Here is a 72,089-nt window from a genome sequence, read left to right on the forward strand (position 1 = left end):
GGGTGTTTGATTACAGCGAAGAGCTTTTTCACCGCTTTCACAATGAGGGCTCTAATTAAGCAAGAAGGTTGTAGACTTACATCGAAGAATTCACACTTCGAGGCCGACAAACATGTATTTTATGGAAGAAAGAAAAATGTGGAATTGAAGATGTGTAGCACTTTTGAGCACTTTAACCAGCCCCCTCAACACCGTAAATTTGTGATTCATGCTTGTGTCGTTTGTCTACCGATGCACATGGTAGTGACTAGAACTGTGAAATTATGTGTTTTTTGTAATGACATAATACCCCAATCTGTTAATACTGTCACCCATACTTGGAGAAAGTTTCATGGGATGGAGGGGGTTAGTTTGTTAGAGGTGGTCCTTGCTTCCGGGGTCTAGCTGCACTCTATCTTTGGCTGGAGATAGAAATACAACTGACAAGGATAAATTCTTACTACAGAAGGTCAGGGCAATCAGAAGATATGGAAACCTCGGCTTTGGTGCCATTGGACTTGACACACCAACATCCAAGTGACAAAATTTCCCATACAATTAAAATCCAGACATCAAAAATAGTCAATCATACATGTATAAGGGGGAATCAAATCAAATACTCCCTCCGATCCACAATAAGTGTCAGAGATTTTGTACAAAATTGTACTAGCTTTGTACCAAACCACGGCACTTATTACAGATCAGAGAGAGCATGCAAAACCTGAACAGAGGAATTGAAATATCTCTCTTTTTCACTGGAGAGAAACAACAATGATGCAAAAAAAAACAGCGATCATAGTTTACCAGTGATCACTTCATACATTCAACATTTAAATCTGGTACTTGTGGTGAAAACAACAAATTTTCCCTCTCTAACAGCCTACAAGTGATTAACATAATGACCTTTGCTTCAAGTGCTGAACACCCATCTACTCCACCAATTTACATACAGTGTTCACATTATTTTGCTGGTACTCACTTTGGAGCAATGCCCATCATATGTACTAAATAAATTTATATACTTCAATGTAGTTGTCGACACTTTTTCTTAAATCACAATTTGTGCAACCTCTTATTGACTGGCTAGCCTCACTTTTTCTTTAACTTGATGTAATATTTTTAGCAGAATTCTTCTCTTCCTTCCTATTCCTCATGTAAATATGTTCCGTTGAGTTTCTATTTATAAAAATACACCACAGGGGCTTCCCCTACAGTATTTCAGTTTAAAAAATGTAGTTGTGGACACTTTCGTTTTGGTTATAATGCTAAACTGAAGAAGGTGCCACGAAATCACAACTTACAATGATTTATATATGCTGAATATGAAAATCATAAACAAGAAAATGCTTAAAATCTAGGTTGTAAGAACAAGACTGATTATTTGTTCAAAGACATCACGCCAATTTATTGTTTTTTCGCACTCAACCAGTGGATGTTGACGAGATAATGATATTACAGGAATTTGTGAGATCAATACATAGTCACAAAAGGTGTTATTCGAAAAAGAATAAGTAACTTACATGACTAAAAGGGTGATAGCTATGACAGCAAATATTAAAGGCAGGATGTATCTTAACTTGATTTCTAACAATGAACCTATCATGTGTTACACAGATTCACACATCAAGCTAGGTGATCTAATGCTTCTCAAATCTCTGATGCCAAAACATACTGTTGATCCCATGGTAAAACAATGCAAACTCTGAAGGGATCTTCTATTTCATCATCTTTGTGTATTTGTATCAGACACCAGGGAGAGAGAAAATCCATGCATCATCTTATTACAAACAGTCAAAGTGGTATGCAGTTCAGACGACAAATAAGAGGGCGATATACTAATGGTTTGACACTACCCTATGCAAAGAAATATGATGTACTTCATTATCTCACGTTATTTGATGGATTGCAAGTTGCATCATTAGGATAAACTCCGCGAGGAAAACGGATGAGAAAGAATATACATTGAAACATACAAAATGAGCTGACATGAGTTAACAAGAATATGTAGAAGGAAGCACATCAAATAAGTAACTACACTGAAATAGCTACCTGGTGCAATAGACAAAGGTTTGCTTACATACTGTTCGGCATTTGCTAACAATATCGAGAGACACAAGGAAGCCGCTTTTAGGCATCGAACTAATGTAGACTTAGGACATATATCCATGGCACCGCTATGGCCATAAACTGGACGGTCTTACTCCTTGAACATAGATAATAATGTCATGTATCAAGTGTGAAAGCCTTTAGTTTTCATCAGACAACCACTTTGAGAAGCAGGGAACATATGGTATGTATGTAAAAGCACAGGAGGGTCCAGGAGCGCAGATAGCTTTCACTGCCCCGCTATCCATATCGTATGACACAATACAATCACTATTCCCACGCCACCCCGCATGAAAGAAAATCAGATGCCGTTCAGGATGGATTGCAATCACCTCTCTGTATCCAGAAAAATGGACGTGACGCCATTCAGGCAGCGGTGTTGTGCAGACAGAATGCTTTAGGATCCAGTGTTGGGTATGGTAATCCTCGAGAGCCCAAACCGATAGATGGCGGTCTTCACTGTTATGTAACTGCACCAAATACAGGTGCCCCTGTGACAGCCCGATCAAACAGCTGGAACCTGTTTCCTGAGGTGCAGGTATTTCCCCCCATCTGTTCAGCTCCATGTCCACCGTGACTACCGAAGAAGCAACGGTAGCGAAATGCATGATTCCGTTATAGAGCACGCTTCTGGAAGCACTGTCCACTCTACAATCGCGACCCCACCCGCTCTGCCGGTAAGTCCAGGCTCCAGTTTTGGATGAGTAGACTTCTACTCCAGCGACGTCAGTGTTCAGACCAGGCCGGTGACTGACGAGCAGAAATACTCTGAAGTGAGACGACGCAGCTGGGTCGAAAGCCAAACGCACGATGGGGCTTCGTGCCATCTTCTCTGCCTCCGGCAACCGGATCCAGTTCTCAGTCGCAGGATTACACACGACATAGAAATATTCAGGCTTCGGAAACGAGGTGGCGCAGCGGCAGAGCAGAAGACCATTGGAGGAGTCGATGAGTAGGATCTTATAATAGCTGGGCATGAAGGAAAGAGAGGGGTCGACCATAGGCTGTCCTCTTCCCGACACATTGGTGAATTGGCTAAGAAACTCACAGTGACGCGACCATGTGGTTATGCTGCGGTAGAAGAAGCCGGACAGGGTCTGGGGCGACTTTTTGCGGATCTCGGGATCGGAGCAGAGGGCGAGCCATGATTTGGACACGCACTTGAAGCGGCAGAGCGAGATGTACGGTACCCGGGAGAGGATGTGCAAGACGAGGTCGTCGGTGAGAAGGCTGGCCGGCGACAGCCGTCGCCGCATATTCCTAATGTTCTCCTCCATCCCGTAGGGTCGGGACGGGGATCCAATCTGCAAAGGAAGGAACCACCGGAAAGCAAATCAAAACACACAAAATCTGACTCATGTAAGCATCTGATAAGAAGATTAAACTAAAGACAAAAAAAAAAACATTTACAGAAAAAGATGCAAGCAACAGGCAGATAACAGCGGCCTCACCTCCAGCTGACCTCTCCCAGCAGCGTGTTCTCGGCGCCGTGCCGGCGCGAACGACACCCAACGGCGAGACAACCCCGCCAAGCCGGTGGAGACAACAACAAGGAGCAGCAGGCGGCGCGGACGGGAGGGGGGCGTACTGCCCAGAATCGCCTCCCGAGATCCAACTCAATCACCAACCGGGAAGAAAGGGGCCAGTCCTATACACCGACCAGGCACCGCACACCTTGGCGCCTGGCCCATTTAGCTCTTTTTTTTGTTATCTGTTACTATTTTTAAATTTGTTTTTCTATTTTCTTTTTTTTCATTTTCTTTTCTGTTTATTTTTCCTTTTTATTAAAATTCGAAAAAGTTTAAATTTGAGAATTATTAACATTTGAAAATTGTTCAAATATGAAAATGTGTTTTTTTAATTCACAAGGAGACAACCTCCCCGGTTCCATTTATAACATAAACGAAACTATTGCTCAGGAACATATTCAGAGTTTTTCAAACTGAAAAGCTAAAACAAGGCCGCAGCTTTTGGACCGGAATGATAAGTTTTTAAACCTAAATACTACCTGCCCACATTGAGGAACTGAACCAAAAACCTCAGCTCAGCGCCAACAAAAGCATGCCAACTCTCTAGCCGAGACTATCCAAAAGCCACCACATGAATTACATTACACCAGCACCAGCAACTAAAAACACTACTTGCAAGCTATTTTGGAACCGATCATCTCAGCACGATGTGGACCGAGGAAAAAATTCAAAAATAAAAACAAATATAAAAATTCTTCAAATATTAAGACGGCAACAAAGGTTACATGCACAGTTAAAAATATTAGGTTTTTTTTTGCAAAAACTATAATGCCACGTGTCAGCTTTTGATTGATTGAGGACCAAATCTTCACATAATTGTAAGTTATAGGACTACGGCTACGCGATTTGCAAGATGTAGGACTAAACCTTCACATGATAAACAAGTTGTAAGACCTTTAGTGTAATTAGCTCCACATTGTGCTACAGTTCTCGCCTTTCCATCGCTGTATTGGTGAGGCCTGGATTGTGCGCAAGACTAGATCTAGGTACTCCAGTTTATATTTGATGATCTGCTTAGGGCATGTACAATGGTAGGGAAGTCATGTCTTCCCTTAACCATCCACATCATCTATAGAAGGCAACACGTACAATGGGGTGATGTTAGCATTCCCTTAGACTTGCCACATCAGATTTTTGCTTAGTTGGAGGAGAGAGAATGGAGGGAGAGAAGGTTATCTTTCCTTAGCTAAGGGATGATCTCTTATGAAATAAGAGAAGGCTACTTTCCCCATTGTATGACTTATCTTCTCTTAGTCACATAATTTCCTACTAAAAATAATTAATTATCATTTATTGCAAGGGATGACAATAAGAGATAATGCATTGTACCAATTATATTTATCAAACTCTCTAGATGACATGGACTGATAAGAGAAGACGTGCCTTCCATACCATTGTACATATCTTATTGTCATCCCTTATAATTAATGAGAATTGATTAATTTTGGTAGAAAATCATGTTGATAAGGGAAGACATGTCATACTATGATGCAACTGGTCTTCTCTTATTTTATAAGGGATCATCCCTTAGCTAAGGGAAGACAGCCTTCTCTTTCCTTATTCTCTCTCCTCCAACTTAGCAAAAATCCTACGTGGCAGCTCTAATAAAAAGCTGACATCACCCCATTATACATGCCCTTAGAGCATCTCCAGTCACGTCCCCCAAACCGTCCCCCAAACGGCGCCAGATTGAGCGTTTGGGGGATGTGTTTCGTTCGTGCCGCGTTTGGGGGACGTCGCTCCCCAGCCGCCTCCCCAAACGCCGCCCCCAAACACTAAAATACTCTTTTTTTGTTTTTTACATTTTTATTTCAATAAAGAGAAAAAATATTCCACAAACTAATACATAATTGGGTACGTGGTTTACATAAAGACATAATTTGGAACATGGTTTTCCACAAACTAATACATAGTTTGAACCATGGTTGACACAAATATAAAATATTTCAAAAGAACTAAACCTAACTAGGCCGGACATCGAAGGTTTCGTGTGTTCGCTGCCAAGAAAGAACACTCGAGGGCACACCAAGTCAGCCAAACTGGAAAATCCAGCTGGTGAGGGTGCCCCTGTTGGTTCTTTCGAGGAAGAACAAACAGAAACCTTCGTGCATATATTCGCTGCGAAGAAACAACACTCTTCAGTCGCCGTCCTCGTCGGTGCTGTCGCCGTGGTAGTTCCGGCGGCAACGCGCCTCGTCGAACACCTTGACGCTCATGTCCATGTCGCAAAAGTAGGAGAACAGGAGGACGAAGCCGGCTTCGAGGCGGTGGTAGCGCGCAAACTTCTCCAGCCGATGTGGAGGTACATCTTGCGGCGCGCGTCGTAGATCACATCGACGATCCACCGGTAGCACCTGCAGCCATCCTCCCGCAGATGCAGCGAGCGCGAGCGCTCGTTACCGGTGACGTAGTCGGCGAAGGAGTCCGGCAGCCCCTGGATGTTGTGCGGGTCGCCCTTGAGGACGACGATGAACTCGAACAGCACGGCCCCCTCCTCATCATGCATGTCCAACGATGAGGACGACGACGGCGTCGCAGGCGACGGCGAGCGTGTAGCTCTGCCGCGGCCACGACCACGACTGCGGCTGCGAGCTCGGCCTCCTCCTCTACCAGTCATGGCGTCGACTCTTGAGATGGTGGCGGTTAGGGTTGGGGAGGGAGGCGCTAGGGTTTATGTGTGAGAGGGACGATGAGAGGCGACCCTTTTTATAGGCCGGAGGGAGGCGGGGGAGCGGTGGTGCTCATTAACGGCGACAGGCAGAGCTAGGCGCGACGAGACACTTCGGTGCGCCTCTGCGGGAACTGCACCGTCGCTACATGCCAATAACTTCCATCGCGAGGTAGGCGACGGTTAGGTTAAAATTCAATGTGCCGCTGTCGGATCAGCCCCGCCACTCCCCACCTCGCATTTCGGTGTGTCCGGCATCCCCGGTGCGTCGCCTGTGAGGCGGGGACGGCCGGAGACCGTATCGGGATGCGCCGGACAAAAAGCGCCTTTCGAGGACGCGGCTGGAGATATTTTTTTTATCCGGCGCACCTCAAATCTCTTTGGAAAGATTTTGGGGACGGGACCGGAGATGCTCTTGAGATCAGATCTACGTAGCACTCGTGTCGGCCTTTTGTGTCGGCAGAAAGAACCAGATCAGGCATCAGCGTCACACCCACACCGAGACCCATCGTCCCGTCGCCTTTATCCACAGGCGACCAATGCCAACAGGCAACAACAACACGTCGTTTACAGTCCACACGGGGGCGCGTCAGGCGAAGAAGAGCAGGCCATCCGCCAGTCGCCGCGCCTCGTCGCGGCCGAGCAGCTTCTCGACCACGGCCAGGGCGTACTCCATGGCGGTCCCGGCGCCCCTGCTCGTGATCACGTTCCCGTCAACCACCACCCTGTTCTCGCACTCGCTAGCGTCCGCCAGTAGTCCGGTCATGGAGGTGCACGTCGTCGCCCTCCTACCCTGCAATTTCACACAGCATCTTCGCGCGAGTCGGATACGATGGATCGATCAGAGAAGAATTGGACAAGATACAATCGTGCTCCGACGCTTACCGTGAGCAGGCCGTGGGGCTGGAGCACATGAGCCGTGGCGGCGCCCATCGCGCCGTAAGGTCTGTTCGCCTCTGCCTGCTTCTTCAGCAGGGTGACCAGCTTCGCACTGCCACCCAGCGTTTCCGCGCCCGGCATGCCGCCCTGTTTGAGGAATCGAGGAAACAGAGGTGTCAATTAATCAACCGGTGGCCACGATCGATCGATCGAGTTTTACTGAAGGTTTTTGCGCGCTAGGTACTTGCCGGCACGATGATCAGGTCGAACTGCGTCTGACTCTGATCGGCGGCGGCGTCGTCCAGCATCACGTCGGCCACGATTCTCATCCCATGGAGCGCGGCGATCTCGAGGCCGTCCTCGACGGACGCGACGACGACGCTCGCGTTGGCTCTGCGCAGGGCGTCGATGATCGTTATCGCCTCCATCTCCTCGCTGCCGTTGGCTAGTGGGAGAAGAACCTGAAGATCCAAGAATTGGAGGCCGGCAGGCAAACAGGATTTCAGAGAACTTCATGACCCGGAAGTGAAATTTTGAAGGGAGTAGCCAATGAACCTTGGGTGTGCCGCTGCACTGCCACTGGACTGAGTTGAGTTCTTTCATGCTATACCCAGCTTCGTATCTCACAAGCTAATGAACACCAAAAAGACATGGTGTAGTTAGTTCGAATAGTACTAGACAACTACGGAGTACCTATCAAAGGAAGTAGCACAGCAAGAATCCGCACCATTGCTTTTGTGATCTGCTCGACCTTCTCCTTCCCATGGAGCTGTTCGACCAAAGCCAGCGCAAACTCCGTCGATGTCGCCGGACCGCGGCTCGTGACGACCCTGCCGTCCACCACCACGGTCGCGTCCACGGCGGTCACCTCGGGAGGGAAGTATTCCACGAACAGTGGATGAGCAGTCGCCTATGGTTAACGTACGCGCGATCAGAATTACTATCTGGTCGAGAAGAGCCGAGCAATACTGATGTGGTGTTAAGTACACTACCTTGTGGCCATTGAGTAGGCCCCAGCGCGCCAGCGCCAGCGGCGGCGCGGCGCAGATGGCGGCGTAGAGCCCTCCCTTCTGCGCGTGCCTCAGCACTATGCCCTCCAGCGCCGCGCAGGCGCCGAGGTTCGCCGCGCCGGGGACGCCTCCCTGCATCGATCACACGAGGAAGAGCGTCAGAGCCGTGGAACGACCAGAACGACAAGAGTGCGGACGTACGGGGAGGACGATCAGGTCGTAGGAAGCGGCAGAACAGTCGGCGACGAGCGCGTCGGCAATGATCTTCACGCCATACATGATCTCCACGAGAAGGGCGTCGCCAGCGGAGGCGACCGTGACGTCGGCGCCGGCGCGGCGGAGGATGTCGATGGGGACGGACGCCTCGACCGGCTCCGTGCCGGCCACGATCGGCACCAGCACCTGCATGCTTGTCGCACAACGTAGCTACTGAGCTCAGGCGATCGATCTCGCCGCACGCAATCACCGTATTGACTAGTGGGAGAGCCACAGCACGTACCTTCTTCTTAGGGGAATGAGACGTGGCCATGGTGAGCTGCCGTGGTGTTGATGGAGAGGTGGCGTGCTGATGTAGTACCGGTGTGGGGGTGAGCAAGAGGCTGATCAAGATCTCCATAAATATCTGGGAACGGTGCATGATTCCGGTGGTCGACGCGCGGCGAGACATGCAGATCAATCAAGCTGTCGATAATCAACGTCATGGGACCTTGCGTAATTTCGCACCGAGACGAAAAACAGGCACGTAGGACGTATGGCGGGGGCCACTGCCGATATAGATAAGTGAAGGAAAAGTCATGGGCTCATACTCTTATGGTCATGGGCTGAGGATGAACCTCGTTATTGTTGTGGTCGAAAGCTGGCTCAGAAATCTGATGCGTGGAATTTATGTACATTTTTAGACCATATATTATGCATGGTTACCATTTATCTTCGAGGACTTAATCTAGCTACAACTATATTTATTATACATGACTGCTGAATACCCATGCGTTGCTACGGGTTTTCTTTGTAAAATAATCATCAAATTGCATCTTCGGTCAACCCTCTCTCACCTCAACCAATAATACTACCCAAAATAGCATCTCTCCGCTCTCGAACCAGAAACACCACCACAGAGGAATATACTCGTGTTGGTTCTATTTTGCAAACAGGCAAACACATATAGTAGCGGGTTTTTTTTATATCCTTCCCTCGATGCTCTGTAATTTCTCTTTGTCTCTAAAAACCACAGTGTCCGAATGCAGCATCATAAATCAAACCCAACCATCGTCGAACCTCCTCCCCCGCCAAGCTACCCAATCACCCCCTCCACATCAAGGACCTATAGCCCTAGGCAGAGAGAGATCAGTACATGGGTGACAAATGTACACCCATTATGTTTTGGCAAAATCTTGTATATCTATGTCTAGTTCACATGTAGATCAACAAAAATTAAGTAAATTAGGAGAAATATGAGTAAAACTATGACTTTGTACATCCATCATTCATACGCTGGCTCCGCCATTGCCTATAGCAATGCAAGCAGAGGAGACATATCAAGCCATCTTGGCCTCAGGCTGGTCCTCCCAACTCTCATTGATGACGGATTTCGATCGGCTAGAGAAAACCAACGACAGAGAGAAACTCAGCCCTGAGCCCGCTCGCAAGCCAACATCTTCTCTCGCTGATGCTGGTGAGGAAGCCGCGACCGTAGGAATTTTTACCCCAAAAGACCATCTGCCTCAGAGTGAAATGCTAGAAAGGACCACAGGTAAACAAAATTGTCAAAAGTACCGTGGCGGCACGTGGAGCTTGCCGGCATCAACAGAGGATGCTTCTGTCATTTAAAACAAAATAAAATACATTTTTACAAGTAATCAAAAAGTCTGAATTTTTTTTTTTTTTGAGATTGTTAGTGATACATCTCACAATAATGCAAAATCTTAACCTGATATTCTTTTTATTTTGTGCTAGAAGAAAAATTGAAAAAATCTGATATGTTTTGTAGATTTGAAAATATACTACTAACTCAGATCTACACGTTTTGTTATTTTTGTGTAGCTCAGAATATAAAGTACTTGAAATTGATATTTTACATGTTTGTGGGATACGTCATTGACTATATGCAGATTTTTTTCTGAATTTTTTGAACCTTAAAAATATATTTTTTGATTTTTTTTAAACAAGATTACTAGTGCTAATGTGGACCAAATCTCAATCCACCCTATATGCCATTTCTCATCAGGGCCAGATTGGAGGCCGGAGCTGGTCAGCGAAGCCGGCCTGGCGGTGCGCTATGCGCAGGCGCTTTTCATCCAAGAGAAATCTGAGGCGTGACTCCATACCGATGTACAAGTGTTTCATATCGGCAGCGGTGGGCTGGTGGCGCGGCTCAGGACGACATATGCGTTGAGCGTGGAGGTCGAGTTAAAGGTTACGATCATTTGGTGGTGCTTTGTAGGGAAACTGTGTGCTAGAAACGTGTCCTCCGCGAGAAAAACGAACATAATGCAATAACATTCCTGCAACTATCCAATCGTCTTGAATGTCGATCAAACAAGAACATATGCAATAACATGCATTGTAGAAAAAACATACGGAGTATTACCATACCAAGAACTAGGAGCATATCCAAATAAATGGATTTCATTTATAGATTAGGTACTTGGTAGTACAAAATGAGAAACAAGTCCCTAGAACAAGCTTATTGTGATAAAATTAAAATACAATTATTTATCAAGAAAATGAAAATTAGACAAAACAAATATGAATGCCATGGTAATATTTAAATTAACAAAACATCCATGTGTATGAACCAAGCACATCGATAACGCCCACGAACGGAATGGGTGCCACTCACGGGGTGCCAGCGGCATCGTTGTATGTCTTGGCCATAGCGAAGTACATGTCGGCGTCCTTCTTGAGGGCGGCGGCCTTTTCGGGCGAGGCAGTTTTGGCCTCCTTCAATTTTTCGGTGCCCATGGAAAAATGCCAGACTGCCGCAGCTTGGTTCTTGCAAAATGAGTTGCACTTAGGGGAGCATACATCCATACCTCCTTTACACTCCTTGATGCAATCTTCCCAACAGACGGCCACCGTTGATGGTATCATCGCACCCACCATGATGGCGATAAGGAGTATCGCCAGAGTCGCACTCTTAACATACTGTGCCATCTTTCCTAGGTTCCCAATGTTGCTTTTGGGTGGTAAGGGGTTGTTTTTAAAAAGAATGGGAGGCTTGTGTATATTATATATATATCAATGCTTAGCAGAAGAAAGTGTGGCTGTGAGAGATCCGTGGCAAGCCTGCGGTACCAGTTTCATGCATGCTATCCACAATGCATGGATAGCCATTCCTTTCTTTGTATTGACTAAATCATGTCGGTGCCATGTGTTGGCTATGAAAGTATCTAATTTTTTTTTCCGATGGTATAGGAAATATGCCCGAGCGTTGCTATGGGTTAACTTTTATTAAAAACTTTTTTAGGCTATACAACTATATTGTTTGCAAAACAATCTTGAATCAGCATTGTGGATATTACGGTAATAAAGGAAACCTCACAACAATTTAATGTCATACACGATGAAGATACCATTGAGGTAAAAATAAAACTTGGATACTTTATTTGCCTCATATCATCTACAAGTTGGTCTAGTTTAATTATCTATAGCACCACACAAATTCACTTGGCACATTACCTAATAATCATGTGGGTCTATTAGGAATAGCATCAGATGTTGGAAATTTAAAGAACAATCCAACAGTGGAAGGACATCAGGCCCTCGTACTTAGGAACCATGGGCTAGCTCTTGAGAGTGAAACCCAAACGCAAGACATTGGACTGGCCCTTTATGGCCACTGAATGTGTGCAGAATAACCGAAAATAACACTAAACTATATTTTACGGTAATACTCCTTCCTTAGCATGATATAGAGTGTGCATTGATTTGTGCGAAAGTCAAACTCCACTAATTTTGATCAAGTTTATTGAGAAAATTATAAATATCTACAATATTAAATGTACTAGTTGAATGCCCGTGCTTCGCCACGGCTAAAAAAACTTAACTATTTGGTAGAACAAAATTTATCGCATGAAATTTTAGTTCAAGAATTATGTCCTATTATAGCTATGTTGTACAACCTCAACAGTTCCTTGTTTTTCTCACGTTCTGTAAAATGTTTATAAATCAATAAAAAAATGTTTATTAAAGGAATACAGTAGGAAAGAAGTTTTGATTCACAATGCTACCTTATTTGATATGGTATCCATACATGGTACAAAACAAGTATCGGACTTGTTTCTTCATTCAGCCACCGATCTACAGTGGCACGTCATAGAATCAATTTACTCCCTCTCTCAGTCCCACTTATATGAAAAGGCTAATAAACCCGTCTTAATTCATCATACATGGTAACTAAAACCACGAACAATGAGTCTATAATCAATTCCCCACAAATTTTGCTGCATCACAACCTTTTAAATTATATATATTTCTTCCATGTAGGTATCTTCCTCCTCTCGGATGTCCATCTATTCTCTTATCGGCTATAGAGCCAATGTTTTTTTTACTTCCAACCAGCAACATCGTATATTGCATCATTTCATCATCGTATACGTACATTTTCCTAATCATTGAATCTCCGCGATTGAAGCCCCTACCGGTGAACTCACCAGGTAGCCCCACAACACTCTACCTTTTGCATGTTGTTGTTATTGTTCTCCGCTATGTTGCCATCCTCCTTGGCATCTCTTTTCCATGTACCTTCTCCTACCTTGGAGAATTAATTTTTGAATATTTGATACTCTTTTTTCTTCTCTCCACTCTACATCCACATTTGTCCCTATGATGATGCTTGACTCCTTGCATTATTTCACTCCAACTTTGTCCGTGCGATTACGCTCAACACTTAAAAGTGACATTCGTTGCGATGGAATATTAATAAATATTTACACTTATTTTTCACTATAAAACACACATGTGAAAGTGCATGAACCTTGTGATTATGTTACAAACCCTGACATCTATTTTCCATTTACCATCTCTAGAGGCAACTTGCAGCAGTTCATATTCTCTCTTATGTCATATTCGGTTAATCCCATTCAAGGGGTTTCAGATTTTGACATGCATGGACTTATTCCCCCTCAATCTGATTCAGTAGCCACCAAACCGATGGATGGAGCCATATTTCACGTCTTGCTTTAATGAAGCTAAAGGTCCATGTAGAAAGTCAGCCCCACTGGATTCAACAAGTTTATAAGCACTTCAGACAAACACTCTCGTGGTTTCTGATTATCCGATAAATATTAATATATTCTTGGTGATATTGGTCACCCACATATCTCTTGCTAACACACAAGCACACACGCTGCGGTCCTTCCCTGTGACTCCAATGTTGCCGGAGTCGGGTGACTTGGGGACGAGGGATGCGAGGTGCGATTGCCGGCTTCAACTACCATCAGGGAGGCATGAAGTAGTGTCGACCTCACGGTCGAAGAAGAGGGGTGCTGGCGGCGACTGACCTCGCCGGCAGCCAGCATGGGCTCGGGGGAGGAGGCCACCCATGCCGGCCAACCACCACGACAGCTGCACCCACATAGCATACCTGCCGACCACCACAGCCGCTGCACCCTGCACCGCCACCACGTCCTGAAGCCGAGGCCCCGCACACGCCCAGATTGGGCTACGACTTGCGCCCTCCGGTGTAGCCCGAGCGGGGGCGACACTGCAAGAGGAGAGCTTGCGGTCCGCCTGCCCGACTCTTCGCCAAATTATATTTTGTAGCTTCATCAAAGAAGAATATGGATGATCAACCAAGCTGATGATTAACACTTGATTAAAGAAGCTGGTGGTTAGATTGCATTTGGGCAGCTACTGTAAGTTATGTATCTGAAGTTCAGATTCTGAACAACCGTACCAACTAAGAATACGAGTGAAGTGCAACAAAATGGAGATATTTGGAAGACTTTATTTTATTTTATTTTCATAGTCTGTACCAAACACTGAAGTATAAATTGTGAATCATTTCGTGTATATAAGATAAAGTATGTACTGCAATCTGTTGATCAATGTAGCTAGTGTGCAGGGCAGCGCCTAAGCTAGCAGTGTATACGTGCTCTTGATCAAAGAAAAGCTGCGACAAACTATTAAGCTAGCTAGTGTGCCTCGGCTGTCCGTATTGTTCAGCGGACTCCGCGAGCAGCTGAACGTGGTTACGCGGACTCCACGAACAAATAAATTAGCTTGCGCGGCTTAGTCGGCAGATGCAACGGATTTCACGGAAGCGTCCGTTTGCATCCTTAGTGGTGGAGAACAGATCGACGGCTTTTTTTTTTGACATAATACAGGAGCAGATTGGAACTTTGTTTCTTTTTCCGCGTGAGGGACGGGAGCTAGTAGTTAGTTAGCTTAATTAGCGCGAAGTATGGATTAAGATGTGATGTGCCATGCCGTTCGAGGCTGGAGTTGTTTTGTTAGTTGCGTTTTCTTTGTGACGTGAGGGTATTATTGTCCATCCTAAAAATGTGACACCAGGCATTCACCAGTTTGCTCTTAATAGTGTCCATCCTAAAAATGTGACACCAGGCATTCACCAGTTTGCTCTTAATAGTAGAGATATCATATTAAAATATACTCCAGGATGAAGCAAATGGTATTGATTTGTGAATTCCCTGGCTGGCGTTTGACCGCTCGGGAAGTCACTTTTCTTCGGCGCGGAACGCTCGCGAAGCGAGGTTATTCCCTTTCTTTTGTCTTTTTCTGTTTTGGACATTTCCACGTTTTTTTCCTTTGGTGGCTGACCGTATGAGGATTGGAGCCGCCGGCTGTAGCGTTCGAGGCGGGAGAGCACCACTGCGCCATGGGCCGGAGGGGCGCCGACCAGCGCACCGGTTGCGCGCGTGCTCTGCTCTCCACCCTGGGCTTCGTGAAGGCCTCCGCGAGGATGTCGAACAACACCATGTAGACCAGTATCCCTGCCGCTGCGACCTTGAGTAGACCTGCAAGAGAAGCATCGCTGCCACAGGAGGGGTCGTGAGGGAGAAGAGGAGCGCAATCGCCTTCACGGATTTGTTCCGAAACATTGCCTGACGCTAGGGGGAAAAACAAGGTTGAGGCAGAGGCGGACGAACGAAGTGGGATTGCGTGGTCTCACACGCAGCAGACCGTTGAAGGAGGAGCCTGCTGGCACGGATCAGCGACGGGGCTGGCAGTTGAGGGTGGCGGCGGTTCTGGAGGTTGGGGGAGATCGAGTGGGGCGATGCGTGGGATGCTCAGGTGCGGGGATAGGGGAGGGTCGGATTGATTTTTTCAGTGAGAAAGGGGTTGGATGTAAAAAAGATAACAGAAGCTATGGTCCTGTGATAAATTTTGTTGTTTATTAGCCAAATGTTGGGTCAACGGAAGAAGGAAATTGGGGAGGGGAGGCTCGACACTAGCTCCAGTTCGTGTAACAATTTTGCTTTTGTCAATTCTTATTTTTCCAATTCCCTTTTAACAATTCTCTTTTATTAATTTTATTATTTTTGTCGTTTGGATCAACTTTTATATTATTTTTTTCGGGCTAGTGATTTTTAGAGTGGGTAATAACGGGTGAGGAAATTCACTTGCAATTTAAATAAACTACTACTTGCTACTCAAATTAAGTACCGTCTTAAGTTGTAAGCTAAAACAAAGCCACTAAAATGTTCTAAATAAACTTAACTTTTTAGGGTTAGTAGATTTTCACATTTACCGAAGGGTTGATAGCTTGTAAGCTAAAAAAATACATCCGCACCGCTAGAGGTACCCCGATGCAACCGGTCGCCCTGGGCCGCATGGCGTCCGCGGGCCCGAATGGGCGAACCTGATTGTGCGGCAGTCGGGAATAGGGACCACTTCCATTTATGATCGAACAGGCTGGTCGGGATGTGACCGCAAGAAATTGACTGGACGATCAACAGCCAAATAGGGTCACCCATTGATTTGATATTTTAAATGTTAATATTTTTTGGTCCAACTTAATCAAAATTCACACAGTTTAACTTGCAGAAAATCTTATAGGCGCTATATTTTTGCATGGTGGGAGTATCATCAAAAGTAGCAACATTTAGATCCAGGACCTAGGAGACACAAATAGTGAAGTATATGTCTGCTTGAGAAAAACCGAATAAAAGCTGTAGGGCCAACGCAAATAAAGATCAAGCACCCAAAAGAGGAGAAGGCCACTATTAGCAATTTAGAAGTGAACTATTTGAAGTTCGACCGATACAGATTGACCGAGTATTACAAAGCCAAATTAAGCTGCACATTAACAGTAAACAATAGAGCATCTACATCTACAATGTGATTAAAAAGCCTGCTCTCTGGAGTCCCTCTCTCGAGTCCCTGTTGAATTATCAACTGTACAACGATCGGGACCAACATCAATATCTTAAGAGATGGCGCTCTATTATTACATGCATCCACCCCTTCCAATCCTGACCCGTCGCTCCACCTCCTCCGCGCGCCACTCTACGAGCTGGAGTCCTTGTGGCTCGCCCACGTCCCGGACAGGCGCCCGTTCCAGTACGTGGTCGGGAACGAGCACTGCGGCTGGTGGTTGCGACTCATCCCATGGCTCGAGATGGGGGCGCCAGAGTCTTGTATTCGGCAGCGTCCTGGAAGGTCTAGAAGGAGACAGGGTTGTGAGGGGAGCAGGCGACGCTAGGGGAAACTGCTGCTGGTGCTAGGAGGAGGAGGTGGTGTGAGGGTTGTTGCAACCGTCGCGGGGCAGCAAGGCGGGGATGGATAAGGTGCAAGGCTGGCTTTTTTTTCTGGCTCAACGGAACAGTTATTTCACTTAACGGTGACAATAGCAGTAATTTTGTTCGACAATGAGGGGCAAGAAAAACGGACGAACAAAAATCCTTATATACTAAAAAGAATGCCCGTGCTTTGCAACCGGAGAAAAAAGATTACACCATGAAGACAAACAAATTGTCTTCTCGTTGGTACATCCATGTTGTGTCGTAGAAATTAGTCAGTTTGAACACATTGATACGTCTCCGACGTATCGATAATTTCTTATGTTCCATGCCACATTATTGATGTTATCTACATGTTTTATGCACACTTTATGTCATATTCGTGCATTTTCTGGAACTAACCTATTAACAAGATGCCGAAGTGCCGGTTCTCGTTTTCTGCTGTTTTTGGTTTCAGAAATCCTAGTAACGAAATATTCTCGGAATCGGACGAAATCAACGCCCAAGTTCCTATTTTCACCGGAAGCATCCGGAACACCCGGGAAGGACCGGAGGGGCACCGGGCCCCTGGACCATAGGCCGGCGCGGCCCAGGCCCCGGCCGCGCCGCCCTATGGTGTCGTCGCCCCTTTGACCCTCCTCGCGCCGCCTCTTCGCCTATATAAAGCCCCCGGATCGAAAACCCCGATAAGTTCGACGAAAACCACGTAAACCTTCCGGAGCCGCCGCCATCGCGAGGCCAAGATCCGGGGGACAGAGTCTCTGTTCCGGCACGCTGCCGGAGCGGGGAAGTGCCCCGGAAGGCTTCTCCATCGACACCGCTGCCATCTCCACCGCCATCTTCATCACCGCTGCTGCTCCCATGAGGAGGGAGTAGTTCTCCATCGAGGCTCGGGGCTGTACCGGTAGCTATGTGGTTCATCTCTCTCCTATGTGCTTCAATACAATAATCTCATGAGCTGCCTTACATGATTGAGATTCATATGATGATGCTTGTAATCTAGATGTCATTATGCTAGTCAAGTGAGTTTTACTTATGTGATCTCCGGAGACTCCTTGTTCCACGTGTGTAAAGGTGACAGTGTGTGCACCGTGTGGGTCTCTTAGGCTATATTTCACAGAATACTTATTCACCGATGAATGGCATAGTGAGGTGCTTATTTATATCTCTTTATGATTGCAATGTATTTGTATCACAATTTATCTATGTGCTACTCTAGCAATGTTATTAAAGTAGTCTATTCCTCCCGCACGATGTAATGGTGACGAGTGTGTGCATCCGTGTTAGTACTTGGTTTATGCTATGATCATGATCTCTTGTAGATTATGAAGTTAATTATTGCTATGATAGTATTGATGTGATCTATTCCTCCTACATATGCATGAAGGTGACAGAGTGTGCATGCTATGTTAGTACTTGGTTTAGTCTTTTGATCTATCTTACACTATAAGGTTACTTAAATATGAACATCTAATTGTGGAGCTTGTTAACTCCGGCATTGAGGGTTCGTGTAATCCTACGCAATGTGTTCATCATCCAACAAGAGTGTAGAGTATGCATTTATCTATTCTGTTATGTGATCAATGTTGAGAGTGTCCACTAGTGAAAGTGTAATCCCTAGGCCTTGTTCCTAAATATCGCTATCGCTGCTTGTTTACTTGTTTTATCTGCGTTACTATCGTTGCAATACTACCACCATCAACTACACGCCAGCAAGCTATTTTCCGGCACCGTTGCTACTGCTCATATATATTCATACCACCCGTATTTCACTATCTCTTCGCCGAACTAGTGCACCTATTAGGTGTGTTGGGGACACAAGAGACTTCTTGCTTTGTGGTTGCAGGGTTGCATGAGAGGGATATCTTTGACCTCTTCCTCCCCGAGTTCGATAAACCTTGGGTGATCCACTTAAGGGAAAACTTGCCGCTGTTCTACAAACCTCCGCTCTTGGAGGCCCAACACTCGTCTACAGGAAAAGGAGGGGAAGTAGACATCAAGCTATTTTCCGGCGCCGTTGCCGGGGAGGAAAGGTAAAGGTACTCACACTCCGGACCTCGGCTACTAAGCTATTTTCCGGCGCATTGTAAGTACTCAAAGCTATTTCCTTTAGATCCTGCAATTGCAACTTTTTGTTTCTTGTTTACACTAGTTTGGCATAATGGACAAGAATGAGCTTCTTATGCTATTTCCTGATTTAAAACATGGATTGTTTGATGCAAAAATTAAAAAACCTATGGAATCTTATTTGCATGCTGGTAGTAATATTAGTATGAACGCTTTGAACACCATTGTTGATAATGATATAGAAAGTTCTAAGCTTGGGGAAGCTGGTTTTCATGATCTTTTTAGTCCCCCAAGCATTGAGGAGAAAATTTTCTTTGATGATACTTTGCCTCCCATATATGATGATTATAATGATAGTGGTATTTTGTTGCCACCTACTATGGAGAGTAAATTTGATTATGATTACAATATGCCTCCTATATTTGATGATAGCTACTTTGTTGAATTTGCTCCCACTATTACTAATAAAATTGATTATGCTTATGTGGAGAGTAATAATTTTATGCATGAGACTCATGATAAGAATGCTTTGTGTGATAGTTACATTGTTGAGTTTGCTCATGTTGCTACTGAAAGTTATTATGAGAGAGGAAAATATGGTTGTAGAAATTTTCATGTTACTAAAATGCCTCTCTATGTGCTGAAATTTTTGAAGCTACACTTGTTTTATCTTCCTATGCTTGTTACTTTGCTCTTCATGAACTTGTTTATTTACAAGATTCCTTTGCATAGGAAGCATGTTAGACTTAAATGTGTTTTGAATTTGCCTTTTGATGCTCTCTTTTGCTTCAACTACTATTTCTTGCGAGTGCATCACTAAAACTGCTGAGCCCATCTTAATGGCTATAAAGAAAAGAACTTCTTGGGAGATAACCCATGTGTTATTTTGCTACAGTACTTTGTTTTATATTTGTGTCTTGGAAGTTGTTTACTACTGTAGCAACCTCTCCTTATCTTAGTTTTGTGTTTTGTTGTGCCAAGTGAAGCCTCTAATCGAAGGTTGATACTAGATTTGGATTTCTGCGCAGAAACAGATTTCTATCTGCCACTAATCTGGGCTGTTTTCTCTGTAGAAAAATCAGAAAAATATGCCAATTTACGTGCGTGTTCCTCAGATATGTACGCAACTTTCATTAGTTTTGAGTTTTCTGATCTGAGCAACGGAAGTATTTATTAAAAATTCGTCTTTACGGACTGTTCTGTTTTGACAGATTCTGCATTTTATTTCGCATTGCTTCTTTCGCTGTGTTGGGTGGATTTCTTTGTTCCATTACCTTCCAGTAGCTTTGAGCAATGTCCAGAAGTGTTAAGAATGATTGTGTCACCTCTGAACATGTGAGTTTTTGATTATGTACTAACCCCTCTAATGAAGTTTATAAGAAGTTTGGTGTGAAGGAAGTTTTCAAGGGTCAAGAGAGGAGGATGATATACTATGATCAAGAAGCGTGAAAGCTCTAAGCTTGGGGATGCCCCGGTGGTTCACCCCTGCATATTCTAAGAAGACTCAAGCGTCTAAGCTTGGGGATGCCCAAGGCATCCCCTTCTTCATCGACAAATAATCAGGTTCCTTCTCTTGAAACTATATTTTTATTCGGTCACATCTTATGTGCTTTTCTTGGAGCGTCGGTTTGTTTTTGTTTTTGTTTTGTTTGAATAAATTGGATCCTAGCATTCACTTTATGGGAGAGAGACACGCTCCGCTGTAGCATATGGACAAGTATGTCCTTAGTTTCTACTCATAGTATTCATGGCGAAGTTTCTCCTTCGTTAAATTGTTATATGGTTGGAATTGGAAAATGATACATGTAGTAATTGCTATAAATGTCTTGGGTAATGTGATACTTGGCAATTGTTGTGCTCATGTTTAAGCTCTTGCATCATATACTTTGCACCCATTAATGAAGAAATACATAGAGCATGCTAAAATTTGGTTTGCATATTTGGTCTCTCTAAGGTCTAGATAATTTCTAGTATTGAGTTTGAACAACAAGGAAGACGGTGTAGAGTCTTATAATGTTTACAATATGTCTTTTATGTGAGTTTTGCTGCACCGGTTCATCCTTGTGTTTGTTTCAAATAAGCCTTGCTAGCCTAAACCTTGTATCGAGAGGGAATACTTCTCATGCATCCAAAATCCTTGAGACAAACAACACTATGCCATTTGTGTCCACCATACCTACCTACTACATGGTATTTCCCGCCATTCCAAAGTAAATTGCTTGAGTGCTACCTTTAAACAATTCAAAATTTATCACCTCTGATTTGTGTCAATGTTTTATAGCTCATGAGGAAGTATGTGGTGTTTATCTTTCAATCTTGTTGGGCAACTTTCACCAATGGACTAGTGGCTTCATCCGCTTATCCAATAATTTTGCAAAATGAGCTGGCAATGGGATTCCCAGTCCCAAATTAATTAACAAAAATAGACACTCCTCCATGGTATGTGATTGTTGGATGGCACCCGAAGGATTCGGTTAGCCATGGCTTGTGTAAGCAAAGGTTGGGAGGAGTGTCATCATAATAAAACTAAAATAAAAAGGCACTCCTTCATGGTATGAGATTGTTGGCAGGCACCCGAGGATTCGGTTAGCCATGGTTTGTGAAAGAAAGGTTGGAAGGAGTGCCATCCAAAAATAAAATAAAATGGGATCCGCTCTTTGAAGGTTTGTCTGGCAAGGGGGTTAGAGTACCCGCTACCATTCGTTGACAACAACATACACCTCTCAAAACTTTATTTTTATGCTCTCTTTATGTTTTCAAAATCAAAGCTCTAGCACAAATATAGCAATCAATGCTTTCCTCTTTGAAGGACCATTCTTTTACTTTCAATGTTGAGTCAGTTCACCTATTTCTCTCCACCTCAAGAAGCAAACACTTGTGTGAACTGTGCATTGATTCCTACATATTTGCATATTGCATTTGTTATATTGCTTTGCATTGACAATTATCCATGAGATATACATGTTATAAGTTGAAAGCAACCGCTGAAACTTCATCTTCCTTTATGTTGCTTCAATACCTCTACTTTGAATTATTGCTTTATGAGTTAACTCTTATGCAAGACTTATTGATGCTTGCCTTGAAGTACTATTCATGAAAAGTCTTTGCTTTATGATTCAGTTGTTTACTCATGTCATATACATTGTTTTGATCGCTGCATTCACTACATATGCTTTACAAATAGTATGATCAAGGTTATGATGGCATGTCACTCCAGAAATTATCTTTGTTTATCGTTTACCTGCTCGGGACGAGCAGAAACTAAGCTTGGGGATCCTGATACATCTCCGACGTATCGATAATTTCTTATGTTCCATGCCACATTATTGATGTTATCTACATGTTTTATGCACACTTTATGTCATATTCGTGCATTTTCTGGAACTAACCTATTAACAAGATGCCGAAGTGCCAGTTCTCGTTTTCTGCTGTTTTTGGTTTCGGAAATCCTAGTAACGAAATATTCTCGGAATCGGACGAAATCAACGCCCAAGTTCCTATTTTCACCGGAAGCATCCGGAACACCCGGGAAGGACCGGAGGGGGCACCGGGCCCCCGGACCATAGGCCGGCGCGGCCCAGGCCCCGGCCGCGCCGCCCTATGGTGTCATCGCCCTTCGACCCTCCTGCGCCGCCTCTTCGCCTATATAAAGCCCCTGGATCGAAAACCCTGATAAGTTCGACGAAAACCACAGAAACCTTCCAGAGCCGCCGCCATCGCGAGGCCAAGATCTGGGGGACAGGAGTCTCTGTTCCGGCACGCTGCCGGAGCGGGGAAGTGCCCCCGGAAGGCTTCTCCATCGACACCGCTGCCATCTCCACCGCCATCTTCATCACCGCCGTCTGCTCCCATGAGGAGGGAGTAGTTCTCCATCGAGGCTCGGGGCTGTACCGGTAGCTATGTGGTTCATCTCTCTCCTATGTGCTTCAATACAATAATCTCATGAGCTGCCTTACATGATTGAGATTCATATGATGATGCTTGTAATCTAGATGTCATTATGCTAGTCAAGTGAGTTTTACTTATGTGATCTCCGGAGACTCCTTGTCCCACGTGTGTAAAGGTGACGAGTGTGTGCACCGTGTGGGTCTCTTAGGCTATATTTCACAGAATACTTATTCACTGATGAATGGCATAGTGAGGTGCTTATTTATATCTCTTTATGATTGCAATGTATTTGTATCACAATTTATCTATGTGCTACTCTAGCAATGTTATTAAAGTAGTCTATTCCTCCTGCACGATGTAATGGTGACAGTGTGTGCATCCGTGTTAGTACTTGGTTTATGCTATGATCATGATCTCTTGTAGATTATGAAGTTAATTATTGCTATGATAGTATTGATGTGATCTATTCCTCCTACATATGCATGAAGGTGACAGTGTGCATGCTATGTTAGTACTTGGTTTAGTCTTTTGATCTATCTTACACTATAAGGTTACTTAAATATGAACATCTAATTGTGGAGCTTGTTAACTCCGGCATTGAGGGTTCGTGTAATCCTACGCAATGTGTTCATCATCCAACAAGAGTGTAGAGTATGCATTTATCTATTCCGTTATGTGATCAATGTTGAGAGTGTCCACTAGTGAAAGTGTAATCCCTAGGCCTTGTTCCTAAATACGCTATCGCTGCTTGTTTACTTGTTTTATCTGCGTTACTACTGCTCGCAATACTACCACCATCAACTACACGCCGACAAGCTATTTTCTCGGCACCGTTGCTACTGCTCATATATATTCATACCACCCGTATTTCACTATCTCTTCGCCGAACTAGTGCACCTATTAGGTGTGTTGGGGACACAAGAGACTTCTTGCTTTGTGGTTGCAGTGGTTGCATGAGAGGGATATCTTTGACCTCTTCCTCCCTGAGTTCGATAAACCTTGGGTGATCCACTTAAGGGAAAACTTGCTGCTGTTCTACAAACCTCTGCTCTTGGAGGCCCAACACTGTCTACAGGAAAAGGAGGGGGAAGTAGACATCACACATCCATAACACATATCCTGCTATGTCTGTTGTTTCGAACATGCCATTTGGTGACTCCTACACCCTAGAGCCATGTGTTCTCATCGTCACCTTTTCCCTCTCCACGAAGACCTTCATCTCTCTCTGGGTTTAGGAGTGGAGGAAGGGGAAAGTCTAAGATGAACCGGGCGGCATTTGCACCTGCCTGAACTCGTTCTCCCATTGACTAAGTGAGAGGTGGGCCTGCAACTGTGGTGGGAATTTTTTTGAGGCCAATCAACAATAAATCGGGAGAGAGAAAAATCCAAGGAGGTTAAAGCACGGTCGAAGTTTGCAATCACCCATTTAGGAGCTCCTATCTATGTATGCATAAATAAAAGGCCGATATCATCTTGTTAAAATCATAGTCTAAATGCTAATGGTGAAACCAACACTCCCTGAGAGCTCCTCCATATTGGTACACTCCACAGCCACACTCGCATGCTTTTGTTCTTGTCTAGTAGTTTAGTTACTCTTATTATTCTAGTTTATTATTACTTTATCTACAAACGTTAGTACACTCTTGCTTGGAATCAAGTAAATCTTACATGCATTCTTTGGTGAAGGGTAACGAGGGGCATAAAGACCATAGCCATAGGTTCTATGTGTAGGGATTCGTAGCATAGAAAATAAAAAATTTCTACCGCAAGAACGAATAACAAGCCAAGATCTAATCTAGTAGATGGTAGCAACGAGGTGAAGATCAACATACCCTCGAAGATCGCTAAGCGTTAACGAGATAAATCTCGTGGTTGATGTACTCGATCACTTGCCGCTTTCAAAAGCGCGTAGAAGAAGTTGACGATGCCACAATCGGGCAGCACCTCCGCACTCGGTCACACGTTTGGTGTTGATGACGACGTCCTTCTCCCTGTTTCAGCGGGCAGCGGATGTAGTAGATCCTCCTCGAAATCCCGGCAGCATGACGGCATGGTGACGATGGTGGTGGAGATCTCCGGCGAGGCTTCGCCATAAGCACCACAGGAGAAATAGGAGGAGGGAGTAGCTAGGGTTTGGGAGAGAGGGGGCTTGGGGCGCCGGCATGTGAGCCCCTTGGTGGTGCGGCCAAGTGGTGACCAGCCCCTTCCATCTCCTCCCCTTTAAATAGGTGGAAAACCCTAGGGTTTACCCCAAAACGACATTGGAGTCCAACTCCAAAACTTACCAAAATTGGGAAACCTAGACAAGGTGGAATTCCTCCCCTTCCTTGTGGTGTGGCCGGCCACCTTGGTGGAGTCCACCATGGACTCCACCTTCCCACTTGGTGGGTTGGTGGGACTCCACCTTTCATAGTGATTTATTCTGGATGATTCTAGAACCTTCTACAACCTTCCATAAATTCACCGGACCACTCCCAAATTTGGAATGTGACTTCCCATATATGAATCTTATTCTCCGGACCATTTTGGAACTCCTCGTGATGTGTTTGGTGTCAACCCATACTTTCCGAACACTTAATGCCACCTTTATAACTATCCATTTACGAATCAGTGTTTGGTGTCATCAAAGCATCCATCCGGTGTAGGCGATTAACATGATCTCATGGTCGAATGATTATGTTACTATGTATCTTAAAGCTTGAAGCAAAACGAACTAAATGACTTGATCATATGCTACGCTTACTATGGGTGTATGTCCATCACATCATTCATCTAATGATCTGATCTTGTTATTAATAGCATCCAATGTTCATGATCAGGAAACCATGATCATATATTAATCAACAAGCTAGTTTAACAAGAGGCTTACTAAGGACTCTTTTATATTTACAAAAACACAAGTATTAATATTTCCGGTTAATACAATTATAGCATGAGATGTAAACATTTATTGTAACACCCCGAATTTCAAAATAAAGAGAAAATTAATTTCCTTTTTCCAAAAATGAGAACCAACAAAAACTTTTCTTATATAGAGTGCTATGCTTAGTGCTCATATCTAATCTTTGTGTTTTGCCATGATGAGTGTTATTATGCTTATGTGATAAACCCTAAAACCCTAAAGTGATCAAGTAAAGATCACAAACCAAATGAAATTAAAAGAGAAAGAAATCAAATAAGAAAAACCCTAAACCCTAACCTTCTCAAAAATCCTTTGGATCTATTTTAAGGAACCAAAATAGAAGAAAAATACATATGTGGGCCTATAGCCCTAATATGAAGGTTTTGAACTCTACCTTTTCTTACTTTGCTAAATAATGGTGAACCATTGCAAAACTTATTAAACCCTAAACCTCATCCCTCTTGTCATCAATCTTTGTGAAAAATAAAATAAAAAAAAGGATCTTATTTAAGAAAAAGGCATATGCAAGCCTATGGATACATGTTGAAAATGATGAGCTTTGTCTTGTCTACCTTGAGTAGATGAATTGAAATAACTCAACACACTCAGCAAAGCACTTACCAACCAATTCAAGTGTGAAACAAAATAAAAACAAACATATGCATAGAGGCACATGTGCCTATGGCTATTTTTGTAAAACTTTACCCTATGCCTTTATACTTTATTTAGAGGATTGGAAAACCTTCATAAACCTTATCTAGTACTTCTCCAACCCAATCCAAAATGAAACAAAAGATTTTGAAAAGAAAGTAATAATGCCATAGAGGCATATGAGAGCAAAATATCAAATTTGTGAAATTGAGGATCTTGACCCTAAGACTTGTAGTGAATGGTTGGATCACTCCTATATACCATTTCAACACTCAACAACATCAATTGGGTCAAGCCTAGTCAAATTAAAAATCAAATGCCACATATGCATAGAAGCATATGTGACACATAGCCATTTTCACCAATTCTTGTCCTATGCACTTCTACCTTGACCAAATGGTGTGAAACCATCTCTAAACCTAATCTAACCCTAAATTGACCCTCAACCTTGCCCAAGTGAGGCAAGGTGAGCACATTACAAGAATAAGGAAATTTGACATGTCATCTCTCATGTGTTATGGCCAATTTTGCAAATCTTTGAGCAAGACCATTCGAAATGGTTTCAGTGGTTTGAAAATGTTTCTAAACTAATAAGAATCACATTAGAGTCAAGAAAAGTCAAACCAAATGGAGAGAAATCAAATAGTGAGATAATTCCATTTTCACTCACATACACATAGGGCCAAATTATCAAATCTTGACCTAACCACCTCCATTGCCTCAAAATGGTTGGAACCTTTTATCCAACTCAATCTAACACCAAATAAACCTCACTCTTGTCAAATTGAAGCAAAGAAAAATAAAAGAATAAAAGCTAGAAAATCCCAAAACCCTTACATATGGTGTATGCCATTTTTATAAATTTTGACCCTAGACCATTTTGGCCTTCACCATTAGTTGTAATATGATACTACACACTTATTACAACTTTTGGAATCAAAGAAACACAATTCAAATCAAATCCAAACTCAAAATGGGCTCACATACAATAATGGTCAAATCTGCCCTTTATATTCTGGTCACTACTTTGAGCCTCTCTATTTCAAGTTTTTCAAACTAAACTTTCCCAATTCTTTGCATGTCATCCAAGAGCACATCAAGGTGAACACTTTTTGTAAAGACCACCTTGCCAAAATCATTTTTGATCATTTGCTATGCTCATCCAAAGTTGGCACTTTTTGTTATGGGGAACAATCTCCACTTAGCCATTTTTGCTTTTCTTTAAATTTGAAAATTCCACCACCACCTCTCATCCTCTCTGATCTTTGGCAACTCAACTAAACCCACCATTTTCCAATTTTGTAACCATGTGCACTTAACCAAATTTGGACAAAATTTGTGAAATACAAATAGAGAACTATTTGACACTATTTCAAATAGTGTCCTACACCCAACCCTAAGTCCCTAAACCCCTCTACCCTGTCCCCTTGTCCCCTCTCTGCCTCTCCACCCACAGAAACCCTAAGGAGACAAGCCTAGCATGCAAGGATATGGCCATGCCGGCCATGTCACCACCATGCCATGCTCCCCCCTCTTCTCCTTCACCCCAGCCCTGGCCCTGGTGTCCAGCATCGCCACCACACCTCCCTAGACCTCCCTAGCCACGCCCCTGTCGAGGTGAACGACGACAGCAGCCGAAACGCACGTGCCCAGGAGTGGCCCAGGCATGCCGATCATGGCGTGGGCATGCCCCAGCGCACGCCACGGGCACCCCCAGATCACGCGCCGCCCCGACAATCTGCACCACCCCTGGCCCCCCTCTCTGCACCACGATCCTCGCCGCCGCACCCTGAGTCCGCCTGACACGCGCCCGTGTCCTCGCAAGCGCTGTCGCCGTCGACCAGCCCGCCGGATTTCCGTGAACGCCGCCATAGACCTGGACGCAATGCGTCGCCACCAAACCGTCCCCCACCTAGTTAGCTAGCTCCCTAGCACCGCCTGGACGCCGCCTAGCTCGCGCTAACCTCGCCGACCCCCTTCCCTCGCCGGAGGCGCCGCGCGCATGTCGCCACCACCACTGCCCCGCAGCACATCCCCGCATCTATAAATAGGGCTGTTCCCGCGCGATATCCCCCACAGCAAAGTTCTTCCCCACTCTCTTCTGATCCTCCTCGTCAACTCCTCTCACTCAATCACTCACCGGAGCCGCCCAATCGAACGCCGGAGCCCGCGGCGGACCTGAGATCGCCGCCGTCGATTCAGGCCACCATTCGAGCCGCCGTCTGCGCCATCTGCTTCCTCGTCCTCGACAACGTCGTCCTGCACCGCCGCTGATCCTCGCCGGAGCTCCAGCTCGCCGCCGACCCCCTGCCGTAGCCGCCAGCACCTCCCCTCTCGTCGACGGGGACGACACACGGGAGCCGCACGATCCTCTTCTGATCCAACGACCCGCACCATCCCGTACCGATTCAGGTGAGTGAACTCACTGACGGGTGGGTCCTGCTGTCAGCAGGCCCGCAGCATTAGCTGGGCCGGCCCAACTCTGCTCTGCCGCGTTTCAAACTAATTCGGCCCAGATTCTTTCCCGCCAGCCCGCCTAGTCAATTTGATTTAAATTCAATTCAAACATTTTCAATACTGAACCCCACTTTGAAATTCCATAGAATCTGTTTGGCTTGGCCAAATTTAACAAACTTCATATTGTTAGAAAGCTATGAAAAAGATCTACAATATGCCACTGGTCCCATCTCAAAATTATTTGTAGAATTAATCTGACAAAAAGAACAAGTCAGGGACTTTTGCACATTCAAATAATTCTTAAAAATCAACCAAAATAGATATGAAGTTAATTCCAACTCCAATAGCTCACATTTGACTTACACTAATTGTTTATGCAATAAAATGGTGTGGTCACTTTGTATGATCATGCCCTAGTTTAAGTAGTGGATAATATGGCTAGTTTAACTAGTTGATATTGTCCAAAACTATTAAGTAATTCATATGAAGTCTTATACTTCATTTAAATCTTGTCTCAAATGAATTCATGTGAAGTTTGGACCCCTGGTCCAAACTCTCTTATATGAAGTACTTAGAGATTTAAAGCCTATGTAGTGTTATTAAATGGTATGAGGTACTCTACCTCATTTAAATCAATTTCTCAAATAATGATGATGAATGGTTGACTTGGGTCAACATGATCTCATGTATGATTGTTTGAAAAATTAAATCTTAAGAAGATTTCAATGAGAGAAAAGTATTTCTCAAGAACCATATGGAAATTATCATTTACATATGTAAGGTGAGGAAATTATTTTCCTCAAGCAACACAACCAATGCACCCCAATTGTAGTATTTGTGTGAATAGAATAGTTGGTGTAAATACAAGTAATGTTAGAATAGCCAATGAATTGTTGATGATGTTAAATCACCTCAATGGTAGTTGTTAACCTAGTTACAACTATGTGTTAAATCATCTGAGAGGTTTTCCTCTCATTTAAATCTTGGTCTCAAGTAATTCAACATGAGGTAGTGACCATGGTCTATACAATCTCATATTGAGTATTTGGTGACATTAAATCACTACCATGTTAGTATTAAATTGCATGAGGTATGGAACCTCATTTAAATCATTTTCTTAAATGATGAGTATGAAGAGGTTGACTTGGGTCAACCTAGGTCATATATTCATCAGAGAAATTAAATCTTAATAAGGTAATAAGAGGAAATTATTTTCTCTAAGTAATTAAAAGTAACACCTAAGTTAGTATGAGAGGAAATTATTTTTCTTAAATAAGAGGAACACATCCACCCACTTAATAGTAGTGTGTGATGCTAGTTTAAGTTGTGTAAAGCTTGTGTGTGCTTAGTTTAGTATGTAAGTTTGGTATGATGATTGTGTACCCCGCATTCGTATTTTAGACGCTAGTACCGGAGACTACCAGGAGGAGGAGGACTTCTACAAAGAGGAAGGAGAAGAGAACTTGGATCCCCACTTCAACCAAGGCAAGCTAATATTCTTGCAAGCTAATATTCTTGCAAGCTAACACCAATGCAAGCTATTACCAATGCAAGCTAGGCTTTTGCAAGCTATAATGTTGCAAGTTAACCCCAATGCAAGATAATACTCTTGCAAAGTGCAAAGCTCACTATGAGCAAGGCATTATCCTATTTACTTTATGCTTATGATCCTATTTCCCAGTTTTACCTTACAAGCTTTATTTACTTTTGTTTTATCAAAGTACCTTTTTGATTTATGATTCACTTGGTTAGTTTTGGATTAGTACCAAAGTAGCGAAGTTAGCCTGGAAGCAAAGCAAAGTACTTAGCACCCCATCATACTTAGATGCTAGTGCTAAATTAAAGATGACTAGTCTAGATGGGAACAAGTGTGTGTGAAATGACTTTGAAAACCTTGGAATGATGAGTCATTCTATTGAAAGATTTTGAAGGTGAATACGACTGGTGAATGACTTGGTGAATTTTACAAAAACACTGATGGTTGGGTTCGGATGCGATACCATTCCAATTTTACAAGTACCCCCACAATACCTGAATCTGGGTAGGGCTTAACCGGAAGTTTGTGTGTCTTAGTATGGGTTCCCTCTAAACAAGTGTCATCGGGGTTATGCCGAAAGCTGCCTCTACAACAAAAGAAATGAGATGATATGACGCGAAATGAGGTGAATGTCCGGCCCAAGCCCTGTGCAGTTCCTGTGGCCGACGCTTTGTCTTCACCGGGAGGCCAAGCTCATGGGGAGAGGTGCCTATACTAGGGTATGTTAATGAAAGGTTAGGATTGGTAGTTCGCGTACTGCGTACGATAAATCGGGCCAGTTACCCTTGACGAGCTATTGCAATTGTTGTGGCACAAGTGTACAACCTCTGCAGAGTTAAACCTATTCGAATAGCCGCGTCCTCGGTTATGGACAGTTGGAAAGGCCATACTGTTCCGTCATCAGAACTTTTCTAAAACTATGAATGGTGAATGGTGACTTGTGATTTTGAACTTGAAAGGTGACATTGACTTTGAATCACAACGGAGTTGTGGGAATGACACTAATGTTCCCACTTGAGTTAGTTAGCACAAAAGGGTTGTTTACAAAAATGTTCGTGAACCAAAATTGGCTTTATGCAAAATAAACTAGAGCTTAGCACCCCTTACCAGAATTGTTAGCACTTACATTAGTATTAGTTTGCGAGTACTTTAAAGTACTCACGGCTGTGTCCCTGGCTATTCAAATGGCCAGACTATGAAGAGGAGCAGAACTATCAAGATGACGGCAACCAGGATGTCCACGACAACTAGGAAATCTTCTGACGTCAAGTGTTGGCCTGTGGACTAGAGAGTCCCTTCTATTTACGCTTCCGCTACGAAACTATGAACTTTGTGTACGTTGATCAATAGATCAACTATTTGTGTAATATTGGATCATGTGATCTCTATGTGTAAGACGACTATGGTATGTAATGAATGATGACTTATGATATTCAACTGTTATGTCTCGCAACAACAATATTCCTGGGATTGCGATGTATGGCATAACAGGCATCTGGACTTAAAAATCCGGGTGTTGACATTTATCATGAACACTAAGATATAACAATAAAAACTTTTATTACTGCCTCTTGGGCATATCTCCAACACTATGTGGGATCAATAATATTATTTCGAAACTAACTACATCTACCTGTGCACTTGCAGTCATCAAGCTATTTTTTGGCACCGTTGCCGGAGAGCTAAGCACTATTGGTCTTTGTCTGTAGTTATCTATTTATTTATCATTGTTTTGCTAAAGTTGTTTGCAGTTTTCGAAGCCACAAGATGACAAAGAGGATCATATGAAGGTAAGGTTGACAAAGAGAGGTATGCTATAAATAACAACTTTTTAGATGATGTCTCTCCATGGTTCACCAAACCCCGAACCAGTGTGACACGTTCTCCAGGTCCGAAAGGATCCAATGCCAAATCAAGCCACCCTATTCATTTACCAGACAAAATTGGGAGAAGCTACTACTAGTTCTTATAATTCCTAAATGATTTATAATTCTTCCGAGGAGTTCTCGTGCCTAGCCATAGATTTTGGGTATTTTGGTGAGGAACTAGAAATAGAATAATTCTATGAATCTCATGATGCTAACAATATGCATGAGTTTCCAATGGAAGATAATGAAGCTCCTACTCTAGAGGAGGAGGCACATTTCAAAGAACTAATGAATGATGATGATATGGAGGTAAGAGAGATGTATTGCCCTTTAATTCATTTTCCCACAACTTATGTTCTTCATATACAATAATATCTCCTTATTGTATGTCTCATTGGACATTTTGGTTTTCAATGTTCTCATACCTATAACAAATATGTAGTGTCCTGAAAATGGTGATGCCGCTAGTGGGGTATTAGAGTGTGTACTTGATGAAGGTGCTCATGAGCTGCTTGCAAAATCATGGTACTTATAGACAATGAGAAGGATGGTTCTTTACAATCTACATGTTTAACCTTTCAATATATTGCTAACTATTGCCAAGAACATCTTCGTGATAATATGCTTGTGTTAAAGACTAAGGAAGTAGTCCCCGAAACTAATCATTTGCAGGAGTCACATGATGAAATTATGGAAAAGGAGGAATGTGAAGAGGACGAGGAAGCAAGTGTTCACTTGCTCACACTTCCTATTCATACTTTGATTATATCGTGGATAATAAAGTGTCCCCCCATGATAGTGCAATTAAGGAAGAATACTATGAACTATATATCTCTATGATGCTAATCAAGGTAAAACTGTTAGTATTTTGCAAGAAAATAATTTTTCAAGAATAAAAATGAAGCAAAAAACTTAGAAAGATGAAATTGTTCTAGAACATTGTTCATGTTTATAAGAATATATATATATATATATATCTAATCAAAAAACATAAAATCAAATAAACAAAATAATTAAGCAAAAATATGGAACTAGAAAACAAAAAAAACATATTACATTAAAAAAACACAAAGTTACTTTTTCAGGGCGATGGGCGCTATTCCTCACAATGAGGAATTATAAACATTTTTTCGGACCGGGCCAGAAAAAGCCTGATGCTAAATATTTAGGTCCGAGCCTGGCCCAGCCTAACCGTCGGGTCTAAATCTGTGACCGAAGCCTGGCCCGAGTATGCAAAAGTCGGTCGGGCCACCAGGCCTCGGTCTGGGCTCCTTCATTAATTTGACAAAATACGGATCCCTAGCCCAGGCCCAGCCGTCCGTTGGGTCTAAATCTGAGCAATCCATCTCTGGGTGGCCTGGAAATTGAATTGGGCTGCATTACTGGAACGGGCCCAACAGCTGAGTGTCGCAGGTCCATGAGCCGGACGGAGACGCCGAGACCCAGCTTCGCTCATGAGAAAGGGAAAAAAACACCAACTTCCAGCCGGCGATCTCCATCGTCGTCGTCCTCGTCCTCTCCGCACGCGCACGGGCTCAGGTAAACACGATTCGTCTTAGCCTTTCTCCTCCCTCTGCTGTACCCTGTAGCTTGTTTATTCTTGATCCGGATCGTGTTGTTAGCCGCGTCAATATCCTGTGCTCGCGAGCGTTAGAGAGATCCAGGTTTCTGATTTCATATCTCGATCTGAAGTTAGGCTAACCGAGATCAGGGCAAGACGTAATCTGTTGTTGGGTTGAAATTTTCGGCTGGCGCCGGCAAGTTTGGGGGTGAGATGCTTAATTCGAGGTGTCGAGGGTTCTCCGATTGCGCCTGTGAATTTGGTTTGCTAGAATAGAACACGACTGCTGCTAGATTTAGTCTTTGGAGTGTCTTGGTACATACATGCCGTACATCTCCGTCCACTCTCCCGTAACCCAATGCTAGTAGTACTGATTAACGGATCTTGCATCTAATCCAGAGGGCCTTCTCCTTAGAAAGCTTTCATTCGCACTTCCATGTTTTCCTTTTCTGGGTAGATCTTCTGCTGCAAATTCACTCTCCGAGATGGCTAGTTTTAATTCTCTAGGTCGACATTTGGTTCAGAGGTACCAACTGAAGTTTGGAAGTATTGTGGAGTCATGTTGTTGCTGCCATAACATAACCTTGATAATCCTCAGGAGAGCAGCTACATGCTCGAAATGCTATTTGATTTTGCTTGGTTAGGCCACTGAAAAGCCAATGAGAGAATCGACAAATACAAGCCTACAAACAGCCTATATGGCATTATTAATTCCACCAGGATGTTATTTTGGTTCTGTGTCTGTAGCACCATTTTTCTTGTATGTTTGGTTCAACTGATTATGGTTCTTCAAATTTTACACCCGGGACATCCTTTTTTTGTGGGTTTTCTGCTGAAGTTACTGCTAATAGAGTTCTTATCTATCATCTACTTTGGTCTTTTGTGGTAATTTAAATCTAATAAGCAGCAGTTGTTTGGTGTTTGCAAGATACTTGGACACCTTGTGCATGCCATACATGTCTGTTGTTTTAAAAAGTCATGAAATTGAGAATATTGTCTTACATATTCTTTTTTTTTTGGATTGTCTTCTATATTCTTAATTACTATGAAATGTCAATTTCTGTGGAGCAAAAGGTTCCATAGTCTAGTGACATTGCCATATTTTGCCATATTGCTCTCTTGCCCTTTTTTATAAGATGTTAGAAGTGAACACCGTTTAGTAATCTCTTATCCTCAACTAGTTGAACATTGTCTTCTCCCGGATCACAAATCTCCCTATCATGTGACTGAATCCATGCATGTGAAACTACAAGAGATAAAAAAGTTAAGCATTTAGAGGAGATTTCTATCTTCTGGGGTGTCTAAACCTTTTTTAAGAATTTCCCAGTACTGTGTTGGTATGTTATTTCCAAGAACTCGGTGTCTATACTAGGCTGATTTTTCTTATGGGATATCTAAGTTATAGTCCCACAGTTGTCTGTATACTCACAATTTTAGTCTCATAAGCAGAAAGATGATGCATTTTGTCATTTTAGGAAAAACTGTTGTATTAGCATGCTGGTAGCAATCTCAAAACAAAGGCATCCTGTTAGCATATTAGTGTTCTATTGTGTACCATAACTGATATGACTTGTAACTGTAAAATCAAAGTTGTTATGACCTATAACTGTAACATGAAAGACACTCAGCTTCTTATGTTGTGCAATGCTACTACGTTAATTGTTTCAGTGAATTATAGCTGCATACATCTTACTTTGACGTACTCTTTAACTTGACTTGATGTTCTCTAAACGTTGTGTTTCTGTTACTGTCAAGTAGGATCCTGAGGTGGTCAACACAGAACAGTTGGTTAATACTTTAAAGCTGCATACCTGGAACAATGCCTCCTCATAAGATAGAGACTGGGCACCAAGATGTGGTGCATGACATCGCCATGGATTACTATGGGAAGCGCATTGCTACTGCATCCTCTGATAACACAATAAAGATCATTGGCGTAAGTGGCACTTCGCACCAGCAACTTGCTACTTTAAGCGGACACCAGGGTCCAGTTTGGCAAGTCGCTTGGGCTCATCCTAAGTATGGCTCCATGCTTGCAACCTGCAGCTACGATGGTCGGGTTATTATATGGAAAGAAGGGAGTAAGCCCGATGAGTGGGCACAGGCACACACTTTCGTCGAGCACAAGTCCTCTGTAAACTCCATTGCTTGGGCGCCTCATGAGCTTGGCCTATGCTTGGCTTGTGGTTCATCTGATGGGAACATTTCAGTCTTCACAGCCCGTTCTGATGGAGGGTGGGAGACGACGCGCATTGACCAGGCTCATCCAGTGGGCGTGACCTCTGTTTCCTGGGCTCCCGCAATGGCACCTGGTGCTTTAATCAGCCCAGGGCCTTCTGGGCAGTTTGAGTATGTTCAGAAACTTGCCTCTGGTGGCTGTGACAACACAGTGAAGGTGTGGAAGCTGACCAATGGGAGCTGGAGGATGGACTGCTTTCCTGCCCTTCAGATGCACAGGGACTGGGTTAGAGACGTTGCCTGGGCTCCAAACCTAGGTCTCCCAAAGTCCACGATCGCCAGCGCCTCTCAGGATGGAACCGTCGTGATCTGGACCGCACCGAAAGAAGGTGAGCAGTGGGAAGGCAGAGTTCTGAATGATTTCAGAACCCCTGTCTGGAGGCTGTCGTGGTCGCTGACAGGGAACATACTGGCAGTCTCTGATGGCAACAACAACGTGACCCTGTGGAAAGAGGCTGTGGATGGTGAATGGCAGCAAGTGACTACTGTCGAGCCGTAGATGGTTCGTGTTCTACTTGTAGCCGCGTTAGTCCATCATCATAACAAATGTAGCTTCATCTTTATGTCAATTCTATGGCGTGCGACATGCTGTTGTCTAGAACTGAAGTAGATAAATAGAACTTATATCCCAAATGGACTCCTGTATCCAGTGCTGTGGCAGAACCGTACTTTTTTTTTTGGGCTAAGTTATGTGGATCGTTTTCATTGTTACAGGTCTCCTCTTTTCCCCCATGCTTGTTATATGGATGGATGCAGCTACATGTTATGGTTGTGGCCTATTTTTCTCTGTTGAAACTAGTGATTGATGATTGCGAAATTTCCATTAGCAAAAGCACATATCTCTGACTGTTTGGCGGCCTATGTTGTGCAAAGCTTCCAGAATTCATCATGGGATCAATTGCTTGCATCAACAGTTGCTTTGTTGTCTTATTCTTCTTTTGCTTTATTTCCGATAGGTCGTTTGTTTGTTCGTTCCAGAATCGAGGTAGTGATGAGTGAGACAATTTTTCGTGTCAACGAAAGGCCAAAAAGAAAGCTCCCGTAGTGCTCTTGTGTCACCTCTTCTTTCCTGGCCCTCGGTCGCCTACCTTTTTATCCCCCAAAAGTTATGTCATTTTCGTCAATGTTTCCTGGAAGTTTTTGCAACTATTTCGACCAAGAAAAATAAGAATAAAAAAAAGGAGAAAGAACATGACATGACGATAAAGCGCTACCCCAATGGTTTTGCAACCACATGCTGTATTTTTTTTTTTTTTTGGGGAAACCAAATGCTATATCTGTGTGTAACTCGTAATTCGTTCTGTACTCCGTCAGGAACTCTGGTCCATGTAAGGCAGTGCATTACAGTTGTATTCAACGGCCCAGATTGATCCGAAAGACGATCAAGTTGATCAGAACCGTACGGTGTAATCGGAAGAAGAGAGTTCGACACGATTCGGAAGTTGGTTTGGCTGTACGAACTCGGGCCGCAAGTAAACCCCTGGCACGGGGAGGAGTTCGTGCTCCCAAAGATTCGCTCTCGAGCTCTTTTCATTTTCTATTATTATTACGAGTAGCAGTATTCCCTAGCTTTTCGATCTCTTTCTTTGTTGGTTTATTATATTCTGTTCCGCGGCGGAGGCCAGAACCTAGAAGCCGCAGCTCTCCCTCCCGGCGCCGCCGTCCCGCTCGCCGGCCGCGAAAAACAGGTGAGAGCTTTTCTTTTCTCGCATATTTTCTCAGTCCGTGTATCGCTCTGTCAACCGATTAGGTTCCTAATTAGTTTGATGCGGCGACATGGTCTTTCCGTTCGATTCTATTGGAAATTTGTTCACGGTGCTGCTGTTTCTCTGCTAGTGCTGATGCGCCGTGCCGTTGAATCGGGCCATATGTTGTTGTAGTAATCACTCTTTCGGTGGCCGCATACCGGGGTTTCTGTTGGGATTTTGTGAGAGTTTACTTTTAGGTTCTTGGGTTTTTTTTTTTTCGCTTTCCTTGATGTCTGATGATATCTAAACGGCTTGGTGGTTTTGGGGAGGCGAGGAACAGCAAATTCCGCTTCTCGAATTAAAACCCGACAAATGTTACCCTGCGTAACATGATCGAGGGGTTATGAAGGATTAAACAAGAAGCACGCCTCTTTGTTTCGGTTCAGTCTCCCTCTGAGGTAGCCTATGTATAACTCGAGCAGAAGAATTTGCTGCAAGATACTTTGCTGCTAGTAGTTTATGTGAAATCGTAATGCCGAACACTGCATTTTGGAGAACTTTGGCTAGGAACTGTGCTATATATTTTGTTGGGGCTGCGAGCACCAGGTGGTGCCGGAATTTGCATGCCCAGTCTTGTGAAAACATGCGGGGAATGACAAATCCGTATGCCTTTACCCAGAACGCATAATTACCTTTTATAGCCAATCCTCTCAACTGTTGTTTGATTGTGTTGACATTTGAACTGATTAGGTATAGCCTGCCATTTATGTCATTTTTTAGTCGTTTCCTCAGATGATTGCCGATATAGCCTTAGGATTTTGGGAAGCTGGTTTGTTATGTTGAATTTGCTCCACCTATCGTACATTGATACAATTACTGATTACTTCTAAGCTCCACTTGGGAAAGGCTAATTATCTTTATTTACGGCAATGAATATATGATGCTTTGTACATCTTGAGGAATCAGTGAATGTTAGATTCCCAAATCCAACTACAAGAAGATGTTCTCAGCCCTGTTGCTCAGTAAGCATCCTTCAGTTTGCTTTAGCTGAGAATTGTTTTTTATTTTTTCAAATTGGGTTATTTGGGTCCATACCATTAGTTGGCGATCATTGTGCCAAACTGCTAATAGTTTTTTCCATGGTTAGTAAGTTCCTTAGCCCCTTAGTCAGTCAAGAGTTGGTTCTTAACCATTTGGTGTATAAGAGAATATACAATCATTTGTTGTAATTTAGTGTTTTTTGGTAACTAGCATTGAATATTTTACCGTTCAACACAGAAACAGGGTATTTATGTCCTTTTGTTGACACAAAGAGCCAATGGCGAGAGGACTGGATTCAGATTATATCGGTTCTCTTTCACTCATGGATGGATTTGATATGAGTATCAACTTTGATGGGTTTGGAGAAAATATGAAGAAGTTCATGGAGGTAGTGCCTTTTCATAACTACACACTTTAGGACGATTACCTTGATTCTATTCTTACAAGCTGATAATTAGCATGATATAGGATGCTTGGCAATGCTTTGGTAGTGACGTGTCTTATCTTTGCACAGTTACCGATTAAGTATCTTGATTCTGCTCACGATAAAGCTGTTGGGCTAGTTGAAGATATCCATGCGTTGATTTATGCTCCCTATCCTGACAATGAATTATCAAACAAAGGCCAGAGGACATTAATGGATCCATCTAGTAGCAACCCCATAACTGGATCTAACCCCACATTTGCTGAAATGGAGCAAGCTAACTCTGACGAAGAAGTCTCCAGTTCTCCTTCATCTCTCCTTACAGCGGAAGATAGTTCTCTCTGTTCAACTGATACTGATGCTCATGAAACTGAATCGGTTACATCTAAAAGTCCAGGTTTGTCCCTGATGAAACACACCCGATTGCTTAGATTTCTAATCCAGTTATTCATCCTTGTCATTTAGCTTTCGTATTGATTGCACAGAAAATGCTTCATATGAAAGTGATCTTTTCTTCTAACGGGCACTTAAGTTCCCTTGAAGACATCATTGTTCTAACAGAACCATATTGTTCACTCTTTTTCCTGCAGACTGCTGCACATCTGAAGACACCATTTCACTTGAGAGAACTGCTGGCACCAAGGAGAAAATTATCTTATGCAGTTCAGAAAATCTCCCAGATAGCTGCACTCCTGAAAATTGCAATTCTCTAGTGAGAACTGTGAGCAGCGAGGATGAAATTATTTTATGGAACCCAGGGAAATCTTTAAAACCACCACAACCACCTGGTACACATTTATCTTTCTTTATCTAATTTCTTCAGATCATAGGGGCATTTCAGTAACAATAACTACTTGTGACGCGGCAAGAGTGGCTAGCTATCTCAAAATAGGAATTATCAAAATTATATAGCTAAATGTCAATCGCTCCGTTCACTATTATAAGATGTTTTCAGTTTTTTTTAAATGCATGTATCTTGACGTGTTTAAATGTATGGGTTCACTCATTTCAGTCCATACCTAGTCCACATTGAAATATCTAAAACAGCTTATAATAGTGAACATATTGAGTACTTAACATCCATATTTCCTGCTGCCATCAATATTTCAATTTACTTATACACTTAGTTGATTCATTCAATCGATATATCCCAACAGAACAAGCCACCATAGTCCAAGATTATGCATCTCAAGAAGCGAATACAGAGAGAGTCATCAAGCAAGTTGGAGTTTATGGTTCAACTTCAGGAAATACTGATACAGGTAAATAATTGAGAACTTGTAAATTTTCTCACCTTTATCCTTCAGAGGGTAAGCAGGGGTGAAAAAATCCCTTTCTACACGGCACACACTTAAATTTCATGTTAACAAATAATTCCAATTATAATAATATTGAACTCACATTGGTTCCACCAGAACCTTCTGCTTGTGATGGTGCAGTTCTGTTCACAATTATTACAGCAAATGGTGAAGAGCAATCAGGATTATACAGTACCAACGGCCATGAAGAATCAGGAAAGCACGGTTTGTACATTATTTACTCTTGAAATGTGTGCACAAGACTCTAATTTGCTTTTGCAGTATTTAAATCCGCTTCCAGCAGAATGCAAATAATTAAATTATTCTGAATCTAATAACTTATACAGAGAATAATATAATGCTTCTGTGTGCTAAATAGGTAACATAATGATTTTTTCTGGTGAGACTAGTTCACATTACTTGAGCGCAGATGTGTTCAGTGGTGCTGAAGATCCTAATATGTTAGCTGACGAGATCACAGATTTTGTTGATATAGACCTCCGGGGTGGCCAGGTGTTGATGAAATATGATAAAGCAGAGGCATCCTTGGTTCCTCAGCCAAAGAACAGATCATTCAAGGTATACATGGTGGTTTTGTGGTAATAATGCGATGAATCTGTGCTGGTAGTAGATTAATGCAATCACAACATTGTGTCCTTTTTGTGTAATATAACTAGGCTGCATTACTCTCTCTAAATTTATTTCGTACCCATCTTTTAGAATTTGCGAGAATAATGCTTCAGTACAAGGCAATTAACTCATGTATGCTGATTTTGTTACAATTTTTAAATTTTTCTCTTTCTACATAAAGAATCGCAACTGATGTTTTCATTCCTTGCAGAAAGTATTGATGAGGAGTTTGTCGAATAAACTCCGGTGGTCAAAGAAGGATATGAATGTGCATCAAGTGGTCCCCATTAGACCACATAAAGGAGTAAATGCTTGCTATGAAGTAGTCTCTTCATCAGATGATCTGGAGGATGATTGGGAACTCTTGTAAATATGCAAGAAATGTCTCTGCTACAGGGATAATGTATAACTAAAGAGGATGGAAACGTGGGGTTTGTATCTTGGCACTATCTATCACTGTACCGGCATAACTGTAAATCTCGTTGAGCTTGTGTAATTATGTAAAGCCCTTCAAAATTTTCCTTCATGACCTGATAATCTACTAACATTTCTTAGAGTGATATACACCTATTTTTTAGCTTCTTATTTTCAAATTTACGAACATTTGTTCCATTCATAAGAAAGTTGACATTTGCTCTTGTTCATAAAAATAAATTACGTTTTGAATTAACTGTTTCTTCGCACGTCAGCTGGCGCTCCATGCTCGATTGTTTCTAAAATGGGTATCATGCCATGTTCAAATGGGGGAGGTTTTGTCATGTGTCATCCAGGCATAATATATGAGTGTCGCATGCTAATCAAAGTAGACCAGGTGAAGTTGGTGGATATGAAATGGCAATGCCTAAACCAAACACATGGGATTCTTTTACGGAAACAAAAAACAAATACAAAAATCCGGAAACAAAAACAGAAGCAAATATTGTTTGAAATAGATACGGACTGAGTAAGATGCGGACACGAAGTGATGCAGATTGTTGTACGAAAGCAAGAGAATCCTTAGATCATGCAAAAAAAAAAAAAAAAAACTCAAGACCAACAAACTTGTTGCCCAATTTAAATGCGGTGCTCGATTTACTAGGAAATAGGGGAATTGTCGAACCACATGGAAGCCTTGAATGCATGGAGGCATTACACTGTTGCCGATTTTAGAAGGAAAACACTCCTTTAATTTCCCCTAGATGATTAACGTCTGGCTATGGTCCAGCTCCCTAGTGCGACGCGTGTCTTCTGAGAAATGGTGCGGGCCCACCTAAAGTATATCACCCCCCTTGCCTTATCTCTTCCTCGCAGCATCCTCTTCTCCGCACGTCTATCACCTTCTCTTAGGTTTTGTTTGGCACTAGAGTGTTTGTGGAGATTAGTAGACATAATACTTTAGAGTATTAGATGAAGCTTACCGCCACCTAATCGCCACAAAATCCCATCCCCAATCCTCTAGGCAAGGATAGAGTATTTGCGATTGAGAAAAATACACTAAGATTTGAGAAAAAAGTGGGAATAAACGGGAATTAAACTCGCTCAATACTCCAGCACCAAACATGCATTTAGTATAAATGGGGATTTGAAGTTTGGTGGGGATTATCCCCGGTAATCCCACTAAAAGTCTAGAGCCAAACAAGGCCTTACTCATTTTTTCTGCAATTGGAGGCGGGGAGCAGTTACTGCGGGGCATCCGATGGTTGATGGCCGGAGCTTTGGGGGTGGTGCAAGCGCAGGTTACCCTACTGATACTACGGGGCAGCAGCGTTGCAAGCCTGCGAACCGACGGCGAGCGTGCAGGAGGCGGTGCGAGCCTGCGACCGACGACGAGCGTGCAAGAGGCGGTGCGAGCCTGTGACCGACGGCGTGCGCGCATGTGGCGCGACGATCGACGGAGAGTGTGCAGGCGGCGCAGCAACTGACAGCAGGCTGACCTGCTTCCATGCAAGGCGTCGCGGCCACACTAGGCTTCTCCTTCCTCTGTACAATGGCCTCACTCTGCGGATGCATGAGAGGCACTCGTGTGAGGCATTGAACATCCACTACCGTTGTTGCTACTAGTGAACCTCGGTGCTGCTACGCGGGTCGGCAGTGGCTACCATCTCTGCCCGTAGTTGCTTGATGTCGTCCCACCCGTCGTTGCAGCCATCTGCGCCGGCCATCGCTATCGTTCGTGAACCCGGCGAGCGCCCGCTGTTGCTACCAATGTCAGCTCGGTGCTACAAAATTGGATTGTCGATGCTACAAAGGTTGGCCGGACGGCCACTTCTACCAGCAGCCATGGCTCTGCTGCAAGCATTCACCAGCTCTTCTACAGTCTCCAGCCAATTCTGCTACAATCTCTCACCGGCTCTGCCTTGCTGCAAACCAGCGAGCGATGCTGCTGCCATATGTCGGGGGCATTGCTTCAACGAGTGGTCCGCATGCCAGGCGGGAGGTGACATGCTGTCGGCAAAGCAACAAGGAGTGGGATGGTGGCACTAGAGTGTTGCCGGCCGCGGGCGGCGTTGCTGCAACAAGCGGGCTGTGATGCTACCATCTGTGGGCGTCGGTGCTGCAACAAGCATGTGGTACTGCTGCCAGGCGGTGCTGCGAGACTGTGAGCTCTCAGCGACGTGCGGTGCTGCGAGCCAAAAGTGGGCCAAGTTGGTGCCCATCTGGCCACTGCCATGGCAGCGGAAGCTGCAAGCAAACGGCGGCAGCGGCTCGACCACCGACGACGCCCACAATCGGAGCAAGCAGCGGACGGGATGCGATCTGCTGAGTTGCGGTGGATTTTGTCCTTTTCCGTGAAGGTGCATGTGGCTGAACACTCAACGGTCAATCCTAACCGTTCGTCTAAAACAGTCGGACGGGTGCGAACCTGGGGATTTGATCCCCGTGGGACGCCCAACACTGCTTATTTTAAAATGAGCTGTTTCAAAAGTTTGGCTTGATAGGACCATGTAGTGGCATTTAACCATAGTGGTTGTCTAGTCACAGGTGATTTAAACATGATTTATTAGGCCCGCGATAAGAATAACCCCAATGTGTCTCCGTGCGATGGGATGCTTTCGCCGAGCGCTCTTGATGATCCCGAGCTGCTGGAACTGCCTTTCAATGGCTGCCTCTAAACTTATCCGCCCAAACCGTCTCCTTGCCTGTGTAGCAACTTTGATCAGCGGTAATTGCCCCTTGCTTCTCCACACCGAAGTCACAAGCTATCAACACAGGCTTCCATTTCAAATCATATTATTTCAGATTCCAGATTCCAGGACTTCAAGATGTTGTCCAAGCTGCTTGGGCTAGCTGAACCAGCTCATGGCAACCCAATCATTGTTCTAGATCACAAACTTCGCATGCTTGGTTGCCGTCTCAAATCATGGAGTGACAAGAACATGGGCAATATCAGTGTCCAAATTGAGTGTGTTAAGGAACTGATTTTCAGATTCGACGTTGCCCAGGAATCTCGCCAATTGAGCTCTCTCGAGGCATGGTTTCACAAAGAGTTAAAGAAGAAGTATCACGGTCTTCGTTCTCTACAAAAGGACCATTGCTGGACAGTGATCACACATGAATTGGTTGAAAGATGAAGAATCTAACACTAACTTTTTTTATATGCACACTAATCATCATCGTTGAAAGAATTACGTTACTCCATTTTTATAATTTTTTTACCGATCTATTAATAATCCTCAACAACATTACAAAGAGGCACAAAAGTAACAAAAATTACAAATATATCATTGGACCACCCAACGATGAGCCGATGACTATAGACACTAGCTAGCGCGAGCCGAAAGCGCCCCGCCGTTCTCGCCGCTCCATCACCGGAGCAAGACAGAGCTTGTCTTAGTAAAACTTGTTGTAGTAGACAGACGAGAAGTCGTCGTGCTAAGACTTCAAAGGACCAGCACACCAGAGCAACAACCATCACTAATAATGAAAACCGTAGATATAAAGAGAATGACATGAAACAACACCAGCGGACAGGAAAACGACCGGATCCTAGGAGATCCGCTGGACCAGGCCCGGCGCTGAGGCAGTGCAACCGGTGCGACCGCACCGGCCCCCGATCGCTTGGGGCCTCACCCAGGTATGTTAATACGTATGTTGTACAGGGCCATGTGTAGTACAGGTGCGGTGTAGCTCATGTTTGGAAAGAAAAAAACCAACCAAAATCAGCTCACGTCTCCTTCCCTGTACGGACACATCGATAAAGAAAACGAAACGGAATTGACTCGGTCCGGCCGGGTCGCGTCTTGCGAGGAAACTTCTCTATACGCATCGTCTTCTCCCCTGGCCTCCTTCACTTTTCCGTTTCCCAGTCCAATCACCGCTGTGGCACCGACGATTGGGCGGTTTTGAATGAATTAATGGCGGAGGAGATCATGATTCATTGATTCCCAAGAAACTTCTCTCGAATTTGCAACAGTCAGTGAGAGCTAAAATTTAAGCTGAAATGCAATAAGATCGTGGGTAGAGTCCAAGGTTATGTTAAATGATTAAATTTTAATTAAATTAAATATAAGAATTTTTCTCTATTGCTTGTGTATAGGGCCCTTTTTTGGTCTTGCACCGGGCCCCTGATATGTTAGGGCCGGCCCTGCGCTGGACACATGACTACACACGCCCTCCTCCAACGCTAGACGTACCACCAGAGCGAGGAGATGGCAGGGAATACCTTATTCTTACTTCAGGATTTAGTCGCCGCCTCACCAGCCTGAAGAAGACAATGAAAACAAACTAAACGGAGAATTAAAACCTTTCCGCTGGCAAGAGCCCGTGGTCCACCATGCCTACAAGGCCCCAAAGCCACCGGAGACGGAGTGGACCGGCATCATTTTCGATGAGAGGGGCCAAACCCTAGATGGGTTTTAGAGGCACCTTACGACCGCCTCATGTATCTTCCGAGAATTACATTACTTAGATACACACAATGAGGGGGTTCTAGTTGAGCAAGAGTACATTGAAGAAATTGTTCGACCAACACTTAGAAGAAGCTTTCAGTGCACCACTTAGATGTTGCATTCACTGTCGATGAAGTTTGCAGCACAATCAAGGATATGCCGAGTGACAGTGCTCCCGGTTAGATGGGTTCACGGGTTAGATAACTTTAAATGAAGATCAAGATAAGTTTGTTTGTGACTTAACATCTTCAGAGATATTCTCTGTTAAATCTATGTATGGTGATATGTTAAATGGGCATACTAGATATCTTCGTAAATATCTTTGTAAAATAAAAATCTCACTAAAAATTAAAATCTTTATGTGGTTTCTTAGCAAGAGAGTCCTCTTAACCCGCGATAATCTAGCAAAAAGAAATTGGAATGGAAATACAAAATGCTCTTTCTGTGACGCTGAGGAATCAGTTGAACATTTGTTTATTTCTTGTCCTTTTGCTAGGCTTATTTGGCGAGTGATTTTTGCTGCATATAATATTCCACCTCCATCCAATGTCACAAACATGTTTGGGAATTGGCTTAATGGAATCGACAAAACTGATAAAGCTAGGATTCACATTGGTGTGTCGGCTTTATGTTGGTCAATTTGGAACTGCAGGAATGATATTGTTTTTAATAGAAAACACTCTACTAATTTTTTGCAGGTTATCCATACTATGGTTCACTGGATCCAGCTTTGGCGCTTCTTGCTCCCGGAGGACCAGCGGGAGTGCATGGTTTCTGGATGCAACCGTCTTCGAATAGTTATACAGGATATTTTATACCAGGCTACTTGGCGGCCTATTAAGAGATTATATGATGCCTAGTTTGCTTAGCAATCTCCTCTTTTTTTGGTGGTTGATTTTTGTATCGAACCTCGTTGATCCCTGAATTGTAAACTTTAAATATTTAGTTTATTAATAAAAGGTTGTGTGCATCAACTGATACAGAGGCCGGGGCTCACCCCATTTCGAAAAAAAGATGGGTTCACTGGAATTTTCCTTAAATCATGTTAGTCGGTTATCAAGGATGACTTCATTGGTGTTTTCAATGCCATTCACCATGAGCGCGCACATGGCTTTGCGAAGCTCAGTAAGGCCCTTTTCACCTTACACCAAAGAAAGAAGATGCCTCTAAAGTCAAGGACTCTAGGCCCATATGCTTTGTCCACTGCATATCGAAATTAGTCGCTAAAACCCATTGCTTCGTCTCGCACTTGTGCTCCCCACGATCGAATCTCCTAATCAAAGTGCTTTCATTTGATTTCAAGTCATCCACGACAACTTCATGTTGGCTCAGCAACTTGCAAAATCCTTTCACGCTGCGAATGCACCTACTTGTAACGACCCAGGGACGGTGTTCGGGGAATTTGGAGATAGGATTTGAATTTGGAGAGGGGGGGTGTGGAGAACAAGCAGGAGGTGGGCAACATAAATAGGATGAGAGCAACGATACATCATTCTAGTTCATGCATGCATTTTCGTTGGCTTTGCTGGATCTAAACTATGCTGAGCGACGGTAACCTTGAAAGGGAACGGATAAGTCAATGACAAGTGGGTATATATATTTCTCGGCCCCACATGCCATTGTCCATGATCTTAATTAAAACCGCCCGCCCCTCTGTAATAATCCAGAACATAGGAACAACGAAGGGTAGATTTAGAAATGGGATGTGCATTTCATCGCAAAACGGGGGAAATTTTCGCGCCTTATTGCAACTAAACCTAAGAGGGATCGAGGTTCTCTCTCATTTTGCACTTAGGGTTAGGCAATGTGAGTTAGGAAAATTTCGACATGATCTCTTTTGTATCTTGTTACTTTGGGGAATGATTGCATTTGATAAGTGTTAAACATTTAACTATAAACATCACACAATATAAACAATGAATTCATAATTCAAACACAAGATATAAATTCAAATCACTTTGAATTTCAAAGTGAATATCAAATATAATATTTAATCAAGAATATAAACATTACATCATACAAAAGCTCATAAACCAAAACTTGAGCTTTATTGATTTACAACACAAATTACAAAGTCTTTACAATATTCTTGATACAAGAATTGAGACATAATGATCAGAAATAAAAGAAAAGGAAAATTACAAGTTGTCTAAACTAAAATCTATACTAAGTGGCTTGAGGATGATCTTCTAGTCATATTCCACTTCAAACCTGCAAAACAAATAGCAAAGAACTAGCCAGAATGTAAGTGTTAGAAATTCAGTTTGGACAGTTAGCAAAATAACACAGAGATTCAGTTTGGACAGTGCACACTGTCACAGCACACTTGTGCTTGTCCAAATTCTTGGACAGCACAAGATAGGCATAGGCAGACCAGAACTGAGCAAGCCACAGGGGCTCAAGTTTCAGCATATGAGCGCTGTTGCTAACCAAGCAACAGCAAGGCAATGCAAGGGGTGAGTCATAAAGTAACCAGGCTTGTGTGTCATGGCCAGGGTAGAAGTAGACACCATATAAATAGCACACAAACCCTAAAACCATGACAGTCGACCAGATAGAGAATTCACCAGGTAAGGGTGAAGCTAGAATTAACCCAAGTTCATCCAGTTCATACTTAAGAACAGAAACCAACACACAACCACTTAGCCCCAGGAATCATGGTGACCTAAGAAGCTCAACCAGAATCTGGAGGTGAAGGGCTGTGCACAAAAACCCCAAGTCTGCAACAACCAAATATTTCAATCTAGGAGCTGGAACAAGGTATACCAAGTTCCTGGACAGATCCAATGGATCTGATCCATACAATATGCATGATATAATCATGGGATTGAGCAGATGCTCAAGTGGGTAGATCATCACTTGGTTTTCACCAAGGATTACTGCCAGTCTAAAAGCCACTAAATATGAAAAGCATCTAGATACAGATCTTGTACACAGAAGCTAGCAAACATGCACAGATGCACACACTAGCCAGATCATATGCAAAGATAGCACCAGTAGATGAATTGCAAGGATTAGCAGCTAATAAAGACTACACAGTAAATCCTAAGCTATGAACCATCAGTAAACCCTAGATTTCATCAGGCAAGCATATTGGCATTCATATCTAGTATGATCCCCAAATATGCAAGCAAAGGTTGAGTAGCCACAAGATCCAACTAAATAGGTGAGCAACCAATCAGTAGCAAGGCTACTGAGGTCACATCACACTTAGCACCATTTAAAAGAAAGCCAAATATAGCACATCATTATCCAGGAATGGATTCAGATTCATTTGCTTGCTAAACAATCATGAATAGCCAAATCATTTGCAAGCAAGTCATTTAAATCATTACTGCATAAGCAGTTCATCATAACTTAATTACTTCAAGCATGAATTTATCACAGATCCATGCTTAGTACTGACATGAGAGCATACTATTAAGCAACACAGCACCAATCACTAGATCATAGCCACTGGAGCAAGTCCAGATAGCTTGAATGAGCAACAGCACAAGTAAGCAGCGGCATAGTGATGCTTGAGCATCAGCATCAACAAGGAAAGTGAATCATTTAGCCACAGAATTAATCAGTAAGCCATCACTGACATTTAATTGATCAAATGGATCAATTGAATCAAGTCAAGCTACACAGGGAAGCTAGCCAACAAGCAATGGATGATCCAATGGATCATTAGCTGGCATAGGAAGCACAGAAGCATTTCACAAGCACCACAGGCGCACACAAGTGTCACTGATGCACAGAAGTACACCTAGACAAGCAAGTATGACATGCCAGTAAGCACAAGCAAGCCATAAGCAAATACAGCATGGGATAGCAAGCTCTTAAGCAAGCACAGCAGAGCATAGCAAGAACAGAGCATGCTAGGAGCAACAGATAAGCAAGCAAAGCATGAATCGCAAGCAAAGCAACATTGGCCAGTACCAGAAACTGGTGATTTGGCCATAAGCTTGCAGTAGATAGAAGCACTGGAAGATTAGGCAACTATGGCATAGCTCGTGTGATCACAGGATCACCAGAGAGCAACAGAGCATGAGGAGGAAGAAGAACAGTAGCAAGGGAGGCGCACAGACATGGAGAAGAGGAGGAGGAAGTGAAGCAACTTACACGCGCCTGGAAGCAGAAGCTAGGGCATGGCGAGGAAGTGCTCGCGCGGCCATAACAGCTGCAAGTCCAGGGTAGGCGCCGACGTTACGCCGGCGAACACGAACACCACCGTAGCAGAGCACCTGAGGCGACGGCACGAGTACTGCGAGCAGCACCTGCGCCAGGTCAACCTCAGAGGCGCACATATCGTCGGCGAGGACGAGGGCTCGCCGGAGTTCATCAATCGCCAGAGGCGATTCTCCACGAGATCCAGAGCGGAGGCGATTCGCCAGGAGAGGAAGAGAAGGGGAAAACCACGCGGACAGATCCATAGATCTGCACACGGCGGTTCCGATTTGGTAGGTGGCTACGGCGGGGGAGCACGGAGCTGGCCGGAGCGCGGCGGCGGCCATGGCGGCGACGCCATCGCCACGGGCGTCGCGGAAGGATTAGGGTTAGAGACGAACGAGTGAGAGAGGGCCGAGTGAGTGAGTGAGGTGGGCCGTTCGGCGCCACCGACCCATGAGGGATAAGCCTTAATGGGCTGTCCCTGGGCTTTAGGTAAATGGGCTAGCCCAATAGGGGCCAGGGGGCATTTTGGTCTTTTAACAATTAAGAAATGGCCAGAACTTTACCAATTTTTAGTAAATAAAATACAACTCTAAAAATCCATTAAAAATTGGATTAATGAATGAAAAATAAATCTTAACAAGAATAAAATATAAAATTGAATTTATGAAACAAATTCAAAATTATGAATTTTAAGAATTTAAATAATAACTTGGAATTTTAAACTATTAATTCTTTGTATTTAAAATTCAAGGAAAAATCTCAAATAAGTTCAAATACTTATTTTCAAACATTTCAAAATGAAATTCTACTATTCCAAGTCATTTCTATTAAAAAGGGTATTTTTCCAAGAAAAATACTATATTCCTTTTATTCCAAAAACTATAGAGGTAACTCTATGATTTCAAATTATTTTTGGAATAATTAAGGGAATCACCAAGTAAAGTAGTTTTACTTTGAAGTATGTACTTTATGTGAATTAAAAAGGTTTATACTTTTAAATCAATTGCAAATTACCGTCAAAGACATAAATCTTAAACTCAACCCTAAAATTGTTATAACTCAGCGGGGTAAAGGGATTCAACATAAAATAATACATCCATAATTGCATTATTTGGATTTTATAACATTGTCCTTACCGGACAATGATGCTTCTTACAGAACCCGAGGTCCAGGTTCCATCAACCGCATTGAACCGCACTATCTCGCAGTCCACGTGCAAGTTCACCCTTGCTCATGTCAACTTGATTATTTTCTACTACTTTAATGCAAAGCTATATACTTATCATTCCCGCATCGCAAATGAAATGTTACTTTCCAACTATGAATATGACTATGTGGTTGGCAATGGAACCATGGTATGTGTTGATATGGTGGAGGTTCCATTGCATGGGTTATATCACCCTAGGATTAATTACCAATGCCGTCCAGTGATTCTAGCGCCGTACAATCCGCGTTGACCATGAGATCTATAATGGCTCTGGGGAAGCCAGCCGTATCTTTTCCCTTCTGCACGCCAACGGATTGGTAGAGCCGGCGGGGTGTTGGAGGCACTGCCGTAGGTTGGGATAGCCTTTTAAATCCCCATCCATTAGTGATGATGGCTCTACGATCTATGAAGGATTGTCCGGAGTACACCGTGAGTAAAGCCGTATTATCGGGGAAGTCTACTGGGGGTGTACGGTTGGACAAAAGGGTGGGTTTGCGGTCGCGGAGAAGGCGGTGTGGGCTTGGATCTTTATACCTGGCCTCACACCAAAGGAAGTGTGAACGGGGGCAAGTCCTCGCGGATGGCAAAAAGGGTGAGATCTCTTGTGGGAAAAGTAACGCACCTCTCGAAGAGTGTATCAAATTGTGGTCGTCACTCCTTGTTCCGGGAAGGGAACCGCGAACGCGGCAGAAAGGAACTCCACGAAGTTCTAGTCAACCTGTGAAGACCGACGGGCATAGTTTTCATAATAAAAGCAACCTTTTGAAGAAATGATTTCAAAACATGCATTGACCCGAGATTTCCCGATCAATGGTCGTAGCTAGTGCATCAAACACCTTTTTACTCTTTTAGAACTTGCCGAGTACCCCGTACTCACTTTCTTTCGACACCCTTGCTAGACCGTGATCCGGAAGTGGAGGCCATCAACGATGGAGCACCGAAGGAAGTTACGAGCTGGTCTACGAAGAACCCGATCTTACCGGCGGAGTGGAAGGAGTAGACTATGGGATAGTCTACGGACTCGGATGACACGGAGGTGGAGGAGTAGTGACATACCCTAGCATCATAGAGCCGAGCAACGTAGAACTTACCTAAATAAGTTGTTGAGCTCTCTTTATATTTGGTTATGAGTTGTAATCGTACTTAAGTAGTATCTTAGGGTGTTCTCATAGGACTCGTGAGAATACCAACTTGTTAAGACAATGTTTGTAATAATGTATGGAGTGTTATGACCTGCAATGTTTCTGTTGTACCACTCTGAGGGATATGACAATTTGTGAAGAAGTCCCTTCACAAAGATCATATCAACGACTTGTATACTACAACATGCAGTGGTATGCTGGGTCACCGCAGCTGGTATCAGAGCAAATGTTGCTTCCTTAGGTTGGAAAAACCTAGTATAGGGAAGAAACCTGTAGGAGTCTAGTAGAAATAGTAAAGGATTCTCTAGAAATATGGTGATTATTCACATGAGAATAGCAAAACCATATATTTTAGTGCGATAATTCTTTATTATAGCTATTATGATGCATTATCACTACTAATATTCTGCTTTTGTATACAGCCATAATGGCGAACACTTTTCCTAAGAGGACTTTGAGGAAGGTTGAGGGATGGCTCGGTGATTATGATGGACCAATCACAGCTCTCCTGTGTGGGATGCTGAAGGAACTTCATTGTGATCCACGGATACCTGTTATCAAGTATACCTACTATGATGGGGAAATCCTAGCCAAGTGTAGAGTATCGGTTCAACTACCGACAAAACTGCCGATGAGTCGTGTAATGCCATACGGAGAAGCCAAAACTATCACCACAGCCTACCACATGGGCCTATTCAAGGCAATCCTTGAGATAAGGCAGCACAAGTCAGTAGAACTGCTATGTTCATAGTTTTCTCATATACCTCATGCCGAGGAAGATGAGGATCCCACTCTGAATCATCTAGTGTTAGCACACAGAAGTCCTGAAGCTGCAGCACAGCACATGGATAGCTGTAAGTCTTTATTGACCACGATGTACCTTTTACACATGAAGATGAGGGGTGAGATTGACCACATGCTAGCTAAGTTCACAGACCCTGATAAAGTCCAAACTCGGATGCGTGATCTGAGGGCACAACCACAACATACTACACCTTTCTTTAGCCTAGACAGCTATGTAGATTTGAGTGACCAGTTGTCCCATAAAGATCCACTCACACCCAACTTTGTTCCACACTATCCACATGTGTCAGCATCATATGAGTCTGGATATGGGGGAGATGATTCCAGGAACCTAAACTGCTCGGAGTCACCAATCGAGAATTCGACTGGTTGGCGTTTCGGGGAACCATTTGGAGATGAAGGAGAACCCATCACTTGTGAATCAGAGGATGAAGGAGGCGCGGTTAACCAGAATGTTAACCAAAGCTTTGGGCAGGAAGAGAAAGACACCAACTCCATTTCTTTAGATTTGGAGATGGGATTACCCAAAACATCCCAGTACGTCGTAGGTGAGAGTTCTAGAACCAAGAAAAAGAAGAAGAAGAAGATGAGATGTCAAGTGAGTAGGAATCCTCCATGGATGGCAGAAGAAGGTGAGCTGTATCCCACTGGGGATACATATGAGTCTTTATCCAGCTACTTTGGCATGACAGATCTCTGTCTCGGCACTTTGTCCGATTCAGACTACATACCTACGGGAAGGACCTTCATTCCGGACGGTGTTCGGAAGACAAACCGCTGTACCGGATGGACCCCAGGGATGTACGCGGAGGCGAGTTATGATGACGAGGAGTAGAGCTCCAAGGAAGAATAAAGTAATCTAGGTGGTATTGTAATAGAGCGTATTTTAAATTCCCGTTGGCTTGGGCTTGGAGCCAAATAAGTGGTTTATATATACCACATGTAATATAAGTTTGTGTGTGTGTTATGTATTATACAAAGTATATGCATAATAAATGTTTGTTTTGTATTTGCTTCTTGATTTCATTGTGTGACTAGTTCTGGGCATTGAGTTGAGCTCAGAAAGCATTTGCATGGTGTAATTATGAGTAATCGCTCTTTGTTACAGGACTAGGGGGAAATGGCGTTAGTAGAAACCGAAGAGGCTCGCAGAGAGCGGGAAGCAAGAGAAAAAGAGGAGGCAGATGCAGCAGCTAGAGCAGAGAATGCACCACCACCACCACACCCAATGATGCACCCAGACTTCCAACAGTATATGAGGGCAATGGAGGAAGATAGGAGGCGTTACCAGGAAAGCCAGAGCAAGAACATGCAAGATTTCTTTACCCACGTCATCAATGATAGGGGTAATGAAGGCAAGGGAGTAACTCTATCGGACTTCCAAAATGCAAGACCACTACCGTTTACATCAGCTCCAGAACCAATGGACGCTGAAGATTGGCTTATGGATACGGAACGGAAGCTGAAGACCGTTGGTTGCAACGATGAGGAGAAGATTAGATACACAACTTATCTGTTGTCAGGACCAGCAGCGTCATGGTGGGAGAATCTTGTAGCAGTACACCCTCCTGATAAGGTGTTCACCTGGGAGGAGTTCAAGAAGAAGTTCCGGGATGCTCATGTTCCGGACAGCGTGGTGGAGCTGAAGAAGAGGGAGTTTGACGAACTACGACAGAATACTGCACCCATCATGCAGTATGTTCGGGATTTCAACAGGCTATCCAGGTATGCACCTGAGGATGTAGATACGGAGGAGAAGAGGAAGAAGCGGTTCATGAAAGGCATGAATCCATACATGAAGATGCAACTGAGGTTGGCACGGACTGCCGAATTCCGAGAACTGATTGACTCGGCAATCACTTTCGAGGATGATTACCGGCAAGTCCAGGAGGATAGGAGGAAGAGGGCTCGTATCGAGCCAAGGAAGTACCCAATTAGTAAACCAACACCTGATCGGAGTTTCAAACCCCGATACCGACCTACTACTGGTAGTCAATACAACCGGGGAGGTCAGAGTCAGAATCCAATCAGTCAAATCATCTGCAACAATTGTGGCCTAAAGGGTCATTTGCAGAAGGATTGTCAGAAACCCAGAATCATCTGTTATGGTTGTGGGAAGGAAGGACACATCAAGCCGGATTGTCCAAACAAGGCGTCTTGGAGCGGACAGAGCTCTGGAGGACGAGGTGGAAACAACAACAACCGCAACAACAACAACAACAACAACAACCGCAACTACAACAACAACAACAAGAGGGGAAAGCCTTATGGAAAGCTGAATTGCACATCTTTGGAACAAGCGGAAGAGTCGGATCAAACAGTCTTAGGTACGCTAAGCATTCTTACTCACCCTGGCAAAGTATTATTTGATACTGGAGCAACCACATCATTTCTTGCATTGGAGTTTGTGGAAAAATTCGGGCTTAGATGTTCCAAGTTAGAAACTCCTATAACTGTTCTATCCGCGGGGGGAACAATCTTAGTAACCCACGTGAAAGAAGCACAAGTCCTAACCTTATGTGACTGTGTGTATTTCGCGGACCTATTCATCATACCCATGAAGGACATATCTGTCATCCTAGGGATGGATTGGTTGACAGAGAATGGAGCGGTGATTAACTCGTGGAGACAAAACCAGTATCACTTCGCAACTCCATCGGAGGTCGAATAGTGTTCCAAGGAGATAAGTACAGTGAGTTGGAGATCGGATTGGAACTCAATAGTCTGAAAGAGGTGAGAATTGAAGATATTCCTGTAGTGAATGAGTTTCAGGATGTATTTCCTAAGGAACTACCGGGGATGCCACCCGATAGGGAGATTGAATTCACAATCGATCTGATTCCAGGCACAGCACCAATAGCTCAACCACCATATAAGATGGGGCCAAAGGAATTAGTGGAACTAAAAGCTCAGATTGATGAGTTAGAATAGAAGGGATTCATTCAAGAAAGTGTGTCACCATGGGGTACACCAGCTTATTTTCGTGGATAAAAGAGATGGAGGAAAGAGAATGTGTGGAGATTACGTAAATTTGAACAATGTAACTATCAAGAACAAGTATCCTTTACCTAGAATCCAAGACCTTTTTGATCAAGTTCAAGGAGCTGGAGTCTTCTCGAAGATAGATATAAGGTCAGGATACCATCAAATCAAGATCAAGAAGGAGGATGTACCAAAAACAACGTTCGTATCAAGGTATGGACACCATGAATATTTGGTTGTACCATTTGGACTAACAAATGCACCAGCAATTTTCATGAATTTGATGAACAAGATATTCATGAGGTACTTGGACAAGTTTGTGATAGTGTTCATAGATGATATTCTAATCTATTCCAAAGATAAAGAAGAACATGCCAAGCATTTGAAGATAGTTCTACAAATTTTGAGAGAACATCAGCTATATGCAAAGTTCAGCAAGTGCAAATTTTGGTTAGATAGTGTTGAATTTCTTGGACATGTCATAACCAAAGAAGGCATAGCGGTGAATTCAAGCAAGGTTCAGTCCGTATTGGAATGGAAATCACCTAAAAATGCTAAGGAGATACGAGGATTTCTTGGTATGGTAGGCTATTATCGGAGATTCATAGAGGGATTCTCGAAGATTGTAGGACCCATGACCAAGTTACTCAAGAAGAATACTCCATTTGAGTGGACTGATGAGTGTGAAGCCAGCTTCCAAACACTCAAAGATAAGTTAACCACAGCACCGGTGTTAGCAGTTCCTGAACCTGGAAAGGATTACACGGTGTATTGTGATGCTTCCAAGAATGGACTTGGATGTGTTCTTATGCAAGATCGGAAGGTAATAGCTTATGGATCAAGGCAGTTGAAACCACATGAACACAACTACCCAGTACATGATTTAGAGTTAGCGGCGATTGTGTATGCTTTGAAGAGTTGGAGACAATTTCTATATGGATCCAAGTGTGAGTTATACACCGATCACAAAAGTTTGAAATATTTCTTCACCCAGAAGGAATTAAATATGAGACAGAAGAGATGGTTAGAGTTGATTAAGGATTATGACCTTACAATCAACTATACACCAGGCAAGGCTAATGTAGTAGCAGATGCCTTAAGTAGGAAGAGTACGGAGAATCAACCTACGGAATGGGAGATTCCAAAGGAACTTCGGAAAGAGCTAGAGGAGGCTCAGATTTTATTTATTCAAGGTGATCTTAAGGGAAGTATAGCAACTATGAGGATGATGGATGAGATGTACTCAGACTTGAAGTATGAGATTATCCGAAAACAAGCGGATGATTTGTTCATCCATGAAGAAATCAAGAGGATTGGAGAAGGAAGACCATCGGAATTCCATCTAGGGGATTTTGATTCATTATACTTCCAGAAAAGGATATGTGTACCGGATGATCCAGAAGTGAAGTCAATCATATTAAAGGAAGCACATGAAACCCCTTATTCAATACATCCGGGAAGTACTAAGATGTATATGGATTTGAAGGAGATGTTCTGGTGGAACAACATGAAAAGAGAGGTAGCACAATATGTCTCGGAATGTCATACATGTCAACGAGTGAAGGGAGAACATCAGAGTCCTGCGGGATTACTCAAACCACTAGAGATACCAGAGTGGAAATGGGATGAAATCGGAATGGATTTTGTTACTGGTCTACCAATGACTAGTAAGAAGAAGGATATGATATGGGTAATAGTGGACAGGCTTACCAAGAGTGCTCATTTCATAGCCGTAAATACAAAGGATACTGCAGAAAAGCTTGTGGATATATACGTGAAGGAGATTGTGAGTAAGCATGGAGTACCAAAGAAAATAGTCTCAGATAGAGGTTCAATTTTCACATCAGCATTTTGGAAACAACTCCAAGAAGCTTTGGGATCCAAGTTGGATTTCAGTACCGCTTATCATCCACAAACCGGAGGACAAACCGAAAGAACCAATCAGATACTAGAGGACATGCTTAGAGCTTGTGCTCTGAACTTTGGAGGCTCATGGGAGGACCATTTACCTTTAGCGGAATTCTCATATAACAATAGTTATCAGAGTAGCATCCAGATGGCACCGTACGAAGCATTGTACGGAAGGAAGTGTCGATCACCAATTTGTTGGTTTGAAACCGGAGAAAACAAGGAGTTTACACCGGACTACATCAAGGAGAGACAAGAAGTCATCGAGGTGATTCGGGATAGACTCAAAATAGCTCAGAGCCGTCAGAAGAGTTATGCCAACCTGAAGAGAAGAGATTGGGAACCGAAAGTGGGAGACATGGTTTATTTAAAGGTTAGCCCAATGAAAGGACTTAAGAGGTTCGGAGTGAAAGGAAAGTTAAGTTCTCGATATATAGGACCATTTAAGATACTCAGTCAGAATTGAGGAACAACTTTTGAGTTGGAGTTACCAGCACAACTAAGTCAAGTTCACAATGTGTTTCATGTTTCACAACTCAGAAAGTGTTTGAAGGCACCGGATGATCCTATCACATATGAAGAAATAGAATTGCAATCTGACCTAACTTATGTGGAAAGACCGGAAAAGATCTTAGAAGTACAGTGGAAGAAGTAAAGAAACAGAGCAATCAAATACTGCAAAGTTCAATGGCAACATCATCCTGAGCGAGAAGCAACTTGGGATACGGAAGAAGAATTAAGGAAGTCTTACCCCAAGATGTTCAGGTACCAATCTTAACTTCGGGACGAAGTTTCTGTTAAGGGGGAGAGGCTGTAATAACCCAGAACATAGGAACAACAAAGGGTAGATTTAGAAATGGGATGTGCATTTCATCGCAAAACGGGGGAAATTTCCGCGCCTTATTGCAACTAAACCTAAGAGGGATCGAGGTTCTCTCTCATTTTGCACTTAGGGTTAGGCAATGTGAGTTAGGGAAATTTCGACATGATCTCTTTTGTATCTTGTTACTTTGGGGAATGATTGCATTTGATAAGTGTTAAACATTTAACTATAAACATCACACAATATAAACAATGAATTCATAATTCAAACACAAGATATAAATTCAAATCACTTTGAATTTCAAAGTGAATATCAAATACAATATTTAATCAAGAATATAAACATTACATCATACAAAAGCTCATAAACCAAAACTTGAGCTTTATTGATTTACAACACAAATTACAAAGTCTTTACAATATTCTTGATACAAGAATTGAGACTTAATGATCAGAAATAAAAGAAAAGGAAAATTACAAGTTGTCTAAACTAAAATCTATACTAAGTGGCTTGAGGATGATCTTCTAGTCATATTCCACTTCAAACCTGCAAAACAAATAGCAAAGAACTAGCCGTAATGTAAGTGTTAGCAAATTCAGTTTGGACAGCTTAGCAAAATAACACAGAGATTCAGCTTTGGACAAGTGCACACTCGTCACAAGCACACTTGTGCTTGTCCAAATTCTTGGACAGCACAAGATAGGCATAGGCAGACCAGAACTGAGCAAGCCACAGGGGCTCAAGTTTCAGCATATGAGGGCTGTTGCTAACCAAGCAACAGAAAGGCAATGCAAGGGGTGAGTCATAAAGTAACAGGCTTGTGTGTCATGGCCAGGGTAGAAGTAGAGACCATATAAATAGCACACAAACCCTAGAACCATGACAGTCGACCAGATAGAGAATTCACCAGGTAAGGGTGAAGCTAGAATTAACCCAAGTTCATCCAGTTCATACTCAAGAACAGAAACCAACACACAACCACTTAGCCCCAGGAATCATGGTGACCTGAGAAGCTCAACCAGAATCTGGAGGTGAAGGGCTGTGCACAAAAACCCCAAGTCTGCAACAACCAAATATTTCAATCTAGGAGCCGGAACAAGGTATACCAAGTTCCCGGACGGATCCAATGGATCCGATCCATACAATATGCATGATATAATCATGGGATTGAGCAGATGCTCAAGTGGGTAGATCATCACTTGGTTTTCACCAAGGATTACTGCCAGTCTAAAAGCCACTAAATATGAAAAGCATCTAGATACAGATCTTGTACATAGAAGCTAGCAAACATGCACAGATGCACACACTAGCCAGATCATATGCAAAGATAGCACCAGTAGATGAATTGCAAGGATTAGCAGCTAATAAAGACTACACAGTAAATCCTAAGCTATGAACCATCAAGAAACCCTAGATTTCATCAGGCAAGCATATTGGCATTCATATCTAGTATGATCCCCAAATATGCAAGCAAAGGTTGAGTAGCCACAAGATCCAACTAAATAGGTGAGCAACCAATCAGTAGCAAGGCTACTGAGGTCACATCACACTTAGCACCATTTAAAAGAAAGCCAAATATAGCACATCATTATCCAGGAATGGATTCAGATTCATTTGCTTGCTAAACAATCATGAATAACCAAATCATTTGCAAGCAAGTCATTTAAATCATTACTGCATAAGCAGTTCATCATAACTTAATTACTTCAAGCATGAATTTATCACAGATCCATGCTTAGTACTGACAGTAGCATACTATTAAGCAACACAGCACCAATCACTAGATCATAGCCACTGGAGCAAGTCCAGATAGCTTGAATGAGCAACAACACAAGTAAGCAGCAGCATAGTGATGCTTGAGCATTAGCATCAACAAGGAAAGTGGATCATTTAGCCACAGAATTAATCAGTAAGCCATCACTGACATTTAATTGATCAAATGGATCAATTGAATCAAGTCAAGCTACACAGGGAAGCTAGCCAACAAGCAATGGATAATCCAATGGATCATTAGCTTGCATAGGAAGCACAGAAGCATTTCACAAGCACCACAGGCGCACACAAGTGTCACTGATGCACAGAAGTACACCTAGACAAGCAAGTATGACATGCCAGTAAGCACAAGCAAGCCATAAGCAAATACATCATGGGATAGCAAGCTCTTAAGCAAGCACAACAGAGCATAGCAAGAACAGAGCATGCTAGGAGCAACAGATAAGCAAGCAAAGCATGAATCGCAAGCAAAGCAACATTGGCCAGTACCAGAAACTGGTGATTTGGCCATAAGCTTGCAGTAGATAGAAGCACTGGAAGATTAGGCAACTATGGCATAGCTCTGTGTGATCACAGGATCACCAGAGAGCAACAGAGCATGAGGAGGAAGAAGAACAGTAGAAAGGGAGGCGCACAGACATGGAGAAGAGGAGGAGGAAGTGAAGCAACTTACACGCGCCTGGAAGCAGAAGCTAGGGCATGGCGAGGAAGTGCTCGCGCGGCCATAGCAGCTGCAAGTCCAGGGTAGGCGCCGACGTTACGCCGGCGAACACGAACACCACCGTAGCAGAGCACCTGAGGCGACGGCACGAGTACTGCGAGCAGCACTCGCGCCAGGTCAACCTCAGAGGCGCACATATCGTCGGCGAGGACAAGGGCTCGCCGGAGTTCATCAATCACCAGAGGCGATTCTCCACGAGATCCAGAGCGGAGGCGATTCGCCAGGAGAGGAAGAGAAGGGGAAAACCACGCGGACAGATCGATAGATCTGCACGCGGCGGTTCCGATTTGGTAGGTGGCTACGGCGGGGGAGCACGGAGCTGGCCGGAGCGCGGCGGCGGCCATGGCGGCGACGCCATCGCCACGGGCGTCGCGGAAGGATTAGGGTTAGAGACGAACGAGTGAGAGAGGGCCGAGTGAGTGAGTGAGGTGGGACGTTCGGCGCCACCGACCCATGAGGGATAAGCCTTAATGGGCTGTCTCTGGGCTTTAGGTAAATGGGCTGGCCCAATAGGGGCCAGGGGGGCATTTTGGTCTTTTAACAATTAAGAAAAGGCCATAACTTTACCAATTTTTAGTAAATAAAATACAACTCTAAAAATCCATTAAAAATTGGATTAATGAATGAAAAATAAATCTTAACAAGAATAAAATATAAAATTGAATTTATGAAACAAATTCAAAATTATGAATTTTAAGAATTTAAATAATAACTTGGAATTTTAAACTATTAATTCCTTGTATTTAAAATTCAAGGAAAAATCTCAAATAAGTTCAAATACTTATTTTCAAACATTTCAAAATGAAATTCTACTATTCCAAGTCATTTCTATTAAAAAGGGTATTTTTCCAAGAAAAATACTATATTCCTTTTATTCCAAAAACTATAGAGGTAACTCTATGATTTCAAATTATTTTTGGAATAATTAAGGGAATCACCAAGTAAAGTAGTTTTACTTTGAAGTATGTACTTTATGTGAATTAAAAAGGTTTATACTTTTAAATCAATTGCAAATTACCGTCAAAGACATAAATCTTAAACTCAACCCTAAAATTGTTATAACTCAACGGGGTAAAGGGATTCAACATAAAATAATACATCCATAATTGCATTATTTGGATTTTATAACATTGTCCTTACCGGACAATGATGCTTCTTACAGAACCCGAGGTCCAGGTTCCATCAACTGCATTGAACCGCACTATCTCGCAGTCCACGTGCAAGTTCACCCTTGCTCATGTCAACTTGATTATTTTCTACTACTTTAATGCAAAGCTATATACTTATCATTCCCGCATCGCAAATGAAATGTTACTTTCCAACTATGAATATGACTATGTGGTTGGCAATGGAACCATGGTATGTGTTGATATGGTGGAGGTTCCATTGCATGGGTTATATCACCCTAGGATTAATTACCAATGCCGTCCGAGTGATTCTAGCGCCGTACAAACCGCGTTGACCATGAGATCTATAATGGCTCGGGGAAGCCAGCCGTATCTTTTCCCTTCGCACGCCAATGGATTGGTAGAGCCGGCGGGGTGTTGGAGGCACCGCCGTAGGTTGGGATAGCCTTTTAAATCCCCATCCATTAGTGATGATGGCTCTACGATCTATGAAGGATTGTCCGGAGTACACCGTGAGTAAAGCCGTATTATCGGGGGAAGTCTACTCGGGGGTGTACGGTTGGACAAAAGGGTGGGTTTGCAGTTGCGGAGAAGGCGGTGTGGGCTTGGATCTTTATACCTGGCCTCACACCAAAGGAAGTGTGAACGGGGGCAAGTCCCTGCGGATGGCAAAAGGGGTGAGATCTCTTGTGGGAAAAGTAAAGCACCTCTGAAGAGTGTATCAAATTGTGGCTGTCACTCCTTGTTCCGGGAAGGGAACTGCGAACGCGGCAGGAAAGGTACCCCACGAAGTTCTAGTCAACCTGTGAAGACTGACGGGCATAGTTTTCATAATAAAAGCAACCTTTTGAAGAAATGATTTCAAAACATGCATTGACCTAAGATTTCCTGATCAATGGTCGTAGCTAGTGCATCAAACACCTTTTTACTCTTTTAGAACTTGCTGAGTACCCCTGTACTCACTTTCTTTCGACACCCTTGCTAGACTGTGATCCGGAAGTGGAGGCCATCAACGATGGAGCACCGGAAGGAAGTTACGAGCTGGTCTACGAAGAACCCGATCTTACCGGCGGAGTGGAAGGAGTAGACTATGGGATAGTCTACGGACCAGATGACACGGAGGTGGAGGAGTAGTGACATACCCTAGCATCATAGAGCCGAGCAACGTAGAACTTACCTAAATAAGTTGTTGAGCTCTCTTTATATTTGGTTATGAGTTGTAATCGTACTTAAGTAGTATCTTAGGGTGTTCTCATAGGACCTGTGAGAATACCAACTTGTTAAGACAATGTTTGTAATAATGTATGGAGTGTTATGACCTGCAATGTTTCTGTTGTACCACTCTGAGGGATATGGCAATTTGTGAAGAAGTCCCTTCACAAAGATCATATCAACGACTTGTATACTACAACATGCAGTGGTATGCTAGGTCACCGCACCCTCTCCCTTCACCCCCTGACCCATGACAACATTAGCGACGAGTCCAACCACTCGTCATTGCTAATTTCCCTATAGATAGAGCCCATTACGCGAGGCTTTTCGGCACCCTTCGTGCCCAAATTTCCATTTCCCATCCCGCCCCCTTTCGTTAAACCCCAACAAAGGTTCACTACATCCGGTGCATGCACACCACCGCTCTACCCCATTACGTACGTTGGGCTCGTCCCCTCATCCTCGTCAGCCATACGCGTACATAAATCTAGCTTCGGCCATGCAGTGGACTCGACGGTGACAACACAGTTGAGATCCTCCTGCTATCCATATCCCTATTTCCTCTCCCATTCCGGCCATAATAATCCTTAAATACCTCTGCTTTTCGCTTGGTGGCCATGCGCACGACCCCTAATCCACAAATCCCGTATAAACCCTAATTCACAAATCTTGTAGAAAACCTAACTCACAGATCACATATGAACCGTAATCCCCAAATCCCATTTAACCCTAATTATGCCATACGATTCTGCCGTAAATTATTAAGCTTTAGCTAGTTTATGTTTGATTGCTAGTGGTATTCACGGATCCTTTTCCCCACATCTCATATAATAAAACCTAAATCGATCGTAGGATTAGGCTATAGAATATTTTTTTGTTGATTTGTACTGCTGATTGATGAATCAATCAGTTTTAACTTAGTAAATAACCATGTTCGCTGATACTATTATGTTGACGATCATGTACTTGCTGATTAGTAAAAAAAGTAAATAGTGCAGATTTTGAAACTTCTAACATTTGTGAGAATTTGTCATTTTTCTGTAGCCTCGAATGTAATGTATTTCATCCTCATATTTTCCAGAGTGGTAGAGTACATCATTGGCTACAAGTAGTTTTTTTTAAAAGAATTTTTTGAAACTTCAAATTGTTGGATTTAAATTTTGCAAAAAAGGAGACATGTAGCTCGGGCTACAATTGGGATTTCCGAGGTAGTATCTACTAACCAAACTCATTGCATATGATAATCAGGATGAGAATGGACAATTGCATACATATTACATAAAAGAACCGAAACTACTAGAATACATATTAAACTCTTGGCATAGCTCTTCATCGTAATTAGGAAAGTACACAAGCATTTTGGAAATTCTGGTTAAATGTGGGAATTAACTGGCCCAATACACTAGAGTTAAGCGGTCTTTTGACAATACGTTGGATTCGAGATTACACCGGATAATCCCCACCATCTTTAAAAATACACTAGTACCAAACATGATCTAAATGAGGTAATATGTGTCACACATGCATAATTCCAATATTCTCTCCGATTCATATTACTTGTCATTAATATTGATGTATCTAGAACTAAAATATATCTAGATGCATCTATACTAGAGTCAACTAATATGAATCGGAGGGAGGGAGTATTAAAAAACTAAAATCCACTCATTTATTAATTGACCAAAAGGAAAGTATACTGCGGTAGTACAAATTTGTTATGCATAAATATAACGAAATGGAAACAATTCCTCACGTAAACAAATAAATATCACTCTTAGCCATGATGCACGATTGATGGCTGCCGTTTTCAAGCAGTTGGGTAGAATGGCGAGGTGGCGAGGCCACAAGTGCCCGTCGACCAAGGCACGTCCTTGGCGAGATAGATGTATCCCTGGTCACCCCAGTCGTTGCTCCACGAGTTCTTGGCAATCCAGTACTTGTTTCCCTTGCCGGGCCCCTCGCAGTAGCCGACGATGGTGACGGCGTGGTTCACCCTCGATGCATCGGCGGAGCAGGGGCCGCGGTAGATACCGCCGGAGTAGAACTGGAACTCAAACCCGCTGGCGTCAATGTACACCGTCACGGGCTGCCGTGCGACGGCCAGCGCCAGCTGCCGCTCATTGTTGATCGGCACGGCCTTGAATCCCTTGACAGACGCCTGGTGGTCGAACAATAGCTTGTCCACGTCGCACTTTCCATTGAATCCACTGTATGGGTACTTCGCCTCCGACGTGATGCCTCCGCGGGCGGCCACGAGAGCTAGGGCCGTGTCAACGCGGCCGCCGCCGCAGCCACTGCTCCCGGTGTCACAGTCCACGAGTTCCTGCTCCGACAAAGACACCAGCTCCCCAGTCCTGATCTTGTTCATGCCTTCGATCGCCGCCACAGCAGCGAACGCCCAGCAGGAGGCTGTCATTTCAGTTGAGAAAACATGCACACGATCGACAAGAGTAGTTCAGGAAACATGACAACATATAACTCTGCACGAAGGAATTAGCTATAGCCCGACTTACCGCAAGTGCCTTGAAACTTGACGCCGGTGACAGCGCCGCTGGAGCGCCAGTCCACACAGCACGGCTTCCAGGAGTGGTAGGGGAGAGGGGTGGGCGACGCGGCATGGAAGCCGGTGTTGTTGAACCCGGTGAACTGCTCCACGACCTCGGCAGGGGTGAGGTCGCCGAACCTGTTCATGCCGACCCTGACAGTCGTTCTTGTCTGCGGCCCGAACCCGCCAACGACGACGCTGGTGCTGGTCTGGCTGGCGAAAGCGCCGATGGAGTTGGTGTTCTGGTTGAAGATTTGGAACCGCTTCTCCTCCTCCTTGTGGCTCGGGTAGGTCTTGGAGTACTTGATCATCCACTTGGAAAACTTAGCCCTCGCCTCGGAATCCGAATGGTGGTGCGGCATGTTTGCCGCTATCAGCGATGCCTGCAGGAGGCTGGCGAGGCACAAGAGTAGGACAAGACAAGACGTGGAAGAAGCCATGTTGATTAGCTTAGGCTGTATGCTATTGCTTGTCTGGAATACATGCATAAGAGGCAATGTTTATATAGGCTCCTTGGTCAACGCATACAATATGGGTTAGCACAGCACGTCGCTCAAGCTGGTGGCTCATGAGCTATCGTGGGTGCTTGTATGAACCGGATAAGGCAATATTTTGAATGCTTCTCCCGTCAGTATCGACTTGGTTGATCCGTTGAACTCTGCAGAAACGACTTGCATGCCTCTGATTGGCTTGTTACCATACCAAGTTTAAACACATACTATTTTAATAAGCCTATGTTTTTATACAGACGTAATGCTCACAAATACACTGTAATTTTTTTTTTTGCGAAAACTGTATCTTATTACGGATGGTAAAATTCTTATTCGTGTACATATCATTTGAGGGACTTAGTAGCTATTGTGTTGTGCTCGATGCAAAAAAAAAAAAGGTTATTGCGTTGTGCTAGCCTCCTTCATGAGTTGCATTTTATTTTTACTTATTAAGCACCATGAAGGACTTTCCGATTTTTGGTACTCCCTCCATACCGGTTTACTAGGAAATTACGTATTTCGATAAAAAACTTTGACTACTAATTTAGTCAACACAATATAAGATATATATCACAAAAAATACTATTGAAAACTTCTTTTGAGTATGAATTAAATGGTATAATTTTTGTGGCACATATCTTATATTTTGTTGACAGAATTTGTACTCAAACAACTTTTTCGAAATGCGTAATTGCCCTGTAAAACGGTACGAAGGTAGTACGTCAAGTCGTCAACTAACTATTATGTCCATGTATAGTAAATGAATAGGTGTGCTTCTGAAATGCCACATAAGAAATAAAATTGTTTGTTAAGCATTTCCGTGTGGACAGGTCTTTGCCCTTAGTCGTCGATAATAGCTGTTGTTATTTCTCAAAAACAAATGGTGTGGTTATCCTTGCTGCATATACGGTATAATTAGTTCAAAAATTGTTAATGAAGTTCTACTTTGGTTATATTAGTTTACCGAGAAGAAACCATGACTTTTTAAGTCGAAAAAATGAGGTTCCTTCTAAGTTCTAATTACTGCCGAATGCATCCAAATATTTACAACACGTGGGCTTACCTAATTAGGCCCTGGCTGAGTTCTTGTTGACCTTTCCAATTCACTTTCATTTGACCTACACTTAGATTACCCACAATGTGAGTATCATAGGTAGTATCATGCATTCCATGCATGCAAAATGCTGATGTGGCAGTGTAATTAAGGATGAGAGAGAGTGTACTAGTATCATAGGTAGATACCGTATCATAGCACATACTACTAGTACAAATAATGTCAAGTAAATCTTGTACACATATTTGCATTGAGATTCTACAAAACAATTAATATATGGAGACTATAATACTAGTATATGATACCATGCATTGTGGAGATAGTAACATATAGTAGTATCATACGCATGATACTTCTATATGATACTATGCATTGTGACTAGTCTTATAGCTAGGCAAAGCCGCAAAGGTTCAGACAGTAGTTACCCACCCGTTTTGTTCTGAGTATATAATCTGTTGTGAGAAAGCTTCTACAAAATAAACAAAGAATAAGTTGATAGCTAAACAGAATAATAATAAAAATAGTGATACTTTCTCTATTCATGGTAATGTCAAAACAGTCAGAATAATTATTTGTGTACAGCTAATTAAATGTGTTTTCTATTGTGCAACGTGGCACGTTAGAAGAAGGTAGAATCAACCATTCTGCTAGTGGTAGATGGTAGTCGTGCGTCAATTTAGCATTGCACAACTTGCACTAAATGTTAATGGCAATTGGATTTTGGTTACGAATTTCTTGATCGCCGACCAGCTAATTATTGCGCTATTCATTTGTACGGGAGAACTTTCCATGGAGCAAAGCATTTCGAAAGCTCATTTAACCGTGGGAGTACTACTTATCTTGGTTTTTTTTTTTTTTTTGGAAATGTTCATCCGGCATGAACCATTTCAATAAAAAGCTTAGTTGCAAAAGTTATTTACAAAACACGATAGGCAATAGATAAATAATTACATCTCCGAATAAAAATAAAAACAGAAGAAGAGAGATAGAGATTAGAGAAGATTATAGTCCCCTGTCCCAAAATAATACAGCTAATTAAATGTGTTTTCTATTGTGCAACATGGCACGTTAGAACAAGGTAGGCTCAACCATTCTGCTAGTGATATGAGGTAGTCGTGTGTCCGTTTAGCATTGTACAACTTGCACTAAATGTTAGAAGGTGGGATAAACAATCTAAAGGTATAATAGATGCAATTCTATGGGGAGCTCACAACAATTTGAGCCTTGTGTCTGTTGGATCTTACCGGATGGTAAATCTTGGCCCATTTTTTTCTTCACCGTACCGCACCATATAAAAACGAGTCACCGAGTAGAAAACCCTAGCCTAGGTAGTTCATGTGCTACCATATTTGCTTCATGAAAATTATGCTTAAACTTAATTATCACAAACTTAGCAACCATGAGATAGAAATCATCAACAATAGCAGTTGCTACTCCAATAGAATAGCCTCCCTCATTCAAATTGGCAGAGTAGCAGATTACTTTGTTGCATCCCACTGCTTGAGCCAAGAGTAGTCCTTTCTTCAAAGCATACACTAGCCGACATCACATTATGAACAAACTCTAGGCTGTTGCCAGCAACGATAAATTTTTCCATGGCAGTCATCAATTACCGCGTGCAACCCCATGGGGAGCCCTCGACGATTTGAGCCTTGTGTCCGTTGGATCTCTAACCAGATGCTAAATCTTGGCCGTTATTTTTTTTTCACCGCACCATATAAAAATGAGCCACCCCGTAGAAAGCCCTACCCTAGGTAATTCATTTGCTACCATATTTGACTCATGAAAATTATGCTCGAACTTAACAAACTCAACAACCATGTGATAGAAATTATCAAGAATAACAGCTGCTACTCCAATAGAATAAACCTCCCTCAATCATACGCAGAGAAGCATATTACTTTGTTGCATCCCACTGCGTGAGTCAAGAGTAATCCTTTCTTCAGAGCATACACTGGCTGACATCACATCATGAACAAACTCCAGTCTGTCGTTGCCAACACCGATAAATTTTCCCATGGAAGTCACCAATTACCACGCCTGTAGTGCCCTATATATCGTCGGCATCGAAGGAGGCATCCACATTGAACTTTACAAAGTTTTCTAGCGGCTTAGTCCAGCCCATTGTTCGCATTTTTGGTTTTGGAGAATTGGCTCCAATAGCTGCCAGATCCTTCACATTTTCTCCATGTGTTGCTTGCCCTCTCTCCCACCGGAGGTACCAGCTGGTGATGGCGACGAGTTCAGGTATCTTGGACGATACCAAAATCGTAGGAAACTGGTGCTCATCACATAAAAGAAATTCCAGCATGGCTTGTCATGTACGATCAATTCAGCTTGAGTTATCGATCAATGCCCCCAAACCTAGCTTCTTCCTAAAGAGTTTAGCATGTGGTCATTGGAAGAGCATGTGCTTGGTATCTTCCACACGACCACACCAATCTCACATAGAGGGCATTGGAAATTGGCTTTTACATGCCTATTTGCCAGGACAGCTCGACATGGTATTGTTTCCTGCATTAGCCTCCAAAGATAAAATTTAATCTTGGAAGGGTCCTTTAAAATCCATATCGTCTCCCACATTGGATGATTTATAGCACCAACACATTGGCCATGATTAAATCTTAGTCCGATCAGGCTTTCGATCTCATTCAACATGATAAGCTGGCCGTACAGAGTATCTGTGCGTCTTGGTTAAGCTCCATCCCACGAAATCATCCATTTCATACAATGGTGATTGAAATAGCCAATATTCTGCATGCATTAGTTCGTCATAAAGTCTACTCAATCAGCACATCATCCCATGAATTTGTGGTGGGATCGATTAGTTCATGTACTCTGGTTTAAATATTTTCCCCTTGAGTGTGAAAAACTTACATGAGTGACAACCATGAATCCACACACCTTCCTATATATTGGTACAATTTCCTTGACTAACTCGCCAAATATGTTTCATTTTGAAAGTTTGTATACCAACCCAAATGCTTTCTTAAGTGAAGGAGCTACGCTTTTTCATTGGAGCATTTAGGAGAACCCTAGTACAAAGAGATTCTGGTTCCTCCAAAAGCCTATAGTCTTGTTTAGCTAACAATATTAGATTAAAGCAGTGAATATCTCTGAAGCACATACCGCCTTGCTTCTTTGGTACACATAATTTCTATTATGCTAACCAATGCATCCTCTTCCGATTAGCATTGTCAACCCAACATAAATTTGACATCACTGTAGTGATTCCTTTACAGATTTGTTTTGGAATCTTGAAAATCGACATTGCATAAGCTGGTATTGCTTGAGCTATCGCTTTGAGTGGCACTTCTTGTCCACTGGAAAATAGAATCTTCTCTTTCCACCCATTGATTCTTTGTCATACCTGGTCTACCAAGGCATTTGTTAGTAAGTGCCTCTGTCATAATGTCATAGTTTGTGCATATGGGCTCCCTGTCCTACATAGGGGTGTTCGGACTAAAGAAAATACTGGACTTGGATGTACTGATCAAGTGTCCAGATACTCAGTGGTAATAATCCATAATACACTCAGTGGTAATAATCCATAATACGCTTGAGGCATCCATCATTCCCTCGTTGACAAGGTTTAACTTGTCAATGCCTACAAGTTGTAGACTAGGGTCTCGCGGAAAGTAGAGGGCAAGTAGATCTCGAAGGTTCAGCCGAAACAAGTGCTCGACTATGAAAACTAGGGTTTGTGTTGACAATGATTCGATGCTTTTTTTCTCCCTCGGCTCCACTTTATATAGGAGGTAGAGCTGAGGCTTTCGTATCGCTCAAGTTACAAAGTCCGCGAGGTTATACGAATCCTTCCCGTATCCTATATAACTAAGAAGTTCATCCCCACTAACTTATTTCTCTTGACATGCAGCATATCCAGCTCAGCAATCTTTCCATGCATCCTATTCTTTGCATGCGCCAACTCACCAGAAACTGCTGATAGACACTCCCGTGCCATTTCCTGCATGCACTCTGATTACCAGGTGAGAATGACCAGAAGCCTAGGCGCGGTACATTATTCAGCCGTGATGCAGGCTCTTAAAATCCAAGTTACGTGCAACCTTTAGCCTTCCATTGTTCTATTTCCTCTCTTACAACTGCAGCCACAATTAGTGCTTCGTCTTCTTATCTAAGGTGGCATTTCT

General features: G+C 43.2%; 5 protein-coding genes across 6 annotated transcripts; 2 read left to right on the forward strand and 3 right to left on the reverse strand.

Annotated features, from left to right (window-relative positions):
* Positions 1-2,117: 2,117 nt before the first annotated feature.
* LOC124687046 (F-box protein At5g07610-like) lies at positions 2,118-3,383 on the reverse strand. The gene has a single exon (XM_047220903.1). The coding sequence runs from the start codon at positions 3,360-3,362 to the stop codon at positions 2,226-2,228; it is 1,137 nt and encodes a 378-aa protein (XP_047076859.1). The 5' UTR covers positions 3,363-3,383; the 3' UTR covers positions 2,118-2,225.
* A 3,355-nt stretch (positions 3,384-6,738) lies between these two features.
* Positions 6,739-8,801, reverse strand: LOC124687047 (protein DJ-1 homolog A-like). Its single transcript, XM_047220904.1, has 8 exons — positions 8,671-8,801; positions 8,373-8,573; positions 8,154-8,303; positions 7,889-8,071; positions 7,717-7,791; positions 7,410-7,622; positions 7,168-7,308; positions 6,739-7,075 (listed from the first exon to the last, which is right to left on the reverse strand). Exons 1-8 carry the CDS (start codon positions 8,785-8,787, stop codon positions 6,872-6,874), a joined length of 1,284 nt encoding a protein of 427 aa, XP_047076860.1. The 5' UTR covers positions 8,788-8,801; the 3' UTR covers positions 6,739-6,871.
* Positions 8,802-33,670: 24,869 nt separating this feature from the next.
* Positions 33,671-36,707, forward strand: LOC124687048 (protein transport protein SEC13 homolog B-like). Its single transcript, XM_047220905.1, has 2 exons — positions 33,671-33,782; positions 35,563-36,707. Exon 2 carries the CDS (start codon positions 35,624-35,626, stop codon positions 36,539-36,541), a length of 918 nt encoding a protein of 305 aa, XP_047076861.1. The 5' UTR covers positions 33,671-33,782; positions 35,563-35,623; the 3' UTR covers positions 36,542-36,707.
* A 704-nt stretch (positions 36,708-37,411) lies between these two features.
* Positions 37,412-41,677, forward strand: LOC124692193. 2 transcript variants are annotated; one of them, XM_047225518.1, is made up of 7 exons: positions 37,412-37,730; positions 39,009-39,159; positions 39,286-39,592; positions 39,786-39,983; positions 40,353-40,457; positions 40,611-41,072; positions 41,335-41,677. In XM_047225518.1, the coding sequence occupies exons 2-6, from the start codon at positions 39,049-39,051 to the stop codon at positions 40,739-40,741; spliced, it is 852 nt and encodes a 283-aa protein (XP_047081474.1). In that variant the 5' UTR covers positions 37,412-37,730; positions 39,009-39,048; the 3' UTR covers positions 40,742-41,072; positions 41,335-41,677. The 2 variants fall into 2 exon arrangements, with proteins under 2 accessions (XP_047081474.1, XP_047081473.1); XM_047225517.1 differs by having other exon boundaries at positions 37,710-37,727; positions 39,005-39,159.
* A 23,978-nt stretch (positions 41,678-65,655) lies between these two features.
* On the reverse strand, positions 65,656-66,833 carry LOC124687049 (ervatamin-B-like). The gene is made up of 2 exons (XM_047220906.1): positions 66,362-66,833; positions 65,656-66,257 (listed from the first exon to the last, which is right to left on the reverse strand). The coding sequence occupies exons 1-2, from the start codon at positions 66,831-66,833 to the stop codon at positions 65,656-65,658; spliced, it is 1,074 nt and encodes a 357-aa protein (XP_047076862.1).
* Between the last annotated feature and the right edge of the window lie 5,256 nt (positions 66,834-72,089).

This window comes from Lolium rigidum, chromosome 2 (genome assembly GCF_022539505.1).
Source record: "Lolium rigidum isolate FL_2022 chromosome 2, APGP_CSIRO_Lrig_0.1, whole genome shotgun sequence".
In the NCBI taxonomy this organism is placed as follows: Eukaryota; Viridiplantae; Streptophyta; class Magnoliopsida; order Poales; family Poaceae; genus Lolium; species Lolium rigidum.

Coding starts and splice junctions, on each gene's coding strand:
- LOC124687046 (XM_047220903.1), bottom strand. CDS start 3,362: ATGGAGGAGAACATTAGGAATATGCGGCGACGGCTGTCGCCGGCCAGC.
- LOC124687047 (XM_047220904.1), bottom strand. CDS start 8,787: ATGGAGATCTTGATCAGCCTCTTGCTCACCCCCACACCGGTACTACAT. Junction 8,072..8,153: donor GCCTACTCAATGGCCACAAG/GTAGTGTACTTA, acceptor CGTTAACCATAG/GCGACTGCTCATCCACTGTT. Junction 7,792..7,888: donor AGCAGATCACAAAAGCAATG/GTGCGGATTCTT, acceptor GGTGTTCATTAG/CTTGTGAGATACGAAGCTGG.
- LOC124687048 (XM_047220905.1), top strand. CDS start 35,624: ATGCCTCCTCATAAGATAGAGACTGGGCACCAAGATGTGGTGCATGAC.
- LOC124692193 (XM_047225518.1), top strand. CDS start 39,049: ATGGCGAGAGGACTGGATTCAGATTATATCGGTTCTCTTTCACTCATG. Junction 39,593..39,785: donor GGTTACATCTAAAAGTCCAG/GTTTGTCCCTGA, acceptor TTTTTCCTGCAG/ACTGCTGCACATCTGAAGAC. Junction 40,458..40,610: donor TTCAGGAAATACTGATACAG/GTAAATAATTGA, acceptor TGGTTCCACCAG/AACCTTCTGCTTGTGATGGT.
- LOC124687049 (XM_047220906.1), bottom strand. CDS start 66,833: ATGGCTTCTTCCACGTCTTGTCTTGTCCTACTCTTGTGCCTCGCCAGC. Junction 66,258..66,361: donor CAAGTTTCAAGGCACTTGCG/GTAAGTCGGGCT, acceptor CTGAAATGACAG/CCTCCTGCTGGGCGTTCGCT.